At 38.5% G+C, this 72,089-nt stretch overlaps 1 protein-coding gene across 1 annotated transcript; it reads right to left on the bottom strand.

Annotated features, from left to right (window-relative positions):
• Nucleotides 1–26,394: 26,394 nt before the first annotated feature.
• KCNK5 (potassium two pore domain channel subfamily K member 5) lies at nucleotides 26,395–60,938 on the bottom strand. The gene is made up of 5 exons (XM_063304803.1): nucleotides 60,564–60,938; nucleotides 34,580–34,691; nucleotides 32,880–33,046; nucleotides 31,034–31,202; nucleotides 26,395–30,345 (listed from the first exon to the last, which is right to left on the bottom strand). Exons 1-5 carry the CDS (start codon nucleotides 60,747–60,749, stop codon nucleotides 29,534–29,536), a joined length of 1,446 nt encoding a protein of 481 aa, XP_063160873.1. The 5' UTR covers nucleotides 60,750–60,938; the 3' UTR covers nucleotides 26,395–29,533.
• Between the last annotated feature and the right edge of the window lie 11,151 nt (nucleotides 60,939–72,089).

The raw sequence follows: 72,089 nt of genomic DNA, 5'->3' as shown, positions 1-72,089 counted from the left end.
CAGTACAACCAGAGATATGTCAGTATACCATCGGAAGATGAGACCCCCAGGTCGGAAGATGGTCAAAATGCTACTGGGGAGGAACAGAGGATGAGCTCAACTAGCCCCAGACGTGATGACGCAGCTAGCTCAAAGCCGAAAGGACGGCTAGCGGCCGACGGTGCTGGTGGTGAACGGCGAATCCGATGTTCTAAGGATCAACACACCATCGGAACCTGGAATGTAAGATCTATGAGCCAGGGCAAATTGGATGTGGTTATTGGGGAGATGTCAAGATTAAAGATACACATTCTGGGCGTCAGTGAACTGAAATGGACTGGAATGGGCCACTTCACATCAAATGACCACCAGATCTACTACTGCGGACAAGAGGACCACAGAAGAAATGGAGTAGCCTTCATAATTAATAGTAAAGTGGCTAAAGCAGTGCTTGGATACAACCCAAAAAACAACAGAATGATCTCAATTCGAATTCAGGGCAAGCCATCTAACATCACAGTGATCCAAATATACGCCCCAACCACAAATGCTGAAGAAGCTGAAGTAGAGCAGTTCTATGAGGATCTGCAGCACCTACTGGACAACACGCCTAAAAGAGATGTTATTTTCATCACAGGAGACTGGAATGCTAAGGTGGGCAGTCAAATGACACCTCGAATTACAGGTAAGTATGGCCTGGGAGAACAAAACGAAGCAAGACACAGGCTGATAGAATTTTGCCAAGACAATTCACTCTGCATAACAAACACTCTCTTCCAACAACCTAAGAGACGACTTTATACATGGACTTCACCAGATGGACAACACCGAAATCAGATTGATTACATCCTTTGCAGCCAAAGGTGGCGGACATCTGTACAGTCGGTAAAAACAAGGCCTGGAGCTGACTGTAGTTCAGATCACGAACTTCTTCTTGCACAATTTAGGATCAGACTAAAGAGATTAGGGAAGACCCACAGATCAGCTAGATATGAGCTCACTAATATTCCTAAGGAATATGCAGTGGAGGTGAAGAATAGATTTAAGGGACTGGACTTAGTAGATAGGGTCCCGGAAGAACTCTGGACAGAAGTTGGCAGCATTGTTCAGGAGGCGGCAACAAAATACATCCGAAAGAAAGACAAAACCAAGAAGGCAAAATGGCTGTCTGCTGAGACACTAGAAGTAGCCCAAGAAAGAAGGAAAGCAAAAGGCAACAGTGATAGGGGGAGATATGCCCAATTAAATGCAAAATTCCAGAGGTTAACCAGAAGAGATAAGGAATTATTTTTAAACAAGCAATGCGCGGAAGTGGAAGAAGACAATAGAATAGGAAGGACAAGAGACCTCTTCCAGAAAATTAGAAACATTGGAGGTAAATTCCAGGCAAAAATGGGTATGATCAAAAACAAAGATGGCAAGGACCTAACAGAAGAAGAAGAGATCAAGAAAAGGTGGCAAGAATATACAGAAGACCTGTATAGGAAGGATAACAATATCGGGGATAGCTTTGACGGTGTGGTCGGTGAGCTAGAGCCAGACATCCTGAAGAGTGAGGTTGAGTGGGCCTTAAGAAGCATTGCTAATAACAAGGCAGCAGGAGACGACGGCATCCCAGCTGAACTGTTCAAAATCTTGCAAGATGATGCTGTCAAGGTAATGCATGCTATATGCCAGCAAATTTGGAAAACACAAGAATGGCCATCAGACTGGAAAAAATCAACTTATATCCCCATACCAAAAAAGGGAAACACTAAAGAATGTTCAAACTATCGAACAGTGGCACTCATTTCACATGCCAGTAAGGTAATGCTCAAGATCCTGCAAGGTAGACTTCAGCAGCTCATGGAGCGAGAATTGCCAGATGTACAAGCTGGGTTTAGAAAAGGCAGAGGAACTAGAGACCAAATTGCCAATATCCGCTGGATAATGGAAAAAGCCAGGGAGTTTCAGAAAAACATCTATTTCTGTTTTATTGACTATTCTAAAGCCTTTGACTGTGTGGACCATAACAAATTGTGGCAAGTTCTTAGTGGTATGGGGATACCATATCATCTTGTATGCCTCCTGAAGAATCTGTATAACGACCAAGTAGCAACAGTAAGAACAGACCACGGAACAACGGACTGGTTTAAGATTGGGAAAGGAGTACGGCAGGGCTGTATACTCTCACCCTACCTATTCAACTTGTATGCAGAACACATCATGCGACAAGCTGGGCTTGAGGAATCCAAGGCTGGAGTTAAAATCGCTGGAAGAAATATTAACGATCTCAGATATGCAGATGATACCACTTTGATGGCTGAAAGTGAAGAGGAACTGAGGAGCCTTATGATGAAGGTGAAAGAAGAAAGTGCAAAAGCTGGTTTGCAGCTAAACCTCAAAAAAACCAAGATTATGGCAACCAGCTTGATTGATATCTGGCAAATAGAGGGAGAAAATGTAGAAGCAGTGAAAGACTTTGTATTCCTAGGTGCAAAGATTACTGCAGATGCTGACTGCAGTCAGGAAATCAGAAGACGCTTAATCCTTGGAAGAAGAGCAATGACAAATCTCGATAAAATAGTTAAGAGCAGAGACCTCACACTGACAACAAAGGCCCGCATAGTTAAAGCAATGGTGTTCCCTGTAGTAACATATGGCTGCGAGAGCTGGACCATAAGGAAGGCTGAGCGAAGGAAGATCGATGCTTTTGAACTGTGGTGTTGGAGGAAAATTCTGAGAGTGCCTTGGACTGCAAGAAGATCCAACCAGTCCATCCTCCAGGAAATCAAGCCAGACTGCTCACTTGAGGGAATGATATTAAAGGCAAAACTGAAATACTTTGGCCACATAATGAGAAGACAGGACACCCTGGAGAAGATGCTGATGCTAGGGAGAGTGGAAGGCAAAAGGAAGAGGGGCCGACCAAGGGCAAGATGGATGGATGATATTCTAGAGGTGACGGACTCGTCCCTGGGGGAGCTGGGGGTGTTGACAACTGACAGGAAGCTCTGGCGTGGGCTGGTCCATGAAGTCACGAAGAGTCGGAAGCGACTAAACGAATAAACAACAACAAAGTAACAGTTGATCCAAATTTTCAAAAAAAACTTTTATCTGGATAACATTCTTCCCTGAGGTAGATACATTTTGATAGCAATGCAGTGACAACTATAGTTAAAGATATAAACTCCCACCCCCAAGAATCAATACAGATGTGTGTTATAAACAGCTGTGATTGCCAATGTAATGACGGGTTGATTGCATGTCCCAAATGGAAGACCCTGATATCACTTGGGTTGACTATAGATCATGCATAAAGTCCTACTCTTGTGTTGCACCGAAACTGTGTTCCTCAGGAGTTGCTGTCCATCCTCCTTAGTTTCGATTTCAGAAAAAGAGTCAATACTTTCTTTGCAGCCAGGCCCCTTCTGAGTGAATTGGTTAATGAATCTTAGCATGGTTGAGTGCTATCTGGGAAGAAAGACAAAATGCAAATTGAACTAATATAATAGTAATAGTTACGTTTGTTACCTACCATGAAGCCTTTATTAGAGATGATAGTAAGGAGCTTACCATCTTCTTATTCTTTTGACTTGTACATGGGTGCCTCATCTCCCTGAAGAGCCAACAGCCAAATTCTTCTGCTGCAGTACAACTTCTAAGGGAAGGCAGAGTTTTCCAGTTTACAACCAAGGCTATATCTGAATCTTGTACATTAAAATCAAAAGTGATCTAGGACAATTATAATGCCTTTCTTACCCATCATGCTGCATTTTGACTGATTGAAATTATCTAAAAAGTCTTGCAGTTACTCAATAATCCAGTAGAGGTCACCAAGTCACAAATAGAGAATTTACATAGGGCATGAGGCTATGGGCCAAACTACATATTACACATCACCAGAAAGGTTTATCTTTCTATTCCATTCCATTCCATTCCATTCCATTCAAGAGAGGAGAGGAGAAAGAAAAAGAACGTAGCTGTTTCACAATGAAAAGGGGAAGTAGAAAGGAGGCATTTGGCAAGGAAAAATAGCTGGGCAAGGGGAGTTGAAGTGCCCCTCACATTTCATGTGTTTAAAGTAACCTTTAAAAGTGGCTTTTAAAGCTGACAAAACTACTATGTATTTGTAATTCTACAAACAAGCTAACTTCAATATTTTAACCCAGAAAAAAGATTACTTGCATACTATTACTTTCCACCCAGGACCAGAGAAGCCAGGGTTGTTATAAGTGCCTTCTTGCTCAGTTTACATATATTTTTCTGCAGCTATCCTTATGCACACATTTTATATATGGCTTTCCCTTATATATGCTTTTAACACAACTTTTAAAATCCATGCTTTACTTAAATGCACCTTGAATATACCACTGGAACCTGCATTCATCCTGTGATGTTAAATGATGGAAGATTCAGGACAGATAAAAGAAAGTCTTCACACTGCAGATAGTTAAAGTGTAGAATTTACCACTACGTGTGGTAATAAACGTTAATTTAAACAGATTTAGCACGGGATTGGACAAATTCATAAAGGATAACTCTAACAATAATTACTAGTTGTGATGGGCAATGTATATTACCTCCAAACTTAGAGGCCACATGCCTCTGAATACCAACAGAGAATCACTCTGCTTATGTTCCTGTGTGCTCTTTTAATTGGTTTCTCATTCTGCCATTGTTCTATGCCTTACTTTGATCTCAAGGTTGAAGACAGAATGTCCAAGAGGACTGAAAATAACTGCTTTGCATGCTCCGGTTTATAGCATTCCATTTGTGCCCATTCACTCGTACTCTGAACAGCTGCAGAATGTTACAGTGAAGTCATGCTGTATATAATAAAAGGCGATGTGGAAAATGAACCCGTTGTAGTGTTATTGACGATATTAAGCTCATTAATCTTGAAGGGTTTAAGGATGCAGGACACAGCATATGATTTGTGTGAAAAATGTTCCAAGGTTTCATTATGGGGTTTTTAAAACTGGACTTAAGATAGGAAATGAAGAGATGGTGTTGGGCTTCATTGCAAAAGTTGATCCTTTGATTCATGTTACTTTCTGATGTCTTACTGTTGCTATTAAACCATGTTTAGTTTAGAACATTGCTCATAAACAACATTTTGATTTTAATAGTTCAGTCATTATTTTAAACCTGCTGGATATTGGGATTGTACCAGTTCTGCTAACTGTTAAACATGGTTGAGTTCTGTTTTTAAATCTTCCTGGGTGTTTTGCATAGGTCTCTAAGTCTCTTAATTTCTTTCTGACCAGAAACTAAACAGAATGATTAAATGGAGGACAACAGCTGATTATTCTTACTTTTAATAAGAACAGGAAATAATAAAATGAACTTCCAACTAGAATAGAACAGAGTATCTATTAAGATACTGTTACATATAATGTCCTTAAAACAGGCTAAAATAGAGCAAACTAGAAGCATTTATCACAGATACTAACATAAACTTATGGGATAATTATCAGAGCTTTACAAGAGCTTTACAAAAGCTACAGGACACCCACAGAATTAAACCTGCATATATCCTCAGATGGCTGACTTTTTATCAGCTTAAATGATGGATATCTAAAATACTCCAAACATGCTGCTATGATTTCTAAAGTGTTAGATGGGGACAATCAGAAATAGTAATAGTGGTTTATTTACTGGGGTTGCTTAAGAACCACCAGGTAGGCAGTTTTACTGTTTGTCCTACATTGCTCTGGGTAGGTTCTTGAAATTTGTTTTAGGGATCCATATCTGATTGATGGCAAGTTACGTATTGTTACCCTACAGTATTTACACAATGAAATGGTTATTCCACCCAGGAAGTATTTTTCTAAATGCTCTGGCTTTGTGTGGAAGAAGTGGAATATAATGTGTGCCTTAGGAAGAAGTACATGTCAGCAAGAACCAGCCTCAAATTATTAGCATAAGAACAGGCTGTTAAATTCTGGAATTCCTCTGTGATCTTTCAATGGAAACTTACTGACCCTTGAGGCTTGCTTTGAAAAGCCATTTATGGGAAATGACACACAAGCCTTTATATATTTAGTGATTTCTCTCTAGGGTTCAGAAGTAAAATGTATTATGTATGCTGTATGATGTTAAGGTTCCTCAAACAATTATTGTACAGTAATCAAGGGAAGAAAGAATAAATGCTGTCCTCTGGCTTGCTGCCTAAGGTGAGGTTCTCAAAGGTTGGTAGATTAACTTAATAACCTAAAGGAATCTTTAGATTTAGTAATAAAAGGATTCCCACCAATTTGCATGCTGATCAGAAAAACAATCATTGCTGACCAAAATTTGTTTATGAAAATTAAGACCAAATATGACATTACAGGTAGTCCTCACTTAACAACCATTTATTAGTGATGGTTTGGACTTACAACTTCAACGGTGTTGAAAAAAACAACTTATGACCAGTTCTCACACTTATGACTGTTGTAGCATCCCCACAGTCACATGATTACAATTTGGGCGCTTGGCAACTGGTTCACATTTATGACCATCACAGCATCCTATGGTCATATGATCACCATTTTTGACCTTCCCAGGTGGCTTCTGGTAAGCATCAATAGGGAACTGTGTTATTTGCTTAACGACCACATGGTTTGCTTAACAACCATGGTGATTCACTTAACAGCCACTGCAAAAAAGATTGTAAAATTGGGTTGGATTCACTTAATGACCGCTTTGCTTAGCAACCAAAATTCTGGTCCCAATTCTGGTTGTTAAGCAAGAACTACCTGTATTGGCAACAGATTGCTGCTACTGGTGATGATAATTGGGCTGGCTGAACATCCTTCTGTGCTTTCTAGATATTTTACTTTGTTTGATTTTAAATACCGTAAAAATGCCCTCAAGTCACATCACCTCATCACCTGATGATGACATGAGTACCTCCATGCAATAACCTAACACACTTTTTTTTTTAGATTTTGTTTATCCTGCCTTTATTATTTTTATAAATAACTCAAGGCGGCAAACATACCGAATACTCCTTCCTCCTCCTATTTTCCCCACAACAACAACCCTGTGAGGTGAGTTGGGCTGAGAAAGAGTGACTGGCTCAAAGTCACCCAACTGGCTTTCATGCCTAAGGCAGGACTAGAACTCTCAGTCTCCTGGTTTCTAGCATGGTGCCTTAACCACTAGACCAAACTAGAAGTGGCTTGACATTACCTTTTTCTGGGATATGGTAGTCTACAGTCTTGGAATTTCCTGGATGCCTCTCATCCCTTCCCATACTAACCAGGTTCCATCACTGCTGAGCTTCAGAGTGAAGACAAGGTCAGCCAGTCTGGCATTTAAGACCAGATCTTTAAAAAAATATATTATGTAATAGGACAAAATGTGGCATGTATAAATAAATGAACAAACTCAACTTAGTTGTCTCTCTCAGTCTAATATGCCATTCTAAATGGCAATAAACTAAGTATTGCTAGTACATTTTATTTATAACTTATATTAAATAAATGATATAATGTGCATATGCTGACTTATGCTTAATGCAGCCTTTCTCAACTTTTTTACCCTGGAGGAACCCTTGAAATATTTTTCAGGCCTTGGGGAGCCCCTGCACATTCAGGCTCAAATAAAGGCCAGAAGTTGCAACATTATTATATTAGTTTCATGTGTAGGCCTGTATATATGCATTAACAGTGTTCTGAAACTAAAAATAAAAAATTAAACTTACCTCTTTAATGTGAAGTTGCCTGAATTTGAAATATTTTTTTAAATAAATTGTGATCTCCCAGGGAACTCCTAGTGATCTCTTGCAAAACCCTGGTTGAGAAACCCTGGGTTAATGTGTCCTGTTCATGTTGAAATCAGTTATCTGGGTCTTCCTTTTTTTTCAGCATCTAATCTAATCCAATTCCCTTCTTATAGTAAATAATACTGTTTGTCAGTTCTTAATCTTCTAACAGAATTATACTAGTTTGTCAAAATATACCTGTAAGGCTTATGTTACTCTGCAAGAAATATTATCTGTATCTATATCATCTGAGATGGGTGGCTATAGAAATCAAGTCAATCAATCAATCTATAGGGATGAGCGACCAAAATGTATTTTGGAGTCAAAGGCTACAGTGGAAAGGTGACAACTAGTTAAACAGAGATGCCGTAAACGGGCAGTGCTGGGATTTGAAGCGAAAACAAATGTTTAGGGGAGAGTTGAGGTTTCTCTGAATATGCTAAAACTTTAAAAAAAACCGTATATATCTCTTTTTAAAAGTATTATTATTTTTCATCAAAACAGCACTAAATTGTATCATTCCTTGGTTGGTTGTCACTGAAATTTGGCAGCATGATTCTGTTGTTCGTCTATCATTGTCTATGAAGACCTCGATACCTGATGGTGTCGAGACTAGCATGTGACTCGGATTTAAGTGAGGGAGAGTTGCACAACGTCAGCCTCACTCTCTCTTTCCAATTCCCATCTGGATCCAGTGGCAGGACAAGAGTCGAGATGATGGAAATGGAACTAGGCACAGTGGATGACCAGGATGTCTTCTGTGACTTCGTGTGCTCTACGCATTCCACAATGCTTGCAACTTCTTGACCATTGGACCATTCAAGGGTCTCATCCACTCAATCCACCAGAGGCTGTTTTCACATGCTGGGATAGAGAACTCCCTATCTCACCAGTGGTTAAAAACCCTTTGACTACCCTCACCTGGTTTAGCTGGCTTGTCAAAGCCTTTGCCCAGAGTGTGGCCACTGTCACATGCAAATAGCTACAAGGAGTCAGGTGAGAGCTGAGTGGTTGGTAGGGACCACAGGTGGACGAGGCACCCTAAAAAAAAGATGCAACATGTCCCCCCAACCCTGACACCCCATACATCCTTGCATCATGATTACTTTGGATTGCAAGGCTGAAAAAAAAATGCTAATTTCATATAGTCTGAAGGTTGCCCAGACCTGATGTAGTGGTACCAGTTCTTATAATTATATAAGTTGATGTGCTGTAAAGCACATTGCCCGCCTCCAGCCTCACCTTAATTCCCAGAAATCTCGAACAGCTCATGTGGGCCTCTAGACCGTCTGAGAAAATAAACATTGCAGCCCAGTGCTCTCTGTGAGAAAGTGCCCATTCGACTGGGGGAAGACAAAGATGGAAGTGTTTAATAAATGTGTGTATTTTGATTGGTGACATTCTCACTCTAATTATTTTGTGAACATGCAAGCCCTCTGGAGCAATCATTTTGCCCACTGGCCCATAAAGACTGACAGGTCCTGAACCATATTGAGCTACTACTGCAGACCCCCAAATTCAAAATTTTAGCTTGCCTCATAGGGCTGCTGTACGGACACGTCCACTAGGTTGAGCATCTTGCAGAAAAGGCAGTGTGTGTATATGTCTCTGTGTGTACACATATAAACAGATTAAAGTTGGCAGCCATGCTTAGTTCAAGAAAAAGTTTGGAGCAAACACCAAAGCCACCGTCACAAGAGCTCCTGCCAGGAAAAATCTGTGATTGTCTTTAAGGATGATATATAGATAGATGGGGCCAGATGTTCTCACTCGCAGGTGTTTTGAAACCAGTAAAATGTATCTAAACTCCCTTTTGAAAAAGCCAGAATTCTCTAATGACCCTGATCAAGGTCATTCAGTATGGAGGAGCTGAGGCTTTGGGTGGTTTGTTTGTTTTTTTCTTTTCTGGTCTTTCCTGGAAGACAGACAAGCAGAACAAAGACTTCTGAAATAAGAATTAGCCCTTTGTTTTCAACTGAAGTGAAAAAATACAAATGCTTCATGATGATTCCTTAAAATTATAATCTTAAACAGCTGCATTGCCGGTTTTAATTCCTACAATAATCTGAGATGGGGGTCACATTAGAATTAATTGTAGCTAATGAAAGTGGTAGGCAGCATGAGTTCTCAGCCATACATCATAGCCCAGCTGTGTCTTGCTGTGAATGTTAAACCCACATTGATGGGGGTAGGCAACACTTGGCCAATATTTGTGTGTATGGCAGGGGGACAGGGCAAATGTGTAAGTAGCCCTTAAAATACTTCCCTTTAAACAGAGTAAACTCTTTTGGGACACAGTAAGGAAAATCCACTGTGGAAGAGACACCGCTTCCAAATTCCTAGCAAATTTACATCACAGTGAAAGGAAGAAGAGGCAGAAGGAAAAGAAGGTTGCTGGCTCTGACAGAAATCTATATGCCAGTATATCAGGGATGCATCAGGAGAAGACACACAAAGCCAGCAATCTGCGGTGTCCCATAGCTCTTGAGATGCCTAGAATCGCATTCTCAAACTGCAGTAATGTTATATTTTTAGGGGCTTTCGAGACTGGAGCGTCATCTTGGTTTCTAGCTGTGAGTTTGCTGTTATAGATATTACTGGAGGACTGTGTTCAGAGTGATTAATATGGCTAGTTTAATCCAACAATTTGTTGGAGATCCTGGCAAATCCAGCATGCCTCATTAGCATATGGATGGTTGCTCTAGGATGCAAACTCTGCATGCTTCTGAGGAAGCTGTTTGTTGCCACTCCCACTTCCTCTTTCTCCCTCTTCCTCCTTCACCATCAGAGAAGAAGCATGTTTTGCTTCTTTCTCCATCTTGGGCCTAAAGCCATGTGGCTGCCACTTTCTTCCATGCAGCTCTTAGCAGCTATAGGGCTAAGAGATCACTAAGTATAGGTAAAGAACAGAAGAAACAAGGAACTTCATTTTCCACCAAATATGAATGTAACTTGTAAACTGCCCAGAGTCCCCCTTTTTGGGGGGAAATGGGTGGTGATAGAAATTTGAAAAATAAATAACTACCAAAGAATAAAGCCGGTAAGACTCTTTTTTTTTACTTTGAACCTGCTCTGTCTAAGCGTGTAATTCTTTATGCTTGGGAGAGCTGAGTGTGTAACATTAATAACCTGAGTTTCTCTGACATGCTCAGTAAGCCATTTAAGTTAATGTTCTTTTTCTGTGCACAGCTCCTCAACTGTGTTAAACTCTGCTCCATTATGTGGTCCTAGCTGTCCACTAATGGCTTCACAATTAAACTAGCAACATTGATCACTCTGTAAACAGTGATTATTACAGTGATTTTTTAAATTGTTGGTTATGGGTTGTTTTAATGTTATGATGCTTACCATAGACATCTTATTTAAATTTACTAGGGAAGTTTTATTTATTTTGTATTTTAAGATGGATTGTGGAAGTTTTGTCATTCTGTACCATGTTGGAAAACATAAATTTTAACAGTGCCATTGAGCAAAAGATTGCTGAACTCACATACATCAAAAGGTTTGGGCTGTCTCAAAAGGCCACAACAAATCAGTGGGGTTTTTTTGCTCCTAAAGTAACTGGGGATTTTGATCAGAGGAGCAGTATTGTGAGAGGAGGGCAAGCCTATCAATTTATTTACTATATATTTGAAAAATGTTTCCTGAATGGATTACCAGATTTAAAATATAGATTAAAAATGCACAACAAATTAAAATGATGCCCAGATAAATCAGATAAATGTCAGTTAATTTAGCCAGAGAAAACACTAGTTTGAGATGGGACTTTAATATTCATGCTGAAGCCATCTTGGTGTTATTAGCTGAAGTTTTCATAGGTATAATATCTTCCTAGCTGCTTCAGCATCTCCCTCTAAACAGATTTCAGACAAACTGAAATGTTCAAAGCTAAATCCTGGCTACTGTGCTGTTTGTGACTCAAAATTGCTGGAAAATGAAATCAAGTGTCCAGCTTCTGGGTGAAACTAGATCTTATCCACTTTCTACAAATCCAGGAATCTAGATTCTTAGCCTCTACGGCTTTCTTAAACTACACAGACATATCCATGCAGTTTTCTTAGCAACTGTATTGAAGTCATTTGCCATTTGCCTTCTTCAATATATTTTTTTAATTTCCCAGTCTGGCCAACACTCTGAAATTCTCAGGTGGTCGTCATCTAAGTACTAAGGTTGACCCCGTTTAGTTTCCAAGATCAGCCACCTGTTCAGCTTCTTGTATAACAGATTCTATCAATGAAACCCTCTGAGTGTTACATAATTCATTAAGGGAAGGGTGGAACGAAAGTACCAAATGCAAAAAATGAAGCAATCTCTGGGTTCTCAAAAATGAAACCAAGCCATAGTTTGCTTAACCATGGCATGCAAAAATAAGCACTGTGTCTCCAGTTTAGAGTAACCATTAGTGCTGGACTGAATTGATGACTAAGGATGCCATAGTTAGTTATAGTTGTTTAATTATCAAAGGCAACCAATGAAAGGAAGGAGGAAATGCAAAGAAGATTGAACCTGGAGGGTATTCATGAAAGCAGTAAAAGGAAGGAAGGTGGAGTGAACTGTGAACAGTTCTGTGATGACAAAATCTCATGAAACTGAAATGGAATGCTTGCTGCCTTCTGAGTTGAGGCAGGGACAGCTTAAGCAAGAATGACAGGAAAACTATTAAATATGGTTAATTGAATAAACCACAACGGCTGGGTTTATACAACATCAGAGACAGGAGTGTGCAGTGTCTAACAGCTCAAGGACCACCAGGTGTGTACAGCATGTTGAAGGCCATACTCGAAAAATGTTGTGAAACTCTGTTTGTATCTTCTTGGCACCAGAATCAGACCATGCAAATGGTGAACCAGTATCAGGATTAAGAATCAGGATTAAGGTTTTACATACATAAAATAAAGGTCAGTATGAGGGACAGTAATTTGAAACTGAATTCCATGAAAGTTCTATGCATTTCTCTATTACATTTTATTCTATTTTCAGCCTATTTCTCTAACCTTTCAAGGGTGTTTTTAATTTTATTTCTGTCTTCCCACACATACGACAAGCATGATCTCCAGCTCCTCTTTCAATTAAATAATTAACATACTGAAGAATACAAAGTCTAAATGGAACCTTGTGGCACCCTACTCAATGCTTTCTACTCAATACTTTGTTCCTGTCTGATGAATAGCTATTAATGAGCAGGGCTGCAACTTGGGTCTGTGTGACCCGGGGCAAACATGGATTCTGCACCCATTTTGGCACCCCCCCCCAGCACTCATTTTGGCACCCCCCAGTGCGGTCCCTGGGGCACATGCCCTGCTTGCCCCCCTGTCCCCAGTTGCGGCCCTGTTAATGAGCACAGTTTAAGTAAGATTTTTGAGCCTGCTTTGGATCCAATTAAGTGTCAGCTTGATGGCATGACAATTATCTTGTTTGCTAATCAGAATGTCATGTGGTACTTTGACAAATGTTTTCATATTATGACTAAAGCAGTCCCACAATCTGGTAAGGAAATTATTGATTAAAAAAACTGAGATAAATGTTGTTTTTGGCAGTCTGTACTTGACAAATCTGTGATGACTTCACTGCATTATTTTCAAGAAGCTTACAGACTGATATTCTATTATCTGTTCTAGAATCTTCCCAGATACTGATATTAGACCAGCTGGTTTTATCTGGATCTTCCTCCTTCCTCTTTTAATTTTTTACTCATTTTTTTTGTTATGGTTATGAAGATTAGTATGACATTGCATTGCAATAGATGCCTTCTTGAGTGCCTTCAGGATACAAAGGTAATATATAAATAAAAATTAATAATTAATATAAAATTGACATAAGAATAGAATTATGATATGCTTTGCTCTAGCAAATTATAAGAAACATTGTAATTTATACTAATCCAGAATAGTTTAACATGCCCCCAAAATCTGAAGCATACTGAAATCTTTGTCTATTTAACAGTGTAGATACGTATAATTTTAAGGAAAAACAGACTGAAAGTTAATTTTTTAAAATCTCTAACGTGATTTGTGCACAGATAAAGGTCCTGAATCCCGCCAATGCTATTGCAGTTAGCCATCTTGTGTCTGTATTTTGAACTGCTGTTTCTAAACTGTTTAGGCCAGTGTTTCTCAACCTGAGCAAGACATGGTGGCTGGGGAATTCTGGGAGTTGAAGTCCACACATCTTAAAGTTGCTCAGGTTGAGAAACACTGGTTTAGGCAAATAGTAAGTGCTATCTTCAAAGAGATCATACATAAGAATTGAGGTTGAATAGTTGAGTTGAGCTCTAAGTAGTAAAGGACAGAACACAGTATATTTATTTTCTCAGCTTATCTTGCCAACTCTGATGCAGATCACTGCCACTTTTTTACTTTGATGGCATTTTTTGAAAAGTACAAATCACTTTGGCACTTATTGGGAGTTCACCTGCCTTCTTGGTCCCTATCCTTTGTTTTTCTTCCCAAGGTCACTACCTCCTCTAGTTACACAGATGATACTCTGCCCTGGCAGTTCAGAATCTTTTCTTTTCTGGAACTGCTGCTGACTGGGAGCCAAGGCCTTATTTGTACAAGTGACTGGCTTAGTTGCCTGTTTTCCATTTCAGGACTAAGCGATGACAGGAATGACCCTGCTGCAACAGGAATGGTAGTGCAGAATGCATGGGAATCAGCAGCATTGCTCTGGAGGTAAACGCCATTGCCACTGGTACTTCAGTTTGGGGAAGGGGATAAAACAGCTGATTGTACTCCAACATGGAAACTGGAAAGAGACAATGACAGGCAGGAAACTGCTGGCTGTGAACAATTATCAAATAATTTACAAAACTTCCAGGAAGATTGCTTGCCACAGCAGGAAATAAGGATAGAGGCTTCTCTGCTAGTTTCCAATTTATTCTTTTCAAAAGTGCCTGCCTGGATAAACATAAGATAGGAAGATCCTAGTGAGACTCCAGTCCTATTCAGTCATTCTTGTTTGCTTATGGTGAAGACATTAGCTGGCCCTCGTCACATGGTGATGTCTCCTGCTAGATCTGATGCCCTCAGTGTATTGAAGGAGGCAGCTGCAGTAGGAAGCAGCTGTATTTGTGAAGTCTTAATTTTATTAATTGGATCAGAAATATAAACTCACTCTTATCAAGTGCTGTGAGCAAAAAAAAAAAAAGGAATCCCCAAGGGCAAAACATTGTCCCTTCCATTTCACACGTCTAGCAGGACTGAGGTGGATGGCGGATAAGGACATTGTGGTCACAAGCTTGAAGTTCCTCCAGAAGCTGCAGATGATTCAGGTACAATATGTGCACTCCTCAATCAGTGTATGTTATACCTCTGTTCTGCAAGTTGCATTGGTTGCCACTGTGCTTCCTGGTTCAGTTCAAGGTACTAATGGTTTCCTACAAAGCCTTGCATGACATGGGGCTGGATTATTTGCAGGACCACCTCTCCCCGATTATGTCTACCAACCCATTAGATCCAGCAAGAGAGACATCCTGTGAGTCCCATTGATTAAAGTGTGCTATCTGGCAGTACCCAGAAAGAGAGCCTTTTCCATCTCAGTGCCTGGTCTATGGAGTATCATGCCCCTGGAGATGAGTTTGGCTCCCAACCCCATTGGACTTTCATCAGGACTTAAAACTGTGGCTGTGTTCCCAGGCCAGAAGGTCAGAATCTCAGTGCCTGTGAGGTGGTTGAACTGGGAGCTGTTTGTTGTTTATCTTGGCTGCCAGTTATGTATTTGTTTTGGTGTTTATTTTTAATAATAGTTAGCTGTCCAGAGTCACACTGTTAAGATGGGCAGCCATATAAATTGAATAAAATAATAAATAAAATAATAATAAAATAATAAAACAGAGGAGGGAAGAGTGATCTGGAAGAAAGGTGGGATATAAATGAAGCATGAAATCAGTATGAGGAATAGGGCCCTTGTACTTTCTTACTGTACTATCTCCTTCCCTGATATGGCCAGTGTAGGTCATGCTCTGATACTGGAGGTTGACTACAGAGAAAGAAAGGTGTTTGGATAATTGGCTGAGGGAGGGGCCAGTGTAGAGTGCAGTTGTTCTGTCTTCTGTATTCCTATAAAAGTTACATCACCCCCCTTCCTTATAAGAAAACAGAACAGACATGTAAAAGGAAATACACGCCTGCTCACTGAAGTTCCTAGTTGAATAATTGGCCATTCTATATTTCAATCAGTAAAAACAAAAGACATGCGCAACATCTTCCCATAATAAGTTCAGTAGTTATGGTATGAGTAAAAGATTGCACAGCTGAACCTGAGAATCTGGTTCCTCAAAGTGGCTTGTGTAATATGGCCTTTTCTTTGCTTGCAACAGAATGAAGCTGATGACAGCCTCTTCTTAGCAGGAAAAATGCAAACGACCTATATCACTGGCTGTGTGATTTCACTGAAAACTTAAGATTCATCTATATGACCTGGCATGAAGATGCCCATGAACCATTTGTTGAGGTTATGTACACACATTGTGTCAAGACCCACTCAGCCCACCACAAAGGGAGCTCCTGCTCATCATTTGCTTTACTTCAAAAGTAGTGCTTTCAGTTTCAGCTGACACAAGCTGTGTGGAGCAGTCATTTTACAGTAAATAGTTCTAACGTAAGTTGAGAGACGGGGCCTGCCATGATGCTGTTGGCCACCTGAGGCTACTGTGGGCAGGCTCCTCTGTCCTGGTCCATCGCCAATTATTGTTAGGGTCATTCACATTTTGGCAGATCTCCCACAGTGCCAAAAAGGCATCTTTTCCACTCTCCTTGCCAACTGAAAGTAACAGGAGGACAGAGGGAAGGAAGGAAGGGAGGTGGAGATTATTTTTTTATATCCTGCCTTTATTATTTTTATAAATAATTCAAGGGGGGGAACATATCTAATACTCCTTCCTCCTCCTATTTTCCTCACAACAACAACCCTGTGAGGTGGGCCGAGAGAGAGTAACTAGCCCAAAGTCACCCAGCCGGCTTTCATGCCTAAGGCGGAACTAGAACTCACAGTCTCCTGGTTTCTACTTTAGGACTTTTTTTTAGGACTCAAAAAACCCACTTTCCCCTATGGAGTGGCTGAAGAGGAAAAGACAAAAGTGATGGAAATGGCTTTTGAGCCTGCACCTGACAAAGCAGCAAAACTGCAGCACCAAAGCCAAAGGGTGAGGTCCACTGGTCTTCTGATAGACCACTGCACATGTGTCTCAAATGCCCTCCCCCCCAGTATATTGGCCCCTTTCCATGGCTTTGGCAGTGCTGTACCACAGAGGAAGATGCATCCTTACAGTGGAGGTACCAGCTGCATAGCCACTTGGAAGTGAGGGGTTGCAGGCTGCAGAAGTGCTTCACCCAGATGCTCCCCACACCCTGGAGAGGCAGCTCTGCAGCCTGCATGCCTGTGGGAAAGTGTAAACAGACCTACCTCCCCTCTTTCCATACAGGTACTCCTCTCTTAACTATGGTACTTGGGACTGGAATTTCCATCAGTAAGCAATGTGGTTGTAAAGTGTGATGTCATGTGACCATGCTGCTTAGTGATGGCCATTCCAGCAGTCCCTGGTTATCATAATTAAGCAAGGACCATGCAGATCATTAAGTGACAACCTCACGTCTGCGACTTCTGACTTCCTGCTGGCTTCCCCATTGACTTTGCTTGGGGGAAGCCAGCAGGGAAGGTTGCAAATCACAATCACGTGACATGGTGATCATGTGACCACAGGGGCATTGTAACAGCTGGAACTTCAAGGACCAGTCATAAGTACCATTCATTCAGCACCATTGCAAGTTCGAACGGTTGCTGAACAAGTGGTCATTAAACAAGGACCACCTGTATCCCACTTTTCCAGCCAAGGGGTTGGAGAACTGATAGCAGAAGATCTATGTGTCTTCTGTTGTCTGTAACTGGCACCAAAGGAATGGTGTACCCTGCCTCTCTCTTCCACGGGGCCCTCAGCGCAGGCAGAACCCCTATTCTGTTTCATTGCTAAGGCAGAACAGAGGTTTTGAAGTGTAGTCAGCCCTTCTTTGAGCCACTATGTATTTGTGTCAGCTCCTGCACAGGATGAGAGTGCCATGTGATGCCATGTGGAAGAGCCCTTAGTGAGATAACGACATATTCAGCAACTTGCCCATTCTGTGCTGTTGAGAGTAGGAGCCCATGTTGAATGCATACATGCATATTTCAAGGGCCATCTTCTATGTAAGGGGGTTGTAGAGTTAAGAAGTTGTATTCTGTTTTCTCTAGGTCATGCTATTATTATTACTTTACTAGATTTATATACTGTCCCTTATGTGCATTCATTTCACTTTGCAATGCAATTCACTTATAAACCTCCTCCTCCTCCTCATTTTGTCAATCTTGATCTAATTTCAAGCATTTTGTTCAGCTGCAACATTTCTTAATCTTTCTAAGTAAAAACCTGTGTGGTAATTTTCAGACACTAGTGACTATTGCTTTATATCCATAACCATTTTTCTGACAAGGGTTGTCTTCTTGGTGACCCATTCTTGGTACCAACTGCTGTGGAGAACAGCTGACAACTGTAGAGGTAATTGGCTGCTTCTCATCACAGGATGGAAAGATTCCCAGTGAGATGGACCAATGGAAGAGAAAGGTTTTCCCACTCATGGATACTTATATACACAGCCAAATATAACTGAAGTAGTAGCAGAAGTAGTCAGGTATATGTTTCTAGAAGAGACTTATCACTCTTCCTGACTCACAGTGGTAACATGCTATGAATCATCATGGGAGGCAGAAGACTTGGAACCTCTTAACCGGACTGAATGCTGGCAGTGACACGGTGCCAATGGTATATAAAGATTCTTCTGGCATTGTGACATCTTTAGGATTTACTCCTGTAAATAAATTTCAAATCTACCTTTCATGATGATGCATCACAAACTACCTGTGGTAATATTTCTATTATGCTTTCGGAGGAGCAACAGTGTCCTTGATTTACACTTCAGGAAGACTCAGTTAAGCAAATCTATCTTGGTATGAATTTACAAGTGGGGAAAATACAATCAAATGCAATCCACCATAGCAAGATGGGACAGTGAGGAGAATAAAAGGCAATTTTTGAAAGCACTGTATGGTCAAATTTCAGATCTATAAATGCTAAATTTATTCCTGATACGTTTTAATTTTCTGGGGGTAGAGGAGAGGGCAGAAACAGTCGCTCTTTGAGTAAGATGGGTGGTGACTAAATTAGAAATATAAATATAAATAAATATTGTATATCTATAATATCTAAATATTGTATATCTACATTGGCTACAATTCTGCAGAAACAGATTGCAATTAAGTTCTCCAAATTGCATTCACTTTGGGCAATAATGATGTGCAAATAATCATAAACATAAATAAATGAAATGCATTTGATTGCACTTCAGTTTGCTGAAATAAAGCAGATTATCTTTCTCTTGTGCATGTGTGTGTTAGAATTACCATATCTGGGCTGCAGAAATCCAGACAACTGCTGTATGACAGCAAAGAGTGGTTGTCCATATTTCTGCAACCCAGATTACTATTATTATTATTATTATTATTATTATTATTATTATTATTATATTATTATTATTATTATTAAAATGCATATACCACCCGACTCCCAGTGATAATGGTACCTTCTCTCTCTATGTATGCAATATTACTTTACTTTTAAAAAACAGTTTTTAGGGTATTGTTGCTTTATCTTGAGTATTCAAGATAAAGTATTCAAGATGAAAATTCTATCTCAGAAAAAAAATACTTCTGAATATTTTATTTTTGCCAACCTTTCTGTATGAGCCATGTTGAGTTTAAGTTGTGTCTTTGTTCACACAGCTAATACTTCTGCTCTGCCCTCCCCTAGAACTTTTAAAAACCCTTTGGTTGCTTTTATGATTTTTCTTCTTATTATGGGCCTTAATAAGATTACTATTCTCTTAAACTTGCCTGACTAGATTAGCTGAATTGCAGCTAATGCTTTCTTAGCAAAATATCAGAAAGTTTAACTGATATATAACAATTTATAAAAGATAATTCCTTACAGCTCCTTCAAATTTTAAATAATTTTTAAAAAGTCAATGCTTTTTGCCTGTCACCCAATTTATCTATGAGTTTAAGCAGGTACTTAAGGTTGCTAAAATCTGGACAGCCACTAGATGTCAAGCAGGAGATAGAGAAAACTCAAATTCTTTGTTGCCATCTTCCATATTTTTGCAGGGCAAGTACAGTAGCTGTGTGGGGTAGCACAAATGATAATGCTTCAAATGTTTGTTTTGCTGCTTAATATTTGTTTTCTCTGTTATCTTAAGGGTGTTAGCTTTTTCAGGGCAGAGTTCTATTAGGTGTTGAATGTGGAAAGCACTTTTTAGGAAGAAATAAACACTAGCTACTTCCTGATATCCAAGCAATATTCTTTCACTTGTAGTCTATTATAATTACATCAACTATCGCTAAAGGCATCCATTTTGTTTAGATTGTGAAGGTCAGGGGGGGAGAAAATTCTTTTTTACAGACCCATGAGTTACCAATCAGATTTACATATCATCATCATCATCATCATCATCTAAACGTATTACTATATCAAGCCATAATACGCTTTCCTTGTGGTTTATATATATACTGTGGTTACAACTTAGCATTTTGTGTGAACTCAGTCAGTTGTACTTTCTAAAAAACATTGTTAAATAAACCACCCTTTCATGATTCAGTAGTGTCAGCCCAGTTACAATACTACAGCATTAAGATGCCAGCAATCAGAAGTAAGTTGATGAGGGGATGAACTGGAAGAGGAAGTTTGGCAAAATGTCAAATCTAAATCTAAATCTAATGTGTGTCTGTAGTTGTTTCATTTATGAGCTGGATTTTGGGGGAGGGGGGAACCTATATTAAAATGAACTTAGCATATTGAGTGATGCAAACAAATGTGATGCATTTGAGCCTATATTTACCATTATAGCCAATTGATTTATTACCTAGAATGGAAAATGGAGCAGAAGTAATACAGTCAGTGTAGAGTCTGGGTTAAAGTAAGGTCTATGCAGGATGGAGTCTTGGAAAGCAAAAAACCCCTCTGTATAATTTTCCCCATGACATATATCTATCATAGTATTCTCTTTCACAGTAATAAATGTTACGCAAAGTGCAGAAAGGAGTAAAAAACTGTCATGAGTAAGGATGGCGAGCAGGGGGCTCCCATCCAGACTGTTAAGTGCATGTGTAGCACTGAGGAATTGGTCAGCCATTCAAAGAGACACAGATCGGGACCACCTTAACCTTTGGGGTTTATATGTCTGGGTTTTTCCCACGCTTCTTCAGTTTGTTAGGATTCCTGTTAAGTACTAGCAATAAATATTAGAGACCAGTTCCTTGTCTCAGCGTGTTTCCTGGTTGTTAGGACAAAAACAGTAGCCAACAGAAATTAAAGGCATGAGATAAGAAAAAGAAGAGGAAAAGTATCTAAATCAAGTTTGTTCTATTTTTCCATAACTTTTATTCTTGCAAAACATCCTTGCTTCCATCATGTTCATACATTTCTTTATACATTCCCTTTTGTTCTTTGAACTTCTCACCTCTCTAGTTTGGAAGATTTCATTAACTCTATCCAACCACAATTTTCTTGGTTTTCTCCATTCATTCAATCTTCCTTGATATATTTGTTTTGCAATTCAATCCTTTAATTCTCTCTATATGATCAAATCCCCATTCCTTTTAGAGGACCAAAACACAAGTTCAGTATTCTTCAAACATTTATCAAAACTTCCTACATACTTACCTCACATCATCTGTGGAGCTCAAAGGAGTATATATCAGTCTTCCCCCTTCACCATAATAATCGTGAATAGGTTAGACCCAGACATTATAACAGTGAAACAGATAAAAGTGATTCACACTTTTCAATAAGCCATAGCTTGTTGGCTAAGTTGGCTAGCTTCAGACAACACAGTAGCCCTTAAAACATACTTACTGGGTTTATATATTGTGTCCTAGCAGGATGTACTGTATGCATCTGATACAAAACAAGCTAGTGATCTTTATGCCAAGGGGAGGTCTGTACTCAGGTACCTTTAATCTTAGTCTGATACTCCAGCTGGTATATTACATTATTCCCTAGAAGCTCTGGCAATCATTTATGGAGGTCACCTTGCCAATCTTGAAGAAAAACAAGACATATGTAGCTCCCATAACTGTAATCACTTTCTGTTAACAATAATTAGAGAGCAGTGTCTCCTAATACTCCCAGAAACGAATTACAGAAAGATAAAAGCCATAAATCTGAGATATTTTTACTTGTTAAGAACAGACTTATACAATCAACAGATAATTATAAAGATCCAAGTTACTCTGAAGTATTTTAAAGATACAGATTGAGACCACGCATAATTTCAAATTTACTATTCATTGGTGACACAGAATCCATGAATTCTCTGAATGTAGTTTTTCAGGCATTTGTCTGCAAATATATTAGTGCTGCACAACTGGAAAATAGCAACAAAATCCAACCAGGGCTTCACAATGGCAGAAGGTGTAGAAAAGAATAATTACTACACAATGATGTAGCAACCCCTCTCCAAATTATCAGCCTTTATACCATTTAAGAATTTGAATTGGCCCAAATACGTTTATCTGATCAGGTCCTCCTCTATGTGTCACCTATTCCTTCAATAATGATAGATTTAATTTATGAAGTCTTTTACTGTCCCTTCCTGGGAAAATAAAGTCATTCAATCATGCATTCTATAGATTTGAGATTGGCCTGATTCATCCTTTAGGATGGAGGGAATTCCTTAAGGCCAAGACCTCTGAATTGAAGATGTAGGTTTCTGGTGAGAACCCCACCCTGCTAAGGAATGTGGTCTGGTTGGAGCCAGCCCAGTCATGTCCTAAGAGTTGCCTGATGGAAAAAGATACATCTTTTTGTCCTATTAGGACAAAAGAGCTGGGCACCATGACAGTCTCCAGAAAGAGTCTGGTAGCATTTCCCATCATCCCTCACCCTTGACACGTTCCTGTGCAAATAAATTAACATCAATCCAATGACTTCTTCCAAAGAAAATTGAATCTCAAATAAGGGCTGTCTTCCAATTTCTCACCACTTGCAAGTGACACTTATATTTATATTTTTATGAAGAATTTTTGCGTTTATTGTATTTTAATCTGTAGTTATTTTAATTTTACTATAAACTGCCCAGTCGCTCTTAGTGAGATGGGCGGTGACAAAATATGAAATATAAATAAATAAATAAACTCATGCACAATGTAGTACTTTTAATACCATGGTTTTATTTTTATGTTTATGATTTTATGGTTTTACAGTTTGTAGTTTTATTACTGCTGCAAGCTGCCTAGATTTGTTTTTTAAGATGGATGGCCACACAAATCTTTAAATTAAATTAAATTAAATTAAATTAAATTAAATTTCAATTTATTTCTTAGTTATGCACGGAAACTGTAAATGTTTTCTACTACAGATTGTTACTATGGTAACTAATCATTTTGGCCGGGTGAAGAGGTTGAATTTAATTGTCCCCTTTTCAGTTGTTAATTGTTGCACTGGGGGGGGGGGGGAGAAGAACTTGCCTGGACTTGTTTTAGTTTGTTTCCCTTCTGTGTAGGCATGTAGAGAGTTAAGCAGCTCTCACTGAGAGCCTGTAATAATGCAGAAGCTTTTAAATATGTTTGCTTTCTGTAAATAAATTTATTTTTATAGAAATGCCTGGTGTGTGACTTTTCTGATCTCTCCTGGGCCAAATGCTTTCTAAGCACTCTGCCAACAGAAACATGTCTCTTAATGTGTTAGCACAGGGATTGGCAAATTTTCTGTAACGGACATATAGTAAATATTTTAGGCTTTGTGGACCAAGAGTTAAAATCAAGGATATCATGCAGGTACCAAGAGACAAAATGTATTTCCACATTTTTTTTTACCAATGGAATTCTCTCCCTCTGGTCCCCTCATGCCCCAGTGCAGTGGCTCACCTGGTGCGGAAGGAGCTACAAAGTGGCAATGGCCCATGTGAGGATGGAGGCTCTGGTAGTCCCACATCTCCTCCACAGCTGGCAGGTCTGCAGGTCAAGGAGCATGGCAGCCATTGGACTGTGCCAACCCACAAGAAAGGAGGCTGCTGATAGGCTGCCACCACCACCCAGGACCTCCAGGACCTTAGCTATGCCCCTTGCCCCAGAAGCTTGACTGAGGCTTGGGCCTGTCAATCTGCCACCTGCCTGTCCATCCATTTGTAGCTCACGGATTGTACAAAAACAGGTAGCAGGCTGGATTTGGTCGACCCCTGCTTTAGCACAACAGGCTTTTGTGGAGAAAAACCTATGAATTTACTTCTTTTCCATGCATTCTTATGTAGAATTGATGAGACTATTTCTGTACTTTTTTCTCTGCTGGATTACAGCTGTCCCGTGCATTTCTATGTATGTCCTCCTTTCCTGATCAGTGCTACCACAAAGGCAAGATTTTGCACATAGGAACCCCCAATTTAGTTAAGATGATAGTGCAGGACACACCCATGCAAGAACGAATATAAGTACTTAAGTGGATTAGATGAGTCATAGAATTCATGTTAAAGTGCCTTGTACAAAGGGAGGCTGTAACAAAGGACACATAATTGGCTTAATTTTGAAAGGAGATACATTTGGAGAACATCCAAGACACAGAACCAGTGTGGTATAATGGTTAATGGCTGTACTAAGATCAGAGAGACCTAAGTTCAAGTCTACCCTCTCCCATGGAAGCTGACTTTCCACCAGTCACTCTCTCTCAACTCAATATACCTCACAAGCTTGTTGTAGGGAAAAAAGATGGAGAGGATGCTGTGCATACTGGCTTGAGCTTCTGGAAGAAAGGTGAGATGTAAATAACATGCTTTGCAAGCAGTGGTTGGTCAATGCATTTTATTAATCTTTTCCTGTATTGAAATACTAGTAATCGCCATTTAACAACCACTTGTTCAGTGACCAAAGTTACGATGGTGCTGAAAAAGACTTATGACTGGTCCTCCAAGTTGAGGTTGTGACATCCCTGCGGTCATGTGATTGCGATTTGGGCATTTGTCAGCCAGTGTGTATTTACAATGGTTGCGGTGTCCCATGGTCACGTGAACACCATTTGCAACCTTCATAGCTGCCTTCCAACAAGCAAAGTCAAAGGGGAAACCGGCAGGAAGTCGCAAGTAGTGGTCACGTGACATCATGCTTAACAACCCACGGTGATTTGCTTAACGACAGCCAGAACTGATGTCATAAGTCGGGCACAGTCATGTGACATTTCATTTTATGGCCATGTTGCTTAGCGACAGAGTTGCTAGTCCCAATTGCGGTCAGTAAGTGAGGACTATCTGTATACTGTGGTAATGGATATGTAAGCCAATATTATACTGAAAATTCCACAATTTATCCCAAATGTAGAACATGCCCTTCAAATAGCCATTGCTGCTATTTATGACAAAATGGGCTTGCAACCAATTGCATGGTGGTGTAAAAGTGAATTTTAAACATGCATTTATGAATGTTTGTTATCAATGCTTACTTTCAACATGGGGCCTGGACAAATGTTAATTAAATGGAAAAAACCCATTATAGCTTACCCAATAGTTCATTTCACATCTATTCCTTTTAAGAATGAAGACATTGTTTTTTTTTAAAAAAAGCTTCATTTTTATTGAAAAGTTAAAATAAATTACATTTTATAAAGTCTAACATTTACATACAGTGATTCCAGTGACAAATTAGCAAAAAAGAACTGATCAAAAAAACCTTGTCTCTCTTCATGTGATGGAGTGATGGAGATGAGTTCAAGACAGTACAGATTTTGTGAACTATTTGAAAGAGGTATGCCTTAGTTTTAAGAGTTCAGTGCAGCACAGAAGGCATGAAAATTAAAGATGGGTCAAACTGCTAGGCAACATTTATGATCAATAGGAGTTTAATCTCCAATTAAAACAAGATGCAAAGGGTAGCATCCTATAAATGAAAGTGATAACTCAGACCACATTGAGGGATACAAGACGACAATAAGAATGTGCTGCAGTTTGATTATGTTTTGATATGTCCATTGCCAGCAATCAAGTTAATCATATCTGCAAAGAAAGAGGGCACTTTTCAAAATTTCTTGCTTAACAGTACTTTACTGTTTGTTCGATGGCCCGCTTTTAAATAAGCATGATTGGTATGCTGCTTTACATAAACCTGTTACAGAAACCGTGAGTCACTTTTGTATTAAATATACTCAGAAATCAACAATGAGTAGTTTTCCATTCTTTACCACTTTACCATAAAACCATTGAAAACAACTCTAGGAAATACTACCAGGTTTGATTAATTCTTGTCATGGGAAAATTCTACTGAGTAAAAGGAAGAACAGTCACTCATCTTGTTGTTTCAGCTTCTGAAACAATCTTACTTTCCAACAACAGTATAAAGCTTAGCTAGCTAAGTTCTAAGTTTTCCTGATCCAACTCACAATATTGGTCATGGGGGAAAGTAGCAGGGAAAGCAGCAGTATTAAGGCTTCATGATCCACAGTTTATATAGAGATAACTGGGAAGAGCCCTCCCTTTTGTTTTGAAACATATGAATAATATTGATGCTCTTGTGCTTTTGATGATTAGCGACAATCTTTTTTTTAAATGCCTTCTGTAAACAGCTACATTATATAACATGAGCCCAAAGCTAAGCTGGTTAGCTTTGTTAAACTGTATACTCCCCAATAAAAAACAGTAGTGGCCTGCAACCCTTACATTCCAGGGTGTTTCATATTATGCAAATTCTTCCCAAAATGTAGCCAAGAAGCCAGAGAATGAAAGGCACTTCAAATGCTATTGAACCTCCCCCATGAATCAGTGCTTCTTTTAATAGTTACTTCATCAAATCCCACAGTCAGAACAAGAATTGTCGCCTCTGTCATCACCTTTAATTTATTTATTGGCCTGGGACCATAAATAAATAAATACTCAGAACAAAAAGACTGATTTCCCTTAACATACGGAAGACAGTATTTCTCATCGGAATGGTAAGGAAGATCAGTTCTCTAACATAGGTCCAAGCTACTACCACATAACGCCTGCTGGAAAACTGTACTCAAGCATAAAGGGCCACTGAACATATTATGTAGCTAATAAAGCTGTTCATACAGCTTTGTGCTAGTCACAGTGAGATACAGTAAGTACATTTTGTAATTTCACCTGTACCAAGGCACAAAATGGAATTATTAAGAATTAAGGCTTTCATCAATGGTCCAAGTGCTTGGAGTAAATCTCCACTAATGAGATCTTCTCCCAAACACCAGGTGGAAAATCAAAGCCTAACTATCAATTTCATCTTGATTTCAAATTTAAAAATACGAAGTTTATCTGGCAGCTAGACAAATCTTTAGAATTATGGGGCATGTTTAAAGGAAGGTGTTAATACCCTATGTATCAAACCTAAAGAGCAGCACCAAGCCTGAATTTTAGAAAGGACTTCATCTCTAGATGCCAAGCTGTTTCAAACTTGTATCATTTCTTATCTGTCTACCTGTGCAATCCAGCACATAAGCAATGCAACAGTCACACCAAAAGCAGCAACATACACTATCATACACTCTCTTTTTTGCTCCTATACTGTATTTAAAATGCTGTAAAACATTAAGAACATTCATTTTACACATAACTGTGTATTTCTTTAGTGCAGAGACAAACCTTTTAGCCATCCATTCAGGAAATATATCCAAGACTACAGCATCAGCTTCACAAAGTTGTCTTCAGGAAAGCCAGATATACTTTTGTCACATGCACATGGCACAAGTAGTACCCATAACTAAGAACCACCCGGTTAGAAATGTGGTGCCTCTGGGTCTTTGAGCTGTTTGGTGATAAAGATTTTTTTACGGTGTAGCAATAAAAATCAACCTTGTCTTTCAAGGAGCTATCTAGTCAAATAGCTACCGAGTTTTTGAGAGCAACAAGAATAGCCTCCTGAGCTCAAATTCAGCAATGGCTAAAATAATTATATAATCCATAGGGTAACACTGGCACATTCAGTGAAATAACTGCATGAAAATACAACTGTTTGAGTTCCTTACTAATCAAATTTCTGCAACCATTTCTGCACAAACTGTACACCGCTCAAAACAGGAATGGACTTTTTTTCAGCAAATATTTTAAAACTGTCTTTTCAAGAAGAGTTTACCAACAGAAGTGTATGGCTAGTCAGAGATATGTCTCTAAAGAGAATAGAATGCATCCACTCTCCCAGCACAGAAGTCAACATTACAGCGTATGAGTGGATTTGAATGTACCTTATTCACAATTAGTACTGCAAAGTTCCCCTTCGCCTGTCTTGTCATTTTAAATTCAGAAATCCTCTCCCCAATTTTTCAATAGCTGTAATGTTCATTCCATTTCTAGACTGAAGCCATAGAACTGTAACATAAAGATTTACACTGGAGTGACTAACTAAATCATCCAAGCAGCTCTATTACTTAAGCTGCTAGAATACCTTTGAGAATTGCTTTTCAGCAGAAAGTTACAAATCATAGGCAGTTTTCTATTTTAAAAATAATTCCAATCATTGTGTCAGTTTTATAGCAACATAAAGATAAATTTTGATTTGATAATTATGTTTTGTTGCTTCTGTAATGCTTCTCATACTCCTTGTCTTGTGTTAAGGGAGTTCATTAAAAATAAGCTAACGCTTTAGTTTATTTAGAAAGCCAACTGAAATACTACAGCAGTATTTCAGCTCATAACAAAATATTACCTAAAGTACTGGATGGAGTGGAGAACTTTATAGAAATGGAGCCACTGACAGAACAAGGAAGAAAGTAGTTATTAGATCCTTCAGATGGAACTTCAGCTATTCAGCCTATTTGATAAGATATGCTGATTCAAAAGCAGGGTTCCTTTAAACTTCACTTTGACCTATAAATGAAGTTCATTCAAGTATTTCCTCTAGAGCACAGATGGTGAAAGGGCACTTCTGATGCAAAAGAGAAGTCTGTCACTGTGCTTTTCTTCATTTTTAAACCTGTCCTCTATATATCTTCTTGCGCCATTCTCTTTTACTGCATTTCAAACATCAGTTATATGTGCTTTTCATGAACATCAGGAGCATTTGGAAATGTTTAGTTTCTTGTATATACAAGATCCATACTACCAGTAGATTGATCCTGTGTTTCAAGTTAGTATTTCTGTACATGAACTTCAGCTCATAATTCAACAGAGCTATCTTAACTTGAATAGACACTAGTCAAGTCACCCATGTATCTCAACTCTGGCCTTCAGAATACTCTGCTCTTCCAGTTCAAGCATCCCTTAAAGGAGAATGAAGAGAGTTTTATGGTGTGACTTGATAAATCTATCAACGATTTCCACTCCGAACCTTGGCCTGATTTGTATTCAGTTTCTTCAGAGCTGAAGTGTTAGTGCAGTAATCCAATGCAATCATGGCCTGCAATCAACCCAAACCAGTCTGACTGCAATCTTAAGAGCTTTACTCCAGCATCACCGTAAGAAAGAAAGAAAAAGAAAGAAAGAAAGAGAGAGAGAGGGAGGGAGGGAGGGAGGGAGGGAGAGAGGGAGGGAGGGAGAACAGGCTCAATAACTTTACACATTTTTCTCTTAAATTCAAGAACCATCAACTCTGTAAGGAACCTTCAAGATTTTAGAAGTTATTTCACAGTGAGTAAAATTCTTCAAAAGATAAGATCCAGGCAACAAGTGTTTTCAGTTTGCTAATAGAAGGAAATAGCGGAAAATATCTGATAGGATATTCCTTCTTCTTCACTTATGGTTGTCGGTTCAAATTGTCACCTATTCAAAATTTGCATCATATGATTTCAAAAAAAAACCCCTCCCACCTTTCTCACGTTGCAGCATTTTCTGTGTTATACTCATTCATAAGCTGTTCATAAGGCACTGATATCTCCATCTCATTACTGGTAAAAGTAGATTCATCAGAGGATGGAAATTTCACCAGTTTCTGGGGACTTTGAGGCTCCTCTGCAAGATTGTCATCCACAGAAGACTTTGAAGTTTCCTCATCATCTGAAAGGTCCTCCTCTTCATCCTCATCCTCATTTACAAATGTTATATTGGCATTTTCAAAAATCAGAGGTCGATAATCCCGTGAATCCCATGCCTCCCCTTCTTCTTCGCTGATCCGGTCCAGCTGATTTACAAACACGTTGCCCTCAATTGGGCTATCCCCAAGACGTTTGTCAGTCAAATGCCTCATAACGTGATAGTTTTGTAGCCCAAGAGAAACCTCATCATAATCAAACATATTGTTCCGTGTGTACATCACTTTAAGGTCTTTGTTGGTATGTTGCAAGGTTGGCTTGGCTTGCTCTGAATTTAGAATTTTGTCACTGCTTGTCTTCAAAGCCTTCTTTCCAATCTGCTTAATGAGATCATTGTAACTTTCTTCCTTTTTGGAGAGGAAACTGAATATGTTGATATCTTTTGTGTTAGACATCTGAAGAGCTTTTTTGGTGGGAGAGTGATTTTCAAAGGACTCCTTTCTTTTTTTCCTTCGTTTCTTGATTGCTTTGTGAACCTCTACAAACATGCTGACTTTCCAGTTGACAAACAGTGAAAGCCAAGCAAGGCCTAGGTAGATCCACAGCTCCACAAAATATCTATAGAGGGAGTGGTAGTTCATATCTGGATTCACACCTAAAAGGGAAAAAAAAGACAGCACAAGAAATATAAATTCAGTTACTCTACATCTGCAGTTACTGCAATTGACACAGAAATTTGTTAACTTTACTAAAAGCTCAACATTTTCATGGGTAAATTGTGCTTATGGCACATTTACGGAAGTTTCTGAAAATCTCTAGAAGTCCAGTTTATGCCCTTTCTGTGACCTAAGCTGTCAAATGGTGTATTGAGTGAAGCTCAGGTTCCAAGCTGAGACCAGTCTATTCTGGAAATTTAAAAGACAAGCATTCAAGGTTAATTAACTCAATGGTTACATAGAGTTAGAATTTTGATTATTTCAATATCAAACATATACATATAATAAATAACATTTTATAATCTAGGCTTATTTATTTGTCAAGTGTCCCACAAGTTTAGACAACGCAAGGGTTTAGATATCATCTGTCTTAGAGGAAGCAGAACAGCAAATACAGTTAGTTCCATGGTTGTTCCCTGAGGTAATTTTTCATTCTGACATCCCCCTTTTTTTTTTTGCTGAGCCTCAGCATAGCACAAAGACCAATGTATTACTTAATCTTAATTGTTGTTATCTGTAATACTGCTCATTCCTATTGACATATTTTAAAACATCCAAAGACCAACAGCCAAAAACACCCAAAATATTCATGTTAGAAGCTACTCAAATGACAGGCTTATTACTAACCAGCAACGTAGTCTCCAAATCCTATTGTGGTAATGGTGATGAATGAGAAGTAGAGACCTTCAATATAATCCCATTCCTCGGTCACCATAAAAACAAAGGGAGGAAGAACTAAGTGGACTAGTATGCCCCAAATGATGAAGATAGCTGTGCAAGTAATTTGTGCCTTTCTCTGTAATAAATGGAAGAAAGAGGGAAGAAGGATAAATCATACAGTGCCTTTAGATTTTTTTTCCTATTTAGAAAGTCCATCCTACCGTATTTTTGATTCACTAGACTGAAATGCTGTCTTGCAGCAACAACAAAATAACTGTAAGCTATAGGAAGGAAGTTGCTATTATTTCTGGGGTTTTTGTGTCGACAGAAACAAGACTGAAAATTTGCAGTTTACTTCCCACTTCATGTGTGGCATGAAGTCCTATATGGTGGATTAACATCATGTCATTTTTGCTTGGGGAAGTGTTTGCATTGATTCTAACCCTACTCCATTAACTATAATAATAAATTATAGAAATCCTTTGGAAAATGCCCTTTTCATAAACACTTTTATAATTTCAAATTTCCATATAGAGGTTCTTTCACACATTTACTACTGAAAAATGACATACCAGATGCATTTTCCAAGACTGTTACCATATAAAATATGATCTGTTAAATCAGTCTTAGAACATAGGCAGTGCCCTGCTGGATTGGACCCCTGGCCCATCTAGCCCAGCAGTCTGTTCTCACAATTGCCAATCAATTACACAAGGAAGCCCACTAGTTTCCCAGCAGATGGCCTTTAGATGCAGTCACATTGCCATCAAAGCTAATAGCCACATGATTTCTATGAATTGATCCAACACTATTTTGGTTCAATTAAGCGTTATGTCAAACTATTTCATTTTGTCCGTCCTGATTCAATTTCACTGGTTAACCTCTGGTTCTTGTATTTTGGGAAGGGGAAAATAGCTTCTCCTTGTCCACTTTATCCACACCATTCCTAATTTCGCACACCTTATGTCCCCTCTCACTCACTCTCTTTCTAAACTAAAAACCTCAAATGTCACAGCCTTTCCTCATAGAAAAACTGCTACAACCCCTTGATCATCTCAGTTGCCCTTCTCTCAACCTTCTCTGGCTCCATTATATCATTTTTGAGGTCTCATGACCAGACCCAGACACAATATTCCAGATGCAGTTGCAACATTGATTTATATAAGAGCATTATGATACTGGCTTGGTGAATGTTGCAGTAAAATCTTAATTGTTAGCCTGTTCTGATATACCATCATCTTTGTTTTTAGCCAAGGAAGTTATACCCAGCACCAAGGAACAGGAAACAAAGAAATGACATAGCAGAAAAGCAGAAGTTGCACAAGACAAGAAGAACGTAAGTACTCTCCCTGGCTCAGTAAGCAGAATCTTCAAATCTAGGGAATTTAAAAGAGAAGAGAAAAATAGAAATCCCATGAAACCACATGGTGGTAATACAAGAGCAGGGAAATGGCACAAAATTTAAGCAGATCTGTTTTAGACAGTATTTTACTTTCTTACATTACAGACAGTGTGTCACTCATCAAATTCCTTTCTATACAACAGTTACTAGAGAAAACCTGGTGGCAGTTCTGGCCCAAATAATCCAAAATTATGAGGAATTCTGTGTTTAACATAAATTAGGACTATTTTAGCTTTTTTGCCCAGGGCCATAGAACTGCAGAATGGATTTTGAAAAATTGGATTAACTATTGGTTGGGATTTAAAGGTCCTTCTCCAGACTGTTTATAGTCCCATTCCAATAATCCTCACCCAACGTGGTGAATTACGTGTATCAAGTGCTGCGAGGGAATTAAACAAACTCATTCCATACCAGGCTTACTCCTCTTTTTGTCAGGAACTGGCCCAGTCTCTTGGCACGGCCACCAAAAAATTTCCCCAAAGCACTGATCCATGTTAAGCAGAGCGGCACACCAAAAAGTCCATAAAATATACAGAAAAGTCGCCCAGCCGAAGTTTTTGGAGCAACATTTCCATAACCTGAAAGAGAATATTATGATAAAAGGTTAGTAATGCCAGGAGAGTCATGTTTGGTAAGAGGTGCAATCTCTCTTCTATCATCAGGTTCTGGGAAAATTATAGAGCTTATTCACAGATGACAGTTTTATGCATGGTGTTCTGCCTTTGGATTTGCTTCTATCATGTAAAACATGGCCATTTAGGATTTATGACTAATAGCATCACTGATGTCTACAGTATCACGCAGTTGTGAATATTTATAGCAAAGGATAAAAGAGAGTTGACCTGAACAGAGAATTCTATTATTGTATTGTGCAAATTACAGGAGCATTTTTTTAAAAAAAAGGGCTTCTAGCTCTGAAGATTCTTTTGAAAATGAAAATGAAAATGAAAGAGTGAGCTTTCAGCTAGCAGTCGATAAACCTGCACCTGCAAGATGCTGACTGAAGCATTCCTGCTTTTCTCTCTACCTTCGGTAGATTTTATAGACTCTCCTCGTTTGATCTGCAGTACTGGCCCAGCTCTCACTACCAGCTTCTCAGAGAAAAACTCTAATTGCTCTCATGGGCACTGTGTCATTCTCCAGACTTGCTGGCCTAGCTTGGTTAGAACCTTAACTGATTCTTCTTCTGTTGCTTACCATATTTCAGTGAGTATTTTGTTAGTTCCTGTAGCCTTCTGATTTGGTAAGGATCGGAGTGCTGATCTAACTGCATCTTCTAGTAATTGTTAGGAGAGCCAGAGTATAAAACTGTTGTTTTGGTTTCCTTGAGTTGTTTGTGGGAAGTCTTGGGAGGGAGGAACTGTCACATATATTTCAAACTGATTTTAATAATAGTAACAAATGAAACATGGTGCTTTATTTGATTTAGCAGCAAGGTTTCTAATTCCCCTTTCCCATTTTCCCTGGTCAGTCTGTTTTCCAGCACTGTGTGTGTTCTGCATCAGAACAAACAAACAAATTGTCACTCTTATGTTTCTTCTGTATCTTACAGGGATAGCACAAAAGCGAACCAGAAAAGAAAAGCTACCCGACAGCTCCATTATCGTATTTATTCTGCAGTTTTTCCATCAAAGTCAGCAATACCTTAATACTGCAGGGAAAACATTTCTTTGTAAAACCATCATCTTGAAATACATAGCTTCTGAAAAATAATCTGCTCATAAAACAAATGGCTATGTATTTAGGAGGAGAAGCATATGGATTGAGAAGTCTAATTATTAGGCACTTCTATGGAAGAAAAATATTGCCATAGAAATCTCTATCTTCCCTTGTGCTTACACTACTTTCTTTCCCCATTTTACATAGTAGATTGGTTTGAAGTCAGTAAACAGAGAAGCTCTTCCTACTAGGGCAGATAGGGGTATTCATGGTGACTATACCCGTGTCTCTAAATTGCCAGTCTTCAAAAGGCATAGAGGGTTTGGGATCTAGAGGACTGCCAGACTAGGACAGCAGAGAATTAGCCTCCCTAGCTTCTTCCAATGTTTCTGTTCTGTCATTTTATTAGATAGTATTTCCCCATATTCCCATATGGACAAATTGATACTTGCCAATGGTTGTAATCACTGTAGCAGCGAAGATGACAGCATTAGGCCAGTTCCAGTAATTAAATGTGTCATTAGCGTCAATTGAAACCCCTTGCCCAGCAGCTTCTGAGACCACCTATAAAAAAATGATATGTCACTTAACAGCCAAATATGATGTCCTTAAACAAGAAAAAGAAAATACGTTTTCTTAGTCCTTCACATGTTTGTTGTCTAATGATAAATACGGCCATGGTAACTAGTTTTAAATTAGAAAATGTATTTGCTACCAGCACAAAAACACAGTGTTTAATAATTGTGGATTTTTGGAAACTGGATAGAAAAGCAGTATTCCATTATAAATCATTTAATTCTGTACTCATCTGAAAAAATATAATACAATTTCTATATGTAGAAATCATTAACCTAAATTTGAAGGGGGTCTGACTGCTGCTATTGTTGTTTAAAAACAGCCATCACCACCACCACCAGAGCATGAGCATAGCAAATGGAGTCTTTTGGCAAAGTTGCTAAAATAATCAAAACAATAAAAGCACAGTGGAGTGCGTGTATACTCGCTCTGCTTGGATAAGCTCACATGAAATCGGACTTTTCTGGTTAGTTTTCTTTGCTTCATCTTCCAAATGCATTTTATACTATCAGGTTAAATTTCAAAGATCAAACTTTCCCTTGATATTTGAGAAAGGGTAAATTATACTTTTTTGTTACCCATTACTGCAATTTGATTATTAAAAGCAAATTAAGTTCTGTGATTGTTAAAAGCATTCAATGTTTCAAGCATCCATCCGGTAACATTATTTAAGAAAATCAGCTACTGCTCTGCACAGTCATTACTCTGAGACAACTTACACCATTTCTTATTGGCTTATTTATGTTAAATGCATAGCCACCATTTCTCCAGGAGCTCCAGGCATGTGAGGATCAACCTTATTTTATTCCCACTTTAGCAACTCTGTGGGGTAGGATATGTCACTGGCCTGGAATCATCCAATGAGTTTCCATGGCTGAGGGTGGATTTAAACCTAATCGACTGAGGGAGGTGTGTGTTTTCAGCAGAGATAAAACCAGTGTAGTCTATTGGTTGAAGCATTTGATTGGGACTGGGAAGGCTCAGTTTTAGGTTTTATTCAGCCACATAGTTTACTGGATGACTTTGGGCCAGACACTCTATCTCAGCACAGGGTACTTCAACAAGATTTTTATTATGGTGATAAAATAAGGTTAGACGTCCATGTACACCACCTTAGGCTTCAGAAAATGGTGGGAGAGTAATGCCACAAAATAAACAAATAATAAAGCCAATGAAAAGGAACTTATATAATTTCTTTAACCTTTGCTTTAGATAGAGATTTCACGGAGGTTGAAACCAAAAAGGATGATTTGAATGAAAAATTCAGACATGACTTGCAAAACAGGCCACATCACCTGCCCCACAGTACAGCACATATGGAAGCTTCAGGCAATGCCTGTGACAACATGCCAACTCTTATACTTTCGACATATTTTAAGCAATACCATCACTCTCTATTAAGTGATGAACAGGTAGCTCCGATTGTAATGCCAAGGTGTTCATGCAGAAACATCTGATAATTATAATCTGTCTCATAGTTCAGGGTCAGATCAGACATTGAGCACAAAGGTTGGCTTTATAATAAGACAGAGAAGATTAAGCAGAAGATAAGAATAAAGTTAATATCAAAACAAAATGCACAGCCGAGCCGAGAAACTATTTCTATAGCCAGGGCAGGCACAGCTGACATTGTTGAGTTCCTACTGTATGTCCTCCACTGCAGATAGAATGGCCAAGGGGCCAGGAATGGTGGAGTTGTAGTCTAGCATCTCAGCATCCCCCTGCCCCCTTACCCAATTCCTGATTCAGAAAGGATAGCTAAAGTGAAATATATTCAGAGGCAAATCAATGATGTCATGGCTTCGGTGACTTTTCATCATGCACTTTTTAAACAACTATAGCAAAAATAATGATTCAGTTTGGCATGATCTATGCCACCTGGAATTACATGAAGAATTGCTTTGCATTAGTGACCTTGCTGTGCACAACAGTATCCACCCAATTATATTAACTCATCATACTACTTGCATTTAGTTTGGAAAACTAAAATGGATCAGTACAACCAGAGATATGTCGGTATACCATAGGAAGATGAGACCCCCAGGTCGGAAGATGGTCAAAATGCTACTGGGGAGGAACAGAGGATGAATTCAACTAGCCCCAGACGTGATGACGCAGCTAGCTCAAAGCCAAAAGGACGGCTAGCGGCCGACGGTGCTGGTGGTGAACGGCGAATCCGATGTTCTAAGGATCAACACACCATTGGAACCTGGAATGTAAGATCTATGAGCCAGGGCAAATTGGATGTGGTTATTGGTGAGATGTCAAGATTAAAGATAGACATTCTGGGCGTCAGTGAACTGAAATGGACTGGAATGGGCCACTTCACATCAAATGACCACCAGATCTACTACTGTGGACAAGAGGACCACAGAAGAAATGGAGTAGCCTTCATAATTAATAGTAAAGTGGCTAAAGCAGTGCTTGGATACAATCCAAAAAACGATAGAATGATCTCAATTCGAATTCAGGGCAAGCCATCTAACATCACAGTGATCCAAATATACGCCCCAACCACAGATGCTGAAGAAGCTGAAGTAGAGCAGTTCTATGAGGATCTGCAGCACCTACTGGACAACACGCCTAAAAGAGACATTATTTTCATCATGGGAGACTGGAATGCTAAGGTGGGCAGTCAAATGACACCTGGAATTACAGGTAAGCATGGCCTGGGATAACAAAACAAAGCAGGACATAGGCTGATAGAATTTTGCGAAGACAACTCACTCTGCATAACAAACACTCTCTTCCAACAACCTAAGAGACGGCTTTATACATGGACTTCACCAGACAGACAACACCGAAATCAGATTGAATACATCCTTTGCAGCCAAAGGTGGCAGACATCTATACAGTCAGTAAAAACAAGACCTGGAGCTGACTGTAATTCCGATCATGAACTTCTTATCGCACAATTTAGGATCAGACTAAAGAGATTAGGGAAGACCCACAGATCAGCTAGATATGAGCTCACTAATATTCCTAAGGAATATGCAGTGGAGGTGAAGAATCGATTTAAGGGACTGGACTTAGTAGATAGGGTCCCGGAAGAACTCTGGACAGAAGTTCGCAACATTGTTCAGGAGGCGGCAACAAAATACATCCCAAAGAAAGAGAAAACCAAGAAGGCAAAATGGCTGTCTGCTGAGACACTAGAAGTAGCCCAAGAAAGAAGGAAAGCAAAACGCAACAGTGATAGGGGGAGATATGCCCAATTAAATGCAAAATTCCAGAGATTAGCCAGAAGAGATAAGGAATTATTTTTAAACAAGCAATGCGCGGAAGTGGAAGAAGACAATAGAATAGGAAGGACAAGAGACCTCTTCCAGAAAATAAGAAACATCGGAGGTAAATTCCAGGCAAAAATGGATATGATCAAAAACAAAGATGGCAAGGACCTAAGAGAAGAAGAAGAGATCAAGAAAAAGTGGCAAGAATATACAGAAGACCTGTATAGGAAGGATAACAATATCAGGGATAGCTTTGACGGTGTGGTCAGTGAGCTAGAGCCAGACATCCTGAAGAGTGAGGTTGAATGGGCCTTAAGAAGCATTGCTAATAACAAGGCAGCAGGAGATGACAGCATCCCAGCTGAACTGTTCAAAATCTTGCAAGATGATGCTGTCAAGGTAATGCATGCTATATGCCAGCAAATTTGGAAAACACAAGAATGGCCATCAGATTGGAAAAAGTCAACTTATATCCCCATACCAAAGAAGGAAAACACTAAAGAATGTTCAAACTGTCGAACAGTGGCACTCATTTCACATGCCAGTAAGGTAATGCTCAAGATCCTGCAAGGTAGACTTCAGCAAATCATGGAGTGAGAATTGCCAGATGCACAAGCTGGGTTTGGAAAAGGCAGAGGAACTAGGGACCAAATTGACAATATCCGCTGGATCATGGAAAAAGCCAGGGAGTTTCAGAAAAACATCTATTTCTGTTTTATTGACTATTCTAAAGCCTTTGACTGTGTGGACCATAACAAATTGTGGCAAGTTCTTAGTGGTATGGGGATACCAAGTCAGCTTGTCTGCCTCCTGAAGAATCTGTATAACGACCAAGTAGCAACAGTAAGAACAGACCATGGAACAACGGACTGGTTTAAGATTGGGAAAGGAGTACGGCAGGGCTGTATACTCTCACCCTACCTATTCAACTTGTATGCGGAACACATCATGCGACATGCTGGGCTTGAGGAATCCAAGGCTGGAGTTAAAATTGCTGGAAGAAACATTAACAATCTCAGATATGCAGATGATACCACTTTGATGGCTGAAAGCAAAGAGGAACTGAGGAGCCTTATGATGAAGGTGAAAGAAGAAAGTTCAAAAGCTGGCTTGCAGCTCAACCTCAAAAAAACCAAGATTATGGCAACCAGCTTGATTGATAACTGGCAAATAGAGGGAGAAAATGTAGAAGTGGTGAAAGACTTCGTATTTCTAGGTGTGAAGATTACTGCAGATGCTGACTGCAGTCAGGAAATCAGAAGACGCTTAATCCTTGGGAGAAGAGCAATGACCAATCTCGATAAAATAGTTAAGAGCAGAGACATCACACTGACAACAAAGGTCCGCATAGTTAAAGCAATGGTGTTCCCCGTAGTAACAGATGGCTGCGAGAGCTGGACCATAAGGAAGGCTGAGAGAAGGAAGATCGATGCTTTTGAACTGTGGTGTTGGAGGAAAATTCTGAGAGTGCCTTGGACTGCAAGAAGATCCAACCAGTCCATCCTCCAGGAAATAAAGCCAGACTGCTCACTTGAGGGAATGATATTAAAGGCAAAACTGAAATACTTTGGCCACATAATGAGAAGACAGGACACCCTGGACTAGACGCTGATGCTAGGGGGAGTGGAGGGCAAAAGGAAGAGGGGCCGACCAAGGGCAAGGTGGATGGATGATATTCTAGAGGTGACGGACTCGTCCCTGGGGGAGCTGGGGGTCTTGACGACCGACAGGAAGCTCTGGCGTGGGCTGGTCCATAAAGTCACGAAGAGTCGGAAGCGACTAAACGAATAAACAACAACAAGTACTTGCATGTATGAATGGCAAGAGCTATTTCTCTAAGTTCCCACTGTATCTACAGTTATAATGCCACAAATGGTATTCATTTAATTAAAAGGTGAGGAAAATAAAAGGAATATGTGAACTTAAGACTGACACTAGTTCTCTCACAGCAAGCTATATTTATTATAATAGCCAAACTACCTCAATATATAAATATCTTATGCAAGATATTTAGACATCATTTTGGCCATTTCAGTTTTTAAAACACTAGGACCAGCACAGTCTGTGTAGACAGATATGAAAAAGGATTACCTTCCGACAAGCACATGGGCATACCTCTGCTTTTGTTTCTATTTTACTGCTAGCTATTCGATTAGAGAAACTGTATTAAGCAGAAGTAAATTTCACTGGGCTTTATTTGATTTATGTCAGTTTTAACCATTAACAATGTTTCCACCCAAATGGTTTACTCTGATTTCTTATCCACGAAATAAGCTGAAACAATCTTTAAGTGTTTGTGTTGCAGGGTAAGAGGTGGAAAGCATAAATCAGCAGATGGAAAGGAAGAGCCTATCATTTCAGTTCATATCCTGAGAAAGCTACAGGGCCAACTCTTTTCATTGCTGTGTCAACATTTCACAAGTTTACACTCAGCTGTTCCTCTGCCAAAGATGCACCTCCCTCTGGTCCCCACTGGAATGCTTTGACTTAGGATGAGCTGTGGCCTTGCTTGACACTGCTTTCATTATATTTCCCACATGTTTTAGCTATAGTACATCTTAACGTGAGATTCAAGCAACAAAAATAATTTCATAATGTGCAGACTAGCCATAAAAATTCAGGATACTTCTGACAATTTGTATCATGGAACAGAACAAGCATTGTCCTATTGTTGCTTTTAATAGAGACTCTAGTTATCATTATGATATCTAGATCTTTTTTTCTAAAGTTCTTTTAATTTTTTTTAATTTGAAAACTCCAAACAAAAATCAAAAGAGTACATTTATGGCAATTATAAAAAGCCATAGGAGAGATTTAGTATTCTTCTTGGCTGAAAGTATTTCCCCCATAGACTTTTCTTGCAAACTTCATGCTTCGACTAAGCCATAGCTATTTGTAGGAAATTCCCTACTGAAAAACCATGGCTTTTAAAAATATTATATCTAAACTTCTTTAGACTGTGGAGTCTTTGGTGCTCTCTGAGCTTGGTTGTTTGCTTGCAGATGTTTTGTTGCCTGACTAGGCAACATCTTCAGTAATCTACTTCTTTAGATTCTCAGAAATTCAGTACACTGGCTATATTTTGTCATTTTCAGTCTGATCAGGAGACAACTGAAGAAGCTGTTCTATAGATTTGTAAAGTAATGGTGTATTATGGGAAGCAGCAGCAAAACCACAATGATTTCCACTATACAACTATGAGTATCTGTCCAACACATGTTTCAAGCCACATGGCAATCCATTCACATAACTAAATCACAGAGACCTTATAATTTGAGTTTCATGCTTTATAATTCTTGTAATCCACCCTAAGCCTTTAAGGAAATATGGGTTAAGTTTAAATAAATTCTAGTTATAGGAATACAGTCCAACAGGATTCTTTTCTGAAAATAAATCTTGTCTTTTAGCCATGCCATCTGCTGCACTGAATGCCTTAGGATACATAATCTTGAGACAGACTTGGCATATATAACCTTATCACTCTGAGATTAAAATAAAAAAAAAATTACAGAATAGAAAAAAAATTATTACATAATGCAAAAGTATGTAGTGGAGTTGAGCTGAAAAATTTCTGTACTGTATTGAAGGAACATAGAACAATTTAGCATTCATACAAGCAAGCACTGTATGGAAAGACTTATTTTGGGTCTGTGAACTCTCACTGTACAAGTTACTGAAAGAATAAATCACAGGCAGTATTTTGGGAAGTGGCCGGGAGAGCTAAAACCCTGAATTCTGGAAACACTGGCCAGTCTTCTGAACAGTTTTTAAGGCTTCAACAAAACAATAAAGTAAATCCTCAATTTAACAGACTAATGGGAAAAGGGCCTTCCACTGGAGTTGCTTGTTAAATGGCAAAGGGGTTTCCTGAATTCATAAAACATATGTAAAATGCTTGAGCATGATCTGCACTGATATGCCAAATAATGACCTTGACTGTTGCTTTAGACGAGTCTGCTACTGACTAAAATCTAAATATTGTCTGCTATATCCAAAGTCCTCCGAATCAAGGTTCATGAAAGCAAGGGTTTGCCATAAATACCTTCTGACTCTCAGCAACCCCAATGGCTCTAAACTTCCTTGAAAGGTATGTGGTACATCCCTTAACATTTAGAACAATTATGTGACTAGCTGACAAAGCTCAGCAAGTTTTCTCATGAAAGGCTGCTGTTTTTCTGTACAGTTGTTACCGTACTATTTTCTGAAATTATATCGGTGCAGTCAAAATTCTAACCAGCTCAGATAAAGCAGAATATTACAATGGACATATAAAACTTGTTACATTATAGCTCCAACAGGTTTCACTATATTATGTTAATAGTTTTACCCCTTGGCATAAGGAGGTTTACATGCCAATACAAGTAGGATCAACAACACAAGCAGCAATAACATTAGTCTCTCAGTGCCAGGAAAGAGCTACATTGAAGGCATAAAATAAGTGTTTGACTATAGCATTCCATATAGGATTGCCTGAAAGTTTACCAGTGAATACTTTTAGGAGAGTTACATTTTGTGCTGTTTAAAGTACTGCTCAAACCTCCCTCTCCTTTCCCCCCCGGGGCCTATTCACCAGTGTTTTCTCAGAATTTAACTCAGGAGTCCCCAGCCCTTTGGGACTGGGGATTACATCTGCAATTTGTAGACTCACAAAATTATTGACATAGGGGAGAGTTGCCAATTCACCAAAGGGCTGCCATGGCAGATACGGTCAGTTACATGGCAAACTGGTGAATGTGTTCCCCCCCAATGTCCTCTCTAGTCCTCAAGATGTTGTTTTTCCCTGGCAGGTAGGCCCACTTCCAAAGAAAGTACTGAGTTGCCACCATAGGTTTTAATTAAATACCAATACAAAAGTTAAGTGCCATCTCCTGGGGCCATATAACCAAAGTGCCATGGCCCCAGTAGATGGCACTTAGGTTTTAATTAAAGTAATTTTTGGTGGAGCAGGGAACAAGGCATGCATCTGAGATGTAGTCTCCTCTACAGTGGGCCCCAAGAGCATCCTATTAGGAGTCCCAACCATCATTGTTGAGCACTTTTTTCTTACTCTGCTACTACTGAGGCCAATGAAGCAAATTAAGTAGGTATTTAAAGCAAAGTACACATAAACTGAGAGGAATCACAGTGCACTGTGGGCTGTCAAGCAAACTTGGAACTGGAAACACTTTGCCATTTTAGAGACGACGACCACAACAAAATCCATTTCTTCATATTGCACAGAACTGACTGTGTGGGGGCAGGAAGACTATAAACATTTTGCCCATTTTTTCAATCCTGTATCAAACTGTTAAAATGGGAGATAATGGTTTTGCTTGCTATTCTGATATGCCAGGATTTTTGGTCCTCTTTTTAAACTGCAGACACAATTAAGCCATCTCATATAGTATGAATACCATGAGGTTCATATTCCATTATCATATTCCATTGTCATAGATGTTTTTCCCAATATTGGGCAGATTATTACAGGAAATGAGCTACTTTAGTAATGGTTAATTAGTAGCTGACATCTGAATTCCAGTGACTTGTTTCTAGTTACTTATCAATATTGTGATATGTAATGGATACAATTTTATTTCTACTGGAAACAAAGCCAATTCACAGATTTAAGTTTACATCTTCCTTCAGGATTCATAATGTGTTTTGGTACAAACTACTATAAAACTTGGCCCTATATTTGGAACTCAGGCAGTATGGCAGACTTTGTTCTAGTCTGCATAAATGTGAATTTTAAAAAACTAAGCCACCTGTGTTACTCTAGTTACTGCATTTGGTTTAATTCATTGGTATAATCCTATAAAAGTGTACTCAGAATTCAATCTCTCTGAATTCAATGAGGCTTATGTGGTGATATGTGTAAGATTACAGAATACTGCTGTCCTAGCATCAGTTCTTAGCTGAAAGGGCAGTCAAATTGCAAAGAGCTAGCAAATTTATTTCAAGAATTACACTGAAGACGAGTGATGGAGCTTATGGACTTTCCACAATATGATCTGGATACCAAGGTTAGGCTGTAGCTGGCTCCCCCTTTTAATGCGCAGTTTAACCACACTTCAGTTCTTGTTTCTTCCTTTTTCCCTTTCTGTTTTCATATTACACAATCAAAAAACTTTCACAAGTTCTGCATGCATAAAGATTTTTTCCAGTATGCATATAAACTAGTTTCATACATTCAGTCTCTTCTATAATAGTATTTCTATCGCTACTTAGATCATAAAGTTTTTTAGTTAACAGGGAAACACATAAAGAATACTGTCAGCATAAAATATTTGTTCAACAATCAAAACATTCCAAATTATCTTTTCCCATATTCTGTAAATGGAGACTGCACCAGACGAGCAACGTGCAACATAAAATTTGACCACCAGTGTTACATAAAACAGGGAATTTACAGAGCTTTATGATGTGCAAGTGGAAGGTGCCGGATTGAAGGAAAGAATCATGTGCACATACAACATTCCAAGTCTCTTCCCCCTTCCCCAATTTGGCTACAGAGCTTCATTTAAAAAAAAAAAAATGGACAATGTATGTACAACCCAGGCTATTTTAGATTCACCATGTTGGGCTGTAGCCATAATGTTTATGATGACAATCCAGAATTGTCCAAATTGAAGCTGCTATTAGTCCCAGGAGGAAAGTAAGAAATATGGTATATTATCTGAAACATTTTAAAAGTGAATATATTCTGGTTTACGTTCATGCTTTCCTCAGGTTTAAAATGTGCTTTTTCACACTTGCTTCCAAATCTCCTGCTAGTTTAAGATATGAAAAATTCTGTACCTCAGACATCTAAGCACAGAAACATCCTAATATCAATAAATTAGCCAATTTCCACAAAACTTTCCAAAACTATGAGATGTAGATATGGAATTGGGTGAAAATTTATAGTATTGTTCATCTCTCAGCAGCTTTTTTAAAAACCTTCAGTTATTTTAAACAGAAGACAGTAGCAACACAACAAAATAGTAGGACAGCAAGTGTGTCCAGCCACCTGCAATGCAGTCTTTCTTTTGATTTCATCACAAGCTCCTTTGAGAGGGAAAGAGTGATCAAATAAGAGAAAGATGAAGGGAATCCAGGAATTGGATGACAGGTATCCATATGGATCTCCAAAAATCCATGGAACAACAGTAGCTCACCACTGAGGCAGATGCTTCTCTTCCCACAAGTGTGAGGAACCACAGGACATTAACTATTTTTCAAGATAAGCATCACAGAAAAGGACTTGGGCAAATATTTAAGGATGGACCAAGTAAAAGTTGCAAAAAGGCACAAGAACAGAGATGATGTAACCTGCACCTCTCTTAAGTGCAACTGGTGTCAGTACCCTTCCTGGCATTTCCCAGAAGGTCAGATATATGTAAAATGTGCACAAGCAAATTCATTCCCAGGCATTATGGCTGCCTCAAAGTATATCCAAATCATAAACGTATGATCCTTGATTACTCCCTATCCCAGTTTCCCGTACCAGACATAAGTGGAAATGTTATGAACCTTCATTTGGCCTCCCAGACCACAGCTGTTTGCATAGCAGCACACGATCAGGGTCAAGAGCAAGTAACCAGGGAAGCAACTCTTGTCAGTAGCCTCAGGCACTGACGTATCAACCTCTCAGTGATTCTAGAAAATTAATGCAGCATGGCTGATATTTTTTCCTCTGGTTCCCCACCTACCCACACCTAAAATGCTATTGGAAGTTCAACTTCACATTTCGATTTTCTATGACCTTTGGATAAGAGAAAACAAAAGATGAACTCAAGCTAGGAGACAAGATGCTAGAAGTCATTACCATCTACTGGGATTTTACACTTTCATTTACCTGGCATTTATGAAAAAGCAAAACTGCAAGGTACAATAGGAAAAAAAAAAAAGCCAGGATATGCCTCAGTATTCCTTTGTATTGCATTTAGGAAATAAGAGATCATTAGTTAAAAGTTGAAAAATTTCACAGACTCTCATCTGAGAACGAGTTGCATACACCTAATCCAGCATCAGCATGAAATGTTTTAAGTGTATTATTGACCAAAATATATTCAAGAGGCATTTCCTGTTTTGATTATTTGTTTCAGCCAAAAGCTTCAAAGTAACTTTTCACTAAATTTAGTCCCATAAATCTTGAAGACTTCCTCACCAGCTTTTTAAAATCTTATGTGGAGCTGGAATCCTTTTATGTATTTTACCACCCCAGAGGTTACTGATAACCTCAATCAAATGGGAAATGTTTACTCTAAATTTGTTGTTACAACTAGGTTGAACTTAACATACTCTATAGATCAGAGATTTGCCACTTCTTGAAATAACAACAGAATCTCTTGTATATTAACTGGCATACAAATTCAGCTCACCCATCTATTTTAATGGATAAATATTAGTTTTGTTTTTTGTTTTGCTAAGGGTGTGGAACAGTTACTCAGTGAAACAAGGCTAACCATGGACCAATGGCCATCATAAAAATGAGCCCGTCTTCACTGATAAGTAGAGGTTAGGGCAGAAGTTATAAATGCTTCCTCAAAATGTATGTTCCTGCCCCTTTAAAGAACGCAGTAATAGAATGATTTTTAATAAGTTGTCATTGTTTGAAGGACATATCCTTTCTAAGTATCTCAGAATATGTTTTTATTGCTTTAACATATGAAGAGGGTGAAATAGACCATAAATGAGCAAAAGCTACAACAGACAAAACAAAAACAAACAAAAGCATATTATATATAAGGTCATTCAGTCCAGTTTTTAAACGTTGCCACTCTGAATATTGATCAGGTTTTTCATTACTCTGGTAGAATATCAGTTCATAAGCAGAAAGTGATGACATATCATTGATTCAAGGCAGGAAATCTGGGGCCACACTACCTTTCCAACAGAGAGGAGTAGTATTTTCTGCTGTGCCCCATGCTCACTCAATTTATAGTTGTTCATCAAATCATAAAATTCAAAAATTTTGCATATAATTCAAAAGTACACTCCCATCTACTGGCTGGGAAATTCTGGGAGTTGAAGTCTACACATCTTAGAATTGCCAAGATTGAGAAACACTGTTCTAGACAATTTCTCTGGTGACATATACCGATAGTACATCATTTTATAAAAATTCTCTTTAAGATTATAACTTAATGTAAATGTCAGTGCTTTCAATCCTTTCAGAGTGTAGGGAGGTGAACAACAGTGTTGAATTGCCTCCATTTATACATGATCTGCCTGTGAAGTCCAAACTCTTTGGAAATAGTTTTGTAGCCTTTTCCAGCCAGGTGAGCATCAACAACAGTTTTTTGAAGGTCCTCAGAAATCTCCTGTTTGAGCCATGACACATTTTCACATACCTGTGCTGTGAAGATCAGACTTTGATAGTGAATACCCAGAATTCTGTTCTTCAAATAAGGCAGGACCTTCCATACTCTCCCTTGATTAATTTCCCCTTCAAATGAATTGATAATCCGAGAGGTCACATCCTTTTGCTACACACAAATATACAGCTTTGGATAATTTTCCTGAATTAATAAATGAACAAGTGCAATGTCTTTGACTTATTCATTTAATTGGGTTAATCATATTTATGCAGAAATATTGAAAATTCAAAAGAGTTCACAAACTTTTAAAGAGCGCTATAATTTACCCTTAATGCATAGATATTAATTAGAAGAGGATGAAGAGGTAAAACTAGCACGCTCAGCCTTATTCCTTAATCAAAATGAGTGTGACCCATCACACGGACCTAAAATCCAACAACTTTACACAACATACATATGAATTTCAACCCTCTGCACTACAGCTCTTTGCAAGAACTATCTAAATAACATGCTGCCATTTCTCTTGCTCCACTCAAAGAAAAATGAAAAAAAAAGCAGTGCTCAAATTACAGGTATTAACATTATTTGTGTTCTTTGGTTACTGTTTAAATTGGCTAAGGCCTTACTTAAGTTTTCCTTACACCGCATATTGTAAAGAACTGATTGTTGCTATCAGATACCATTTGTTCATTTCAGCAACCAATTCCATTTGTACTTATCTTTTCAAAGAATGGCAACAAAGTTCACAGTGATATTGCAATATCTCTGCTGAAGCATGAACTTTTCAGTTGTACAGGTCTAGTTACATAATTTTATGCACAGCACTAGATGATTTTGTGAGTCAGGTTATAATCAAAATAAAATTTTAAATGTAGACTTTTCTCATTATTCAGCTACTATGCAGTGCATAGCATTACAAATGATACCACTGTGGAAAAAGTAAATTTTAATTTTTCATCAAAAAGATAAGGACTGCAATCTGATTGAAATCAATAAAACAATTTCTGAGTAACTACAAGTAGGGCTTGCAGAGAGATTAACAAATTACTAGATATGTACCATTTCCAACTCAAAACAGTATAGGTAGAATACCTAACCTTGATGTAGATTACACCTTTTTTAATACAAAGATCTCACTGCAGTTTTGCCCATTCTGATGGTTTTTCAATATTTATGTAACAGTACTGCTGTTCAGATATTTTAAGGCTGCAAACTAGACTGCCTTATTTATTATTTTTAATTTGTATAATTACTGAGGCAGCAACCTGATCTTGCATTTGAAGCAGCCTCTCTTTCTTACCTAACAGAATGTCACAAAGCATGTAGGGAAGTCAGAAATCTAAAATATGTGAGCAAAGATTGCCTGCTTTCTTATTTATTTGTTATATGACTGAACAATGTGGTGAACATAGTTCTATTTCTGACACAATTTGGGAGAAAATGGGAGAGGGATCCTTCTTAGTATGTTTTATTTCAATGTCCATCTTTGGTGCACTCCATTATTTAATCCTAATAAATGAATTTTGCTACATGTAATATGGGATAAATCAGCACTGCAGTGAATATTGGAATTACTGAGGCTTCAAGAAAGGGAATCAACATAAACTGAGATAGAAAGGATAAGAAATACCAGGACAAATGGCTTTAGAATATGCATACAAAACTAAAGACATTAACCATCAAGCTTAAGGATACCTAAACGTCACTTTAATTCCATGGATAATTACCACTATTTAGTGTGGGGAAGACAAAGCAATTAATGTAAAATGACATAAACAGAGGAAAGATGCTGTTTTAGCATCAGTGTTAAATTTAGCTTAGCTGGCTAGCAAACTGTACAAAGGTTCAGCGACTGTAACAGAACTTCATGTAGGCACAGCTCAATGGTTATTGATAAAATATTACCTTAAAACATAATTGATACCTTCTTAAGCAAATTATCCATATATCTCATACAGAGACTTGTAAAACATTTGTCCTCACAAGAGGAGCAAAATGTGACAGCATAAGCATAATATGTGGGTGGAATCCTGCTCTGTAGTAGTCATAAACTGAGTACCTTTTCTGGACAATCCTGCATCAACTAGGACTCAGACTGCTGGATCACACCCAAGGAAATGACTGTCATCCCTGAACTTTTGACCTACCTGCGTTATCTCAGAGCAATAAGTAGAAGCTAAGGAAAACACAATTATCTTTGCTTTATGCTTCTCAAAAAGACTGAACTTGCTTTCTCTCGCTGTCCCCAATCACAGAAGCTACCTCTTATTAATATGTTACCAGCATTCTTGAAGAGAACAGCTTCTCTTGACAATGAATCTTAACAGATACTATTTTTAAGTAGTAAAAAAGGACAGAATTTTATTATTTAACAGTGGTTGTAGTAAGTTGTTGACCCATGAATGGGATTCTCAAACTGATGAAATTTGGTGGCAAGCCAAAGGGAATATGTACAGCATTACAGTAAAAGCCTTCTACCAAAGTTTCTAAGAAATTTGTCAGCTTAATGGATTTTTAAAAGCACTGGACCACTTTTTTATCATTGTTTTAGATATATCCTGAAGACAATCCATCTTATGCACATTTGATTGATACTAAGCTTCATTAATAACAATAAATTTGCTGAGGATTGGACTATAAGTTCTAGAAAGCAAGACACACACACAGACACAAATCAGTAATATGTTTTAAAAGGGATATATTAATCTGAGAAACTGCTCGGATGGATCACTGTAGATATAAACACTCTTATTGTGTTACATAACAACAAGTCATATTTTCATAGAAAACCTGCATCTAACTATCCTGTGTAGATCAAGAAAGATTAAATATTTCCCGTATAATTAAAAAGGAGACAGGTTTGAACGAACTATGAAAAGTGAAGTAATGCAAAATTGGTTGCTGTGTCATAGAGTAGCTACTCAGATTTCTCTATTTTAGAGCCTTAAAAAAATCCTATTTAGAAACATTTTTAGCCAACACAAATGAAATTACAGCATGGGGAATAGGTTTACCTGACAATACTTGCATACTGATGTGCATACTGATTAACAGTAAAACTGCAGTTGTAACATTGCACATTAGCAGAAATGCAATCAATTTTAATCCATATATGAATTGCCACACACAGGCCACTTCCTATTTTTTTTTCTTCTGTAGCTTTCAGATTGCATCATATTTTAACAGTTGCTCTCATTTTTTAAAGTGTATGATTCTAATAAAATGTATTATTCTAAGTAAAATCATTTCAGCATAAGCCTTTCCCGGTCACCCAGCATAAGCCTTTCCTAGTCACCATCTTCTTCGCAGAGAGATTTGCAATAGAGGTAAATATATCTAATTCTGCTTTCATAAACTTTACACTTGATGGCACATACCCACACACACACAACATGTGTGGGTTTAATATGTGGGTAAATGCAGCCAAGAAGGAATATCTCCAAGTCCTCCATTAAATAAAGTAAATAGTGATCCCTCATCCCTTAATAACACAAAAGGCCCTCAAAAAAATACGTAGGCATATATTCTGTCCAAACAGAGACACCTGCATGTTCCTAAGATTATGCATTACATATAACAGAACCTTTATTATCTAGAATTAATGTCCTAATTTAGATTAAAAAATAGTCCTCATTCAATACTTTTCAGTTCATAAACAAGATTACAGCCAACAAGAGTAAGCACATGACAGGGCAATGAACTGCATCCTAAGCCTTTTGGGTCTACCCTAGAACCAAAATCAGCAGCACACCTAACATTCAGCATTAAGCTCTGGTTAATTAGGAAGCTAATTGTATTTTGCTACCCAAGAAATTTAGATCAAGAAATGAAAAGCAACTTGCAAATTTCACAGAGTTCTACAAATTTCTGTTTAAAATAACTACTATACTGAGCTCTAACCATGTTACTTTAACAAAACGTATATATTTAGAACTACATCCAACTTCACATTAGAAGCCTTTTAGCTCAGGCAAATGTGCTTCTCCTTCCTCTACTCTCTCTTCTGAACAGATTTCTGGGTGCTCAGGGAAGAATGGCTAAGGAAAGTTATTTCTGTTACTTGAATTCATGGTTGGCATTTAATATTTAATTACTTTTGATTGTTAATGCCTACATTTTGCAGATATTACTCAAGTAGTTTGGGGGATTTGTGAAATCTGACATATCCTGTAGGATTATTCAATCTGGGCTGCAAACATTAGATAACAGCAAAAAGGTACAGATTAAATCTTTGTTGTCACTGAGAGGCTTCCCGATTTTTGCAGCCCAGATATTGTAGCCCTACTCGCTGTCTAGTGAGAGCACCAAGTCATAGTACATGCTTGTAAAACACTTTCCTGATAAACTTTTTGACTTCTAACTATTGCAACCATTTGGATGAGTCTCAGTTATTTCAGACTGAGAGATTTCGGCAAGTTTCTTGAAATTGTGCAATCTACCACTCACATCTTTGACTGGGATGATTAGAAAGAAGCAGCTGATTTTAAGTTGGATTTCAAGTTCTCTTCCATGAACAGAATACATTTCAACGACCCTCGGGGATGGGTGTGGGGCCAGAGGTGACAGGACACCAGAAAAAATGCCTGCCCCATAGTACTTCCAATCATAGTATCTTACAAGCAAAACTTCCCCAAGTGGATGCTCCACCAAAGCTCTGATTAGAATTCAGCTAACAGGGTATATAATAAATCTAACTTTTAAAGGAAGCCTGGACCTTTTCAGCAGTTAGTAATGAAGAAATGAACAGCCCTGATTTGAACACTGGATTACAATTATATGTAGTATTCTTCAGCACCCAAAACTTCATGCTTCACACAAATTGTGGTTGACTTTTCATATAATTAGCACAGTTGCATGTTATCCTGACAAACTACGTATAATCATCTCTTACCAACAAGTTCTCCAAGAAAGCTGACCACATTTATATTAAGAGATATTTGTATACACGATAGCATGGAAGGAATAGCTGCTGCTGTTTACATTTTTAAACAGGACATCATTTGCTTGAAGCAAAAGATTTCTACTCATTTTTCTCTTTCACTTTGCCCCCATTTTAATAATCTCTATATACACAAACTTCCCCCTCTTAGCCAAGTTGCGTTTTCAGTAACCACTGAAAATGGAACACCCTTTTTTTGAAACAAGTGCAGCTGCAAGGGTTGTTGCATCATAAAGTCTGAAATGTGATCATCTCAATAGTTGCTGGTCACAAAAGGGACAGCAGCTGTTCAGACTTCAGTCCAAGAGGCAGCTGCCCATATTAGAGGAGGCTTGGATATAAATTCTTAAGATGTCTGCAAAATGAAAGCTTGAATACTCCCTAAATGTTTCATGGATTACTACTGTCACACACATTTTATACTAGTTTTACATCTCAGTTCAAGATAAAATGTATCACTGTTTAACATTATTTTAATTATATGACCCTGGGAAAGTAGCACTGAGAAATCTCACTGAAAGCTTAGCAAAACTGCACTTGTGATACAATACTCCCTCAACATTTTAAACTGATGTATATAATCAAAAGGAATGGACTTCATAGAGCAGAGGGCAGAAATAGCCAATCACTTAGGGCGTTGTCCTTGGCCAGAAGTTTTCCTGATAACTCGTTCCAATTTGTAAATGGAAGTTATTCAGGTTTGGTTTGGAAAATATACTGCTTCAATTCCAAAAGAGAATACAAGATACTTACATCGTGCAACACACATTTACTTGGGACCCAGACCTTGGGATTTTTTTTAAATTTAAAAATACCCAGAAGTAAATCAAATGTAGGACAAGATAATGCTTTGTCAAAGACGGAACCCTCTTTTTTTTAAGGAACCACAAACTTGTTATTCACATTTAAAATTAACTGTAGCTGCTGCAGCTGCTGCTTTCCCCACCCTACAGTCTTATCCAAATGAGACAATCGATGGTATGGTATGTCTATCGTAATAGGCTGTGAAAACTATTGTCCTTAATTCACTGTTTGTAATGCAAGTTGCTCTGCTCTGGATTCATCTACCTTAGTACATGACTGGCAGGAGCTGGAATGAAGGGTATTGTGGAAGTATGAGTAAAGCTTTAAAAGAATAGTTATCCCTTGTTCGAAAAGATGCTGCTGCTCTTTAAATTAGGACAATAAATAAATAAATAAATAAAGCTTTGTAACCTATCTATGCACACACTTCCAGTTTGGGGTTGGGGGGATGAGGACAGCACTGACAAGTCAAATGGTTTTCCTAAAAATAAAGCTTTGTAACCTGTCTATGCACACACTTCCAGTTTGGGGTTGGGGGGATGAGGACAGCACTGACAAGTCAAATGGTTTTCCTAAAAAGCGATTTATAGATATTCCAACTCAAAAACTTACAAGATTAATAGGCACAAGATCATCACAGTGCGAGCTTTCAGTGGTTGGATGTCATGTAATATGCAAGAATTCTCATGACATCAGTATACTGTATGAATACATCACAAGATTTCTTGTGTGCTTTATGGAATCCAGAGATTAATGGAAAATAAAGTCATATTCACATGTTAGTTTCACAAATGAGCATAACTAATGGAAAAGGTATGTAGTTGCTTCTTCATGTACACCAGGACTAATTTCTTAAGCACAGTTGCATCATTGAGAAAAGTCTGCATTTCACTATCCAGCTGCACAGAACATGGTAAACGTAAGCTCCTAGGCCTTTCCCTGCAGGTACCTATGCCAAACATGTAAGGAGAAAGGCTAAGATGCTACATGGTCCTGGGGACAGGGCTCCATATCCACTTTCCACATGTAATCTACTTTCGTAAGAATCATGCATGAACCAAGCTTCTTTTAGGCATGGGGCTGAAGCAGACTTTATGCACACCATCAAATCAAACTACTACCCATCTTATGAAATAATCTTGTAACTCTTAATTCAAGAACAGTTATTTATTGCCCAACTCATGTAGCGGAAAGAGGATAAGATCTATGCTGGAGTTGTTCCACCCTGTCCCCACCAGATAACATGCACTCTAGCACATGAGACAGGAAGTGATCATCCAGCTACTAGTGGGCAGATAGTGGGACTGAAGCTGATTAGCTTCACTGCAAGTTTAACAAAAACCTCAAGCTGTTTAACTCCTCAATGGAAGATCCTGTTCAAATCGTTAATGATACATGTACTGAAGAAAGGGATGACCTGAAGGGAAACCAGTTGTTTATGACTCTTCTACATTTACATTTTGACAGAATTCTGAATTGCAGTGGCCTATCTTGCCAATAAAAGCATTACATTTGCCTAGTGACAGTATCATGCTGTTTGAACACAGAGAAAAATGCTAATAGTACTATCTTAAGACATCTGAAACCTACTCAAGTAAAAGTATTGAGTAGCATATCATTGGTTGTACTATGAACTGATCAACTGAAGAGGCAATCTCACGCTTTTCAGTGGCAATGCCAGAACACCTAATGCTGTTCACTACTACGCTATAAAACGTAGAATTGGGATTTTAAAAAAAATGGGTCAAATGTCTAGGAAATAGACATTTGAATTAGGAAGCATAGAATCCTATCAATATTTTTAGGTCTACAAATTGCATGTTTCTGGGGGAAAGCATGTTTTTGTTCATTGTGTAAGGTGTACACTTCATATAAAAGTTCCCAGAATATTTTTAATAACAAAATCATCATCAGCAGCAGCAGCATTTTAAAGTCTTCCCTTAGGAAACCTAAGAGGTGAGAAACATAACCAGATTTTCCCTCTCCCATATGTCCACATATGAATCAAATATTTCTCTCAAAGTACTGACAACACATTTTGAGATAGAACTGGAACTGTAATTATACAGCATACTTTAAAAAAAATATCAGAAATCAAATATAATTTCCTAAAGGCCTTTTCAACAGACAGGTGCACTAAAATAAGTTTTCAATACTATGCCTGTTATCCAGTTTAAGGAAGACCAAGCTTTCTCTAAAAATGATCAAGTTGTAAGTCATGACAATATGATAATCTCTCTCCTGCTCCCCCACTTTTTAGGGAATGTCCTCCCATTTCCATGCTATTCTGATTGTCACTGGGATCATCTCGTTGACAATGCTAATAAATATTCCTTCACCAAGATATTCAACTGAGAAGAGCACAAAAGCCTATTCATTTTTGCTAAGACGGAGAAACTCCTCCCAGCTTGGCTCCACGAAACTGATTTATAATGTGCCTGCCTGCTTGCTTATTCAACCACCAGCACTGATGCAATGTGTTTAATTAAACACAAGTACATATGTACATGTATGTACACACACACACACACACACACACTTCTGTTCAATTGTCACAGCAGGATAAAAGTTGATCGAATTCAAGTACACCCATGTAAAAAAAAATTACTAACTGGCAAGCACATCCTTGTTTTAAAAAATACAAGATGGGAAATGGAGAAAAAAGTGGGCAATACTGTATCAATTTTCTGCAAGCTGTGATGGGAAGTGTCGCAACATGCAAATGATGCTGTGACAAAATTAAAGCAGGCTAAAGTGCTCTAGTGGCATACAGCAAGTTTCCTGTCGACCAGAAAAAGCTGTGCACAAAGATAGACGGGCGTGCATTTAACTTATAACTGGAGATGTGCAGAAAATTTAACTTGCTCACATTCTAAATAACAGAGTATGTCATCCCATTAGTTAGCAGTATCAATCTGAAAAGGAAGCTAGGAAAAAAGAAATCAAGTGGTTTCCTAGTGGTTGAGTGCTGACAAAGTAGAAATTGCATCAGTTTATCAATTTATCAAGTGTGAAAAAAGTCCCTGGCTAATTTTTTTCATGTAAGAAAGTATAAACCCTCTATGGGGTATGCTGAGATTCTTGACTAAACAATGTTACCTTGATCAGTAGAGTGAGTATGCTATAACTAGTCTATTTTTGAATTTATGTCACTGTTTTTACAAACATATTTCTAAGGACTGCCTCTCATTTCAGTTTCACAAATGGTAACTATGTTTGACAATATGAAGTAATCAGATGTTGCAAGTTTGCATTCATAATCATCTTTGATAGAAGGCCAACAAAGTTCTGGAGAAGCTTTTGTTCCAATAGTGCTATTATACTTGAGTCTTCACTCTTCAGAAACAAATTTTTAAAATGGCACCTGAAATTTTGGCAGGTTACTCCATGAGGTAGTTTGATTGATTTGGGTTTAACATGTTACTAAGACACTGAGGTGGGAGAGGGAAAGCGTAAGCAAAGAACCATGAAATTCAAAAGGCAGGAACAAAGCATTAACATTTCTGTAGTGAGCCCAGAAAACTAAAAAAACCCTACAAAAATAACATTAGCACAGTGAATAGCTAACTTTGATGTTACCTTTCATACATTGCTCTGTATGAAAAGGTCATGGTCCCACAATTCTTACGTTTTGTGGTTTTCTGGCCCAGTATTCACAAAACACAAATACATTCCTGCACCCAATGCAATTTCTAACTGATAATGCTTCATACATCTGAGAAAACATGATCTAATCCTCAGAAGCTCATGCCCAATAAGGTTGCCACCCTGTGCATACTTACTAGTTAATAACTCCTCCTAAAATCAGTAGGAAATGTTCCAAAATAAACATGCATAAGATTATGCTGCTATTTTAAACCCACCCCTGTAGACATACAGAGAAAAAAAAAATATATCTTCTAATAGTCCTATTTAGAAGTTCAAAACATCCTTAAGACTGAGGAATGCACCTGTGCTTTTAAATAAAAGAGTTTAAATTTTGTGTTACAGGAAATGAAACCAGCTAACGGTTACATTTTATGACTCAACGAACCAACAAAATAAGGAGCATTTTAGCATTACAAGTCATGTCTATGTTACTTCGTTGTCAGCATATAAATGTAACAGATTATCTGTTAAGGAAAATTAATTACAGACACAAACACAAAACTCCAGTAGTACCTGCTGTAAAGTAGAAAGCCATAGAAATACAGTATTCTGTTGTATTTAAGCACCATCTTTCACATTTTCCTGGTATGTGATTAAAGACTAATTAGGAATGGATTTTCTGCAGAAACTCAGAACTGGAATAAAGCCCTTCCATACTCAAACTAATACCTTCTAGTGTTAGCTTTTGAACATATGCTTTTATAGAAACATAACCATTTTAAAGTGGGGGGGAAGGAAAAATAATAGCTTATTTGTAGCTTCCAGGAATTTTAGAATAAAATAGGAGGAAGTTAAGTAGGCTAAAAAAGAGGATATATAGCTGGAAACCAGAAACAGGCTTCACAGAAATTGAGGGAGTAAACAAAAGTAGGTAACAGTACAGTATATGCAGAACAGAGTGCAATTGTACAAAACGAGAAACAAGTTGTGTCCAAGCTGTATATGAGAGCTACTAAGGGATTCAATCATGGGTGTGGCACAATTTGAGCAAAGGGAAGAGGAGATAGTCATACCAGCAGAACTTCTGGATTCACTTAAGAACTTTAAAAAAAGCCTAGAAGTTCTAGCTACTCAAACAGAAAGTGTCCAAAATTTTCATTAATGGAAATGGAAATCAAATTATCAATTTGTACTGCAAAAAAACAAAACTCAGGACTTACTAAATCAGAAAACATACTGTGTGTGAAAAAGCATACTTGCAACACAACAAGTTTGAAAGTCTTAATAATCATAGCATGATTACATGATCATTTCATGCAATTAAGTGGCATGGACTCCTCACTTAAATCAGAATTATGCAATATATGCAGCAACAGACTAACCAGATGTAAGATCAGTGGTTCTGAAACTTTACTTCAGGAATCCTTTCCCCAACTTTCTTGGTATATTTTAGATGGTCTGTGAAACTGCAATGAAGGCAGAGGAAATGCTAAGAAGTAGAGGTTTCTGAAGGGTTTCTTCCTTTTCAGGTAAATATTTACATTTTAAAAGTTATAAACTTGCCTCTTAAACAGAGCAAGCAACTTTTCTGAAAACTTTGAAATAGCCATCACTTGTGTGAGTGGTTCTGCATATGTGCCCAAATCATTTCAGCAGGTTATGCACTAGAAGAGTTTTAATTTGGAAGTCTGCCAAGCATCCTCCCACGTGGGTGTAAGGCAAGAAAATACAAGTCTATAAAGAACAAGCAAACAGAGTAGCACTGTTTAATGCATTAAAGTTCAAGAACTTCACTGTCCTAAATGTAGGTCTTTTTCAATTACAAACGGACAAGAGGAAAACCAAGTTGTAGAATAATTTGAATAAGAATTCGGAGTCAGAGTCATCTAACTCATCTTATAGACTGAAACAGAGCTTCCCCATCATGCTAAATAATTAGCTCAGTTCTCCCAGATTATGACATGTAGATTTATTTAGCTTAGGTTAATCAGGTGACTTTTGGACTAAAAAGTCTCCCAGTCTCAGTTCACTCAACTTAAATAGGGTGTATTAATGGCCATCATGACATAAGCCACAATGAAGATAATTTAAGGATTATAAAGCACTCTGCAAGGGGAAAGATGCTACATATAGAATGCATAATGTGACATATGACCGCATTATGACAAAACTATTCAAAGGCCTTGCCCCTCTTCCCTCCAGAAATCCTTATTCAAACTGTGAATCCACTCCATTTTAGATAAGAATGGAAAGAGTAGAAACATACAATACTCCAAACATGCAGCCTTGGCTAAACCAAATAACTGGTTCAGGTTGTACTCCTCTGTCACAGAAGCTCAAATATGTTAAAGCACAGGTGGAGGATTTCCACTGGAGTGGTATTTAATTTTATTTTGGAACATTCATTTCTTAGGGACAGCTTAAGTCTGCCTTTCTCAAACACATGCTCTCCTAGACTGTTGGGATTAAAGCTTCTAGAATTGTCCACCCTGTCACAAAACTATTTTGATGCCATATAGTACACCGGTGTTCACAATTTTTTTTCTATAATCAACTCATACATATACATACAGTATGCCAGTATCAAACATGCCATTCTTTTACAGGAAAAAAGGGAAGTGTCTTTTCCTTAAGGAGCGTAACATCTTTAAAAAAACCAAAGGATTCACATTCTTTAAACACTGCAACAATTGGATTGTAATCCAGAAAAACTTATGCCAAACATTCATTTAAAGCAGAACGGCTAACATTTCTGTGATAAAGGCAAAAGGCTAGAAGTGCAGGCCTAAATTGTGACTCACTCAGTCATTACAAATATAAAGCATTCTTTATTGTACTCTCTGGCCTCTGTGTATAACAGAACTTAACACAAGTGTCAGACAAACTTTCCTACTTAATGGAGCTTGATAGATAGATAGATAAGAAGAAGCAGGCAAAACAAAGGATCAAGGGAAGTAAGCGTTAGTTCAGGACCGTCCTTTGTTTTTCAGATCCTTGTGAAGTCCAGTCAACCCAGTTCTTAGAGTCTAAGCTCTCTGAGATCTACTCACTTGAGATGTTTCACTGTATCCCAAGCGTTTTTGAAAAGACAACAAGTTAAAGGGACAAGAAATTGCATAACTCATGTGCCACATAGCAGATAATTTCCAGTGAATTATTTCACAGCTCACCTTTGACCTTATGAGAACCAGAGATGCACCAACAGGGGTTATCCTGCCCATAGCCATGCAATGAGAAATTTTACCTGCCTATTGACATATAACCCTTTCCTTTTGGCAAGAATCTTAAAAGTCACCATTCAAGAACTACAAGAAAACTTAAAACTACAATTTGATTACAAAGTTGGCCTCCCTTGCACATTAGTGACATAAATGCAATTCTCTTCACCTGCTCACAAGGTAAATGTTGGTAGTGTTACTGCACGGCATTTGAAAGAAAAGCAACGGCAAACAAAGCATCTGCTAATGAGATAAATGTTCCAATACAGCATACAATAATCACTACTAAAACATGACCAGCTTGGTTTTCACAGCGTAAGGGAAGAAGCCAGGTGAATCTGGACACTTCTGAAGTAACCTGTTTTTAAATACAATTTCAGAGATCAGTATTTGTTCTGCCAGTCCCTACTGTCCACTATAGCAGAGTTCAGTGCCTCTGAATGTTATTCATGGCCTGTTAAGTTTGTGCAATTCAGCGCAGGAAGAGGCACATACCTAGCAATAGGCCGTCAGAGTTAAACAATGTTTTTACTGTATTCAAAGATCCGGCTCCTACCTCCAAGACAAATACAATCGTGTCTCATTCAGGGGATAATATTCCTCTTTTTTCATATTGCACGGTAAGCCAGCTATGTGTATGAGTGTATATTTCAATTACTGCAGGTGCCATTTGCTTAAGCTTACAATGTAACTAGTGCCCTTTGAGAATCTGCCACCGGAGACAATGCACTCTGAAAGGAGACAACTCATTTTGTGCGAGTCGGAAGAGATGGCGGGAAGGAACTTTTTTTAAAACTCACCCGCAGGATTTTATCTAGTCCTTCCTGGCCCAGGCAGGGAAACTCTTTCAGGAGCTCAGTCTTCTTCAGCTTATAACCCTCGGCCGCCTGTCGCAAATAAGGATGCTCCAGGACTTCGAAGATAGCCGCTCCGATGGACAGGTAGAAAATAATAGCCGACGTCAACAGAGGACCCCTGTCTACCATGGCGGTGCACTGAAGGTAGCCTCAGCTCCAGCGGAAGGGAGAGGAAATGACTCGGGGGTGCCTCGGCAGGAAAGCAATGAGCGAGGAGGAGATCCACGCTCCGTCTGCAGAGAGTGCCAGGGATCCTCGCTTGCGCGCACTCTTTCCTTACCCGGCCTCTGCTTCCCACCCCTTCCTCCTCCCCCAACTCCTATTTTTATTTTCCTCTCCTCCCACCCCCGTCTCTTGTCCCTGTTATTGCTCTGCTCCTCGAGCAGTTTGCTTCGGGCTGCTCCTACGGCTTCCTCGCCGCATCCGTCGTTTGAATTTGGAGCCCTTCTCTTCTCCCACTCGCCTCTTCGAGCGGCGCATGCGGAGCGTTTTCCAGCTTGCCGCCAGCGGCGGCAGTCCCAGCAGCAGCGCCCAAAAGAGCGAGGGCCCCTCCACTTAGTCCTGGTCCATGTGGCGGGCGAGGACCCCTCGTGGTGCCCGGCTCGGCGCGCTCTTCGCCGGGTTGATCGAAACCACCGCGGCTCCGGGCGAAAACCCGCGCTTCCGGCTGGACTTCCCCTCGGCCCGCGCACTCGGCGGCGCTCTCGCAGCTGAAGCGTGGCCCTACTGTACGCTTGGTCTTTAGGTACGGAACGCCCACCCCACTGTGCCAGCTTGTGGGACGGCTAGGCTTGCTACTGCCACCGCCTGGGTGGGGTGAGCTGCAAACAGCGCAGATAACTGAGATATATACTAATTCTTACCTTGAAGTGGGTGGGGTCCTGCGTAATACGCCCTGGCGAGTGACACCCACGCCCACATTAACATTCTCCTGTCCTCTTAGGGCTGCGAGAAGGATTAACACCGGCCAGTTACTTCAAAACAAACAAAAACCCTCAAGTAAAGAGGCATTTTGGTTCCCTCAGGTAGAATCATTGTCTTGCGACATCTTTTGAGACTAAGGGCCTATCTGATGAAGTAAGCGACTGATTATGCCCTAATAAAGTTGGTTATTAGCAGACTCTCTGTCTACTTTGATCAGCCCTGACTCTCGCTGTTCTTCTGGGTTTTGCAGTAGAGAAAATAGTGAGCCAAGGCCAGGATCTGTTGCGTTGCTTTGGGGACAAGGGCTAATATTGTCAGTGATGCTGTAATAACTGAGGCTCTGATACTTTAATTGTCAAAACTTCTCAGTATTTGAAGAGAATGTTTTGATTATAAACATGAGTCTTTAGAGTGCCACAAGACTTTCTGTTCTTGCTGTAGCAGATGAACACAGCTGGAACCAGGTAAAATTATTGTTTTAGAGCTAGATCTCATAAATGTTATTCACCAATAGCTGTGTTGATAGGGAGGATGGACAGTCCTCATTCCAAATTATGGGTGGCCTTTGGCAATATGCCTTGATGGTGTCTCTGTTTTCTTCTCTCAGTGGGCTCAATCTTCCAGCCACATCACCAAAGGGGTGGGTACAGTAAGAGGACCATGTACTGCCTTTTGTTTGGCAGCCTAGTGGGACAATTTGGGCTGCTGGCCTTGCCTGCAGAGCAGTATCATGTCAATCTGTTTCCATGTCTGGTCCTCTCTATAACCGCTTGGGTCAGGAGTAGCTACCTCATTTGCTTTCCTCCTGGCTGGTGCAGCACCATCAAGGTCACTTTTCCCCTCTCTGGTATCCTCAAAATGTCCTGGAACTCAAAGTCCAAAATAATGTGCAAAAAGAAACAGTGGCCACCTCTTTTTCTTCTGCTCACTTCTTCTGCCCTTCATAGCTGAGAAAATTGGGTGTGCAATAGCACTAGAAAGCAGTGGCTGCTGCTTCTGATTACTTCCCTGTACTTTCATTTCAGAAACTTCTGCTTACCTGCCCTCTTACATGGAGAATTTGGAGTGGAGTCCTCATCTTGATGACTGATTTACTCACAGAGAGCAAGCTATTTTTAACCACCTAATCCAGGAAGAGGTTATTGGCAAATTTACCCTGGTGGTTTGGATGGCTGGATGGTGACTTGGAAGTCCAGTAGCATTTGTATATGTTAATAGAATAATTAAATAATAATAATTAATATAAGTACTGATGAACCGATGGATCATTGAACAAATCAACCCAGAGTTCTCGCTCGAGGCACAAATGACCAGGCTCAAATTATCCTACTTTAGACACATCATGTGAAGACCCAGCTCTCTGGAAAAGGCTCTAATGCTGGGAAAGGTAGAAGGAAAGAGAAGAAGATAACCAGCAGCAAGGTGGATGGACTTAGTCACAGTGGCAATTAATGCACCATTGGGAGACCTGAAAGAACAGGTTATGGATAGATTGTCATGGAGAAAATCTATCTACCTGTACATGGTCGCTAGGAATCAAAAACAACTTGATGGCACATAATCAACCACCAACCAATCAACCAACCAACCAACCAATATAAAAGTAACTTCTGGACTTGGTAGCCATGTAGCCTTCACCTTATTCATGGTAGTTTCCAACTTCTACTACTGCAAAATGAATCTTTAATCAAGGTAACAGAATAATGTCATTATAGATGCAAAGCTTGAACTACATGTGTACAGAGAACCAGTATGACACAGGGTGTCAGGCTAAGGCCAGTAAAGACGCAAAGCAGAAATTACACATGTACAGAGAGCCAAGCAATACATGTACTGAGAACCAACATTGCCAGTAATTTAAGGGGCACCAGGAAAATGGAGTGCAGTTTCTGAAAGTTTTGTGCCCAACTATCCTTGCAACATTGTTGAAAGCAGTGTAACTCCTTGAGATAAAACAAATCTGTGCTTAGTAACTGATGCTTCTTCCTATCATTTTCTGTAGCTTTTTCCCATGTCTGACAGAATGCTGCAGAAAGATAAGCATATGGAATGTTTGGAATAATTGTTCTTTGGGTAGGCCATTAGGTGATATGCCAGAATATTTTCCTTTGGTTTAGAAATTATAAAACTTTAAATATGTTAAATAAACCTGATAAATCCCATACAGAGAATACAATACATAATTTTAATAACTCGGTCTTTATAGCCCCACATCATCAGTGTCTGCATGGAGAGGGCAAGTAATGATGACACATACCTTGTAACTTACATACTTGCATCCAACAAGCACAAAAGGCTGAGATTTGTTGTGACAGTACAACAGATGTTACATCCTTTTTGCATCATTGTAGATTGTACTAGATGCTTGTGTTCCCCACATTGTTTCTTGCTGTGTAAAATCATACAGGAGATTCAGTTCTCATATGAACTTCTCTGGAGTAATCGAAGAACACTGTTGGTAATTAGAATTGGATTTTGGTTTGTATCCTGTATTCACAGGCTCAGGCTGTCAGTGACTTGTCCTCATCCTCTATTTACTTTGCAGATGTTTTATTAGGTAAATTATATATGTGCGTATAACCCTTATAAACAGTATGTATCATCCTACATATGCACTTACTATAGGAAAGTTGTAAAAAAGTCAGATAATTTTAGTGCTGATTCTTGAACAGTTTCCTCATAAGCAAAGCTTGACAGTTTCTCCCACTATCAACAGAGTGTGCGTTTAATTTAACTGTGGAATTCATACATTAGTAGGCAATCCAGTGTGGTTAATCTATTCTTTATCATTTTCCCTTCTGAAAATTTAGAAACTTTCATAACAGAAATTTCAAGTAGACTGAGAAGGCTCCTGTCTTCAGATATGGAGAGCTGCTCTTGTCACCATAAGTATCTGGCTACCTATATTAGACATATGACACCCATATGATGCATAACTGGTATCAGGTTATATAATATTATTCCTAGGGCATGACTTATTCTCATAATGTGCGCATGGGAATGCAGCCTTGATTATAAAGTAATCCACTTGGGTTGAGGCAGTGAATAGATTCCATAAATAAATACTTTATTCTATTTAGTCTCTTCCTTCATATGTTGCTGTTCAAATATTGGTGCTGCATTTAGAACATTTCCCACAGCTTGCTTTGAACATCTCCTTGAGGGGGAGATGGGCAGTGATAAAAATTTGATAAATAAAATAAAATACTGTTTCTGGATTTGTCTCTACCTGGCAACTACTTTTAGACTACTTGATTGTGTCAGAAAAAAATGAAGTTTTGATTTTGGGTTTTAATGATTAAATGGTTTGATTTGATAGAAATAATGTTACTAAGATTTAACTAATTGTAAGAGATTATATTTGCAAAAGTATTCATATCTGTATTGGAGAAGGTTGGAAGTCACTTTCTGTTTCTGTTCTCTGTCTATTCTGCACTTTTATCGTTTTTCTTTTTTTCTTTAGTTCTGCACTCTTTATCTTTTCTATATTCTATATTTTGTATTTTAACTATATTCTGAAAATTAATAAAGAAATTTAATGTTAAAAAAAAAACTGAAGGGCAAAGCAGTAATGCCAAGATGCAAAAGGATCTAGGCCAAGGATCTCAAACTCAAATTGCCACAAGTGCTACATAAGGACCAGTCCAAGAGTTATAAAACTGTAGCCCTCCCAAACACCAGTAGAAAAGTATTTTCTCCCTAGCCCTGTTGCCAACCACAAGCTGAGAGTTTGATATTCCTGACCTAAGTCTAACTTAGCTGGGTTGAAAAAACCTGGACAATCACTAAATGCCAGCAAAGAGAGAGGGAGGGAGAGAGGGAGGGAAGGGAAGGGATCTCTTTGCTGCCTTCTAGTGGTTATCCATATTTTAGCAACCCAGATGTGGTAGGCCTAAGGATCTTACAGAATGGTATGTCTAGAATATATATTGGCTAATGAATTCAATGCTTATAACTGTTAAGTAGCACAACAGTAACAAAAGAATTCCACCTTAATATGCAGAATGTTAGGATTACAACAATTTAAGAATTCAGAAAACAAATTCAGGCTAGATGTTGGCTGAGATGGCCGTGCAGCAGGCCATAAGGCAAATAGTATTGTATAGCATGGAAATATGAATGCATAGAACTAGGCTTCCACATAGAGATGAGAAAATGTTTCATTTATTTTAGTGGCGTTTTACAGAGTAAAAACCAAAATAAATTTATATTCAGCACAGGAGAGGGAGAAGATGCCAAAGGTAAGTGGAGAATTTGTGGTATTTAGTTATATCTACTTAGGCTTAATTTCATCATTATAAAGTAAATAACATGTGACTTTTCAGTTCTTGATAAACATCCCTCACACTTGACCATCATGACCAATAGAAGATAGAATTAGAAGGACTTGAAGAGTTACATTTACCCATTGCTGTGTAGCGAATGGGAACCAAAGGTTCATGCAAAGTCTTCATGGGAAACTTGAGCTCTGCAAAGGAATTTAAAGAAAAATAGAAAAGCAGCATTATGTAATTCTGTTGGGGGGTTCCAGGTGTAAGTTGAAGCAAGGGAGAAAAGGCAAAATCATTTAAAAGAATAAGAAACCTTAGCTGGGTTTGTAGAACCCAACAGGCTAAAATGTGTTTGACTAGCTTGTGGCTCAATATGTTGTACTAATCTAGCCTGTATAATTAGTTCATGATTCAGTTCCTATATAAACTCAGGCAACTAAGTTAATTCTATAAAATATGTGGCACACAATGTGCAAACAATCTGAAGGAAACCAAGTTGAAGAAGTCATAGGCAGAAATATGCAGAGAATAGGAGTGGGCTACTCACAAATAAGTATTGCCTGCAGTCAGGAAATTCATGATGCCAACAATTGGCTATTGGAAACACAGGAAATACTAATATTGGAGGCAGCTGATTGACACAATTACCTATTTAGTTATTTACTTGACAGGCTACATGTTCACAAAACCAGATGCTGCAGAACTGCAGGTGAATTGCAGCTATGGGCTGGCATTTTTTTTTATTGTGAAATTCAGTTGACAAAGTTGAAACATGTAAAAAATGTGTTTTTAAAAATCTTCCTTGCACTGGAGAAAGTAGAAGAAAGAAGTATTACATATTAACAAGTTGCTTTAATTGTTGTAAGGCTTTTGATGTCTTGTGTTAGAATATTTAATGCTCCAGGCAATTATGGAGTCAAGCATCTTATGCAAAGGTCTTTGAGAAGATTGGGCAAATCATCTGGCAGGTTTCATTAATCGTATTTTTGTTAGGAGATAGTGCCTTTTATGTCCAAGTCTGTTATTTCTCTGTAGTCATTGCTCTTAATTAAGTCAATGTCAGCCATTACCTCTCTTCGTATGGTACTGGCCATATTCACATGACACATTCAGTTATATAAGCACATTTGGTAGGGTTGTGTAGTACATAGGGTCCAAGTGCATCTTTTCCTGAGATTGCACTGCAGCAGTGGAAGGCAGCTACCCAAGAGATCCCAGGAGAAGACACAAGATCTTTAAGGAGTTGCCAACAACTGCTTTGCACACACTCCAAAACACCTTTTCCATGTTCATCCAAAGTGCTGCACAACTCTAACTTATAATGCTGCTTTATCATGTGCTCTCTTTAACTGAGGTTTATTTATGTATTTATTATATTTTTATACACTAACTATTTTTAAAAATCCAAAATCATGATGAAACTCAAATCTGTAATACTGTAATAAAATAGGGGTGACCATTCATTTCCCAAGGGCCCTCCAGTTTCAAGCTTACAATGTCATTTGAACCTGAAATTGCTTCTATCTTGGAACATCTTAATTAGGATGATGCTACTGATGAAGGGAAGAACCTATGGAATATCATTGCTCCCCAAGGTTTAAACAGCCCCACACATCTTCAAGTTGCCAAGATTGAGAAACACTGATCTAGAATGTAAAATCCTTGAAATAAAACCTGTGTTATTTGCCTTTGATTGCTTTTGTTGTTACTGTTATTTCTAAAATTCAATTATCCAATTGGTTTTTATTTTCTGATGGTTTATTTTTATTTTTATTTTTTTCATTCCCACCCACCCCCTTTCTTTTTTTGCATTTCTTCAAAGTGCAAGTCATCCAGTGTTGCTCTTGGGAATTGAGTGGCCACATCAAATAAATAAATCCAAAGTCTTGTAAAAGTGTAGGCTGTGGAAAGAGAGATCATATTTATCTTATAGGATAAAGGGTAGACACATTACATTTGACTAGCATTAGGCTTATGGCTTGACACCACCTTCAGACCACCTCCTCCAATCATATTTGATCCATCCGAAAATCTCCCAGGATAGGCTATTAATAGTACCCCATTTCAGGGAGGTAGCCTACTGTGTTACATTCCTGTAAGATGGCCCCAGTCTCTGGAATGGTTTCTTCCTTGGAGGCGTGATTATTGTTAATAACCTTCCAGAAGCTGGTTAATACTGAGTTGTTCCAGAGGGCTTTGAAATGAATTGTGAAGATTTTACTGCTGTGTTTTATAATTGTTGTGAACCACCAAAAGATATGATAGCAAATAAATAAATAAATGAAATTATTCTTTGCAACTCAGTGGCATGCTGGAAAGAAATTACATAATAGGGCTTAGAATTCTGTCTGTCCATCCACAGGATAACTCTCTGAAAACAGTAGAGGCCTGACTAAATTTGGTAGGGAAGAGAAGCTAACAACAACAACAACAAAAATGCATTCGAAAATGGACCAGATCTGTCAAAAAAAAAAAAATCCAGGGGAAAAAATCCCCAGTGCATCCTTGAGGGAGAGACAAGGGGGCAATGGCTTGGAATGCTGGTGCCTGCTCCATTCTAAGTTCTCCTTCCTCCTGGTCACACACTCAAGAGTGCTGCTGCTGTTAAGAGGTTGAAAAGAAGTCCAGAAACTTCGTTCTGCAAGCTTCCCCTAACTTGTTATCCTCCCATTCCTGCTGCTTCTGGGCTCTAGGAATTTTCAAGTATTGATTTTCATCACATTCTTCTCATGCCGAGACTTAGAAGTCAACAAAGTTGTTTTTGCGAAGCATATGTAGACTTTATATATGCAAAGGAAACTTACCTGTGTTTTGTTTTCTTGGGACAGCTTAAAAGATTTTATTTGCACCTCTGCAGAATTCAGCAATTTTACTTAAGCCCTTCATTAAATCTTTTACACTCCTAATGAATGCCTTAATACTAAATCACCAGACATGATAAGTCTAGAAAAAATGTATGTAATTTAACAAGAAAGATTTCCCACAAACACAGCTGTATTTAGAGAGCAATAATGAAGGTTTATGTAACAATCAACCTTAGGTAATCAAATGGTGCATTAAATTAATTATGCCTTCAACTATCATAATGCTTATAGCTGCTAATTTTCGTTCTTCCTTTTAGTTTTAACTAACTTTTGGCTTCTTTAACATGGGAGATGATGGAGCATTTGTGAAAGCAGCTAAATGCTGCCACAAATAGCAATCCCATAGTGTAGTAGAATAATTATAGGATAGACATATTCATGAACAGTCTCCTTTCCAGCCAAAAAAATGAAATAGGCTATTGAGTGTTAAAATGAATAGAAACATCATTGATAAGCAATGGAAATGCTTGAAACCAAGTGCTGATTTATTCATATTTAGTGGAATTCTGGAAAAATTAAGAATTTTAGATGGAAAATGTTTCAGTGATCAGTGCTATGACTAGTATATCTGAAGAACATGGAATTGAAAGAAACCTTTGAGGTCCAGTTCCTTGATTTTTCTTTGAATTAACTGCTAGATTATTTAAAATACTTATTTGAAAGCTAAAATTAAGCATTTGAAGTATTTAAAGAGACACTATTTATTATTGCTTCCTTGGATGATAATCATACACTTTTTTCCATAAAGTATTTTACAAACATGGAAAGTACTATGGAAACCAGGAGAGGTAGAGCTAAAACTGAGAGTTGACATTTAATAGAATCAAAGAAATTTAAATAATCACTTTGAATCTGGTTTCCCATTCTGAAATGGATGTACATTACTTGCTTGCTATGATAATTACATTTAGTGGTTTTCAGCTTAATAGAGCCCATATATAATATTGGAATATAACTTACAACCTTAATTACAATATTTTAATCATTATGTAGTTGTTAGATTTATATCCCCTTTTCATTCAGGAGTTCAAGGCACTGTACACACTATTCCTTCCTGTTTTCTCACAAGAATAAGCTTATGATATAGATGAACTGAATGGTCCAAAGTCAGCCAGTGAATTTCTATGATTGAGGGTAACCTAGAATCTGGTTCTCCCTGGTGTCAGTCCAACAATTCAATCACTACACTTGCTCTTTTATTGTTTTATTAGCCATTTTAATGTTGTTATTGTGAGCCAGCCTGAACAGTTAGCAAAGATAAGCTATAAATAAATTTGAATGCTGGATATATTGATGAGTTCAAGAGATGGAATGCAGAAATAGGAGTTCCAGGTCTTCTTATGTGCTGTATGACTGAACCTATTGACATTCTCAAGATCCTAGGATGAGTGGTGATTGCTGGGCCATAGGTCAAATGAGATGATGACAATATATAGCTTATTATGTCATCTATAAAGTTGAACATATCTACAGGTTTTCCATATAGAAAACTGTATCAGTTTTTCTGGGATTAAGTCTCACTGAAATTAATGAGGCCTTCTTCATAGGCACAAACAGGATGGTACTACAACTCTGGCTAGATTCACACAGTGCACTAAACTATTTTGTTTTATATTCATACTGACTTACAAACAGCAGTGGTTGCATTCATTACTGCAACAAGCCAAATCCAAATGATATTACGTATGGTTTGCTGTGTGAACCCCGTCAATAATCTGTTTGATATGGAATCATGATTCAGTTCATAAGTTTTATACATTTCATTTTTGCTTGAACTTTAACATGCCTGTACTAAATAAAATTAGACATTTTTAAAGAGACACAAATGTAATGTTCGAAAAAGTGATTGTGGAAGGAAAGACTTGCATTCTTCCTTCCCTTTGTTTGCTCCCCTGGGACTTGAAGGTAGCCTGAAGAGCACTGGACCACACCTCGTTTCCAGTTATAAAAGGAAAATGCTGATAGTACTGGAGAGTGGACAATGTGTGTCATGTGGGAGAGCAGAGAGGAAGAATTTGCAGCCAAGGGAGTGGAACAGCCATCAGTTTAGCAGGTGACTGATGGTGAAAGAGGATCAGGTTTAGACTTCAGCAAACCGACAACAGACAAGCTGAAAGGAGAAGCAGAGATGCTGAGAGCTGCCAGCCAGCCACTGGTAGAGCACCTTCTTTCCCCTTGCCCTCAGCCCAGAGTGAGAAACTGTGCAAAGCCAATGCTTCAGCAGCTGACAGCAAAAGAAGCCAACTAGCCTGAAGCTGGCTAAATGGTGGCTAAAGACTTTGTTATGAGCTCAGGCAACAAAGGAGAACAATTTTGTTCATAAGACTATTTAGGAATTAGATAAATACATAGGCACAGAGACATTAGCATAAGTAAAGTATAATATAACATAGGTTTAGTGATGTGTTAAGGTAGAGGTTAAGAAATAAGTTTATTAAACTTTTATATAATAAAAGCCTCCTGAAAACACGGAAGATAACAGTCTCTTTACTGGTGATCTGTACCATTTCTCAAAAGAACCCCCTCACGCTTGGTGTTATCATTAGGATGGTTCAGCACCTGAGCAAAACATGAAAGAGTTTTGAATGAAAAGGAAAACAGAACCTGCACCAAGGAAAAGGGAGTTTGGTCCTAGAAGGGCTAGGGCACTACAAGGCATTGCCCAGGTTCTCTCCCTAGGGCAGTGTTTCTCAACTATAGCAACTTTAATATATGCGGACTTCAACTCCCAGAATTCCCCAGCCAGCCAGATAAGTCCACATATCTTAAAGTTGCCAAAGTTGAGAAACACTGCCCTAGGCACCTATCCACAGACTTGCAGGTAAGGATGCTGGAAATGGAGAAGGAAGGCAGATCCTAACTCCCAAGTTCAAGCAGAAATAAAGAGATTTTCCCTGATGCCTGGCTACAGATGAGAGACATAATCAAGCAGGAGGAGGAGGAAAGGATAAGAATACCCAGAAGGGAGGATGAAGATAAATTGTGGAGAAAAGCTGAATGAAGGGATGGATTGGAGAAGGAAATGTTGGATGGAGAGGGAAGCTTGAATCCCTCCAGTTCCACATTGCCTAGTGAAAAAGAAGGACATAAAGAATTAAGGATCCCCAAGCTTACAGAGGAGGAGGATATGGAATCCTTTTGTGTGTGTGTGTGTGACAATTGAACATGTTGCTTGCAAATAGCCTAAGGAACAGTGGGTGGTTCAGCTAATTCCATGTTCAACAGGAAAGTTTTAAGAGTGTATGCAGAAGCGATCTCTGATTATAATTGTATTATGGAGGCTGTATTGCATAGGTATGAAGTAACTAAATATACCTACAGAGAAAGGTTTAGGCAGTATCCCTGTGACCACAGGAAGGAGTGATAGAGATATGGGTAAGGTTAGAATATTTAGGAAGAAAGTGATTAAA

This window comes from Candoia aspera, chromosome 1 (assembly GCF_035149785.1).
Source record: "Candoia aspera isolate rCanAsp1 chromosome 1, rCanAsp1.hap2, whole genome shotgun sequence".
NCBI classification, from domain to species: domain Eukaryota; kingdom Metazoa; phylum Chordata; class Lepidosauria; order Squamata; family Boidae; genus Candoia; species Candoia aspera.
The sequence above is the reverse complement of the archived record's forward strand: the minus strand, read 5'-3'. Positions and strand labels throughout refer to the sequence as shown.

Coding starts and splice junctions, on each gene's coding strand:
- KCNK5 (XM_063304803.1), bottom strand. CDS start 60,749: ATGGTAGACAGGGGTCCTCTGTTGACGTCGGCTATTATTTTCTACCTG. Junction 34,692..60,563: donor GACTAGATAAAATCCTGCGG/GTGAGTTTTAAA, acceptor ATTTTTTTATAG/GTGGTCTCAGAAGCTGCTGG. Junction 31,203..32,879: donor CAAAAAGAGGAGTAAGCCTG/GTATGGAATGAG, acceptor CATTTATTACAG/AGAAAGGCACAAATTACTTG.